The sequence below is a fragment of the Phyllobates terribilis genome, unplaced genomic scaffold, assembly GCF_046119375.1.
Source record: "Phyllobates terribilis strain yellow unplaced genomic scaffold, ASM4611937v1 Scaffold_4__5_contigs__length_816908805, whole genome shotgun sequence".
Taxonomy (NCBI): domain Eukaryota; kingdom Metazoa; phylum Chordata; class Amphibia; order Anura; family Dendrobatidae; genus Phyllobates; species Phyllobates terribilis.
In genome coordinates this window covers 710,681,285-710,753,373 of record NW_027362764.1, presented here as the reverse complement: position 1 = coordinate 710,753,373, position 72,089 = coordinate 710,681,285, and the positions used below count along the sequence as shown (strand labels likewise).

General features: G+C 46.3%; 1 protein-coding gene across 2 annotated transcripts; it reads left to right on the top strand.

The window, feature by feature from the left end:
- Positions 1-31,601: 31,601 nt before the first annotated feature.
- Positions 31,602-52,775, top strand: PLEKHF2 (pleckstrin homology and FYVE domain containing 2). Of its 2 annotated transcripts, none has more exons than XM_073679651.1 (2): positions 31,602-31,779; positions 46,500-52,775. In XM_073679651.1, the coding sequence occupies exon 2, from the start codon at positions 46,513-46,515 to the stop codon at positions 47,254-47,256; it is 744 nt and encodes a 247-aa protein (XP_073535752.1). In that variant the 5' UTR covers positions 31,602-31,779; positions 46,500-46,512; the 3' UTR covers positions 47,257-52,775. The 2 variants fall into 2 exon arrangements, with proteins under 2 accessions (XP_073535752.1, XP_073535753.1); XM_073679652.1 differs by lacking the exon at positions 31,602-31,779 and adding an exon at positions 36,679-36,863.
- Positions 52,776-72,089: the final 19,314 nt, after the last annotated feature.

Genomic DNA, 72,089 nt, shown 5'->3' with positions numbered 1-72,089 from the left:
TGGTGATGGTGACTCGCACAGAGCCCTGACCTGAACCCCATCCAACACCTTAGGGATCAACTAGAATGGAGATTGTGCGCCAGACCCTTTCCTCTGTCTGATATCAAAAATTTTGTAGAAAGTCTTCCCAGAAGGATGTTGATGTTAAAGCTGCAAAAAATGCCTATGGATTTAGCATGGGAGATCATAAAAGCTCCTGTAGGTGCAGCGCTGGACTGGAGTACCTGGGACCCACCAGGAAAAAATCTATCTTGGGGCCCACCAGCACCATGCAGTTACCGTATATAGGAATAACATAAGTCCACAAACTCTTTCAAAATGAATCAACTTTATTAACCAATAAATAACCAATATAATGAATAACTAATAAACTAAAGAAACAAAAGAGGAACACACCAGTGTGTGATAAAGTGCCACAACAGAACAATAAATACTTTCAAGGTACATTCTCTTAAAGTATAAGTGCCACAAATTGAACCTGTATCTATCTAGCATCCCAGCAGCCAGCATCATTGTAGCAGCACCAAACTTGGCCCACTGGAAAAACTTAAAGAATTCTGTAAGCATTTTGGAAGTTTGTATTGCACGTTTTCCTCTCCTCTATAATACAATACCATTCAATTGTTAGTGAAAGGCCAAAAACAACAAATAAACACACACTAACAGTCATTCAGCAGCAAAATTACAAAAGTTTTTTTTTCAGAACAGAAGATGACATTGCATACTTCAACAGAAGGAGTGACTCTAAAAGTGCCTGTCCAATCGAAGACCTCAGATGATATTTTACAATTTTTAGCTTTGAGAACACTCTTTCACATGAAACCTGGGTGCAAGCAAGTGTAAGAAGTGTCTTGAAAACTGCAAAAATGTTTGAATAAGCAGCAGAATATAAATTGTAGTCATATAAAAGTCTGTAGCAGCAGGAAAGACAGTTTTTTTGTGGGACGAGTTGTACTTTCAGATGCAATCATTTATTTTACCATATAGTGTACAGGGAAATGGCAACAAAAATTCCAAGTGCAGTAAAATTGCAAAAAAAGTGCAATTACACGTTTGTTTATTGGGTTTTTTAGTCACCATGTTCACTATATGGAAAAACCAACGTGACAGGGTGATGCCCCGGGTCAGTATGAGTTTGTAGATACCAAACATGTATACCTTTACTGGTATCTAAGTGGTGAAAACAAATTCATAAGTTTGAAAAAAAAAATCACACTTTTCATGCCATGTTCTGCGCACCGTAGTGTCCTCATGTTTTTGGATCTGGGGCTGTGTGACGGCTTATTTTTTGCGTCTTGAGCTGACGTGCATCGCTGCTGCTGTGTAGTAGTCACAACACAGGGAGAGGTTAAACATCCAAGTATTTAATATGTATTGCAAATAAAGAATGTTCCCATTCTTAATATCCGAAAAAAACAAATGACTGACAACCATCCCTAGACTAAAAATACCATATAGAAGAGAGAAATACCGCCACACCATGACCAGAACACATACCACCACATAGTGATCAAATACTGCCAAGTACAAGGTATATACACTGTGTGCAGAATTATTAGGCAAGTTGTATTTTAGAGGATTATTTTTATTATTGATCAACATCTATGCTCTCAATCAACCCAAAAGACTCATAAATATCCAAGCTTAATATTTTTGGAAGTTGGAGTAGTTTTTTTTTAGATTTGGCTATCTTAGGAGGATATCTGTTTGTGCAGGTAACTATTACTGTGCCAAATTATTAGGCAACTTAATAAAAACCAAATATAATCCCATCTCACTTGTTTATTTCCACCAGGTAAACCAATATCAGTGCACAAAATTTAGAAATAAACATTTCTGACATTCAAAAACAAAAACCCAAAAAATTAGTGATCAGTATAGCCACTTTTCTTTATGATGACACTCAACAGCCTTCCATCCATAGATTCTGTCAGTTGCTTGATCTGTTTTCGATCAACATTGCAAGCAGCAGCCACCACAGCCTCCCAGACACTGTTCCGAGAGGTGTACTGTTTTCCCTCCCTGTAGATCTCACATTTTATGATGGACCACAGGTTCTCTATGGGGTTCAGATCAGGTGAACAAGGGGGCCATGTCATTATTTTTTCTTCTTTTAGACCTTTACTGGCCAGCCAAGCTGTGGAGTAGTTGGATGCATGTCATGGAGCATTGTCCTGCATGAAAATCATGTTTTTCTTGAACGATACGGACTTCTTCCTGTACCACTGCTTGAAGAAGTTGTCTTCCAGAAACTGGCAGTAGGTCTGGGAGTTGAGCTTCACTCCATCCTCAACCCGAAAAGGTCCCACAAGTTCATGTTTGATGATACCAGCCCATACTAGTACCCCACCTCCACCTTGCTGGCGTCGGAGTGGAGCTCTCTGCCCTTTACTGATCCAGCCTCTGGTCCATTGATCTGGCCCATCAAGAGTCACTCTCATTTCATCAGTCCATAAAACATTTGAAAAATCAGTCTTAAGATATTTCTTGGCCCATTCTTGACGTTTTATCTTATGTTTCTTGTTCAAAGGTGGTCGTTTTTCAGCCTTCCTTACCTTGGCCATGTCCCTGAGTATCGCACACCTTGTGCTTTTTGATACTCCAGTAACGTTGCAACTCTGAAATATGGCAAAACTGGTGGCGAATGGCATCTTGGCAGCTTCTCGCTCGATTTTCCTCAATTAATGGGCAGTTATTTTGCGCCTTTTTTGGCCAACACACTTCTTGCGACCCTGTTGGCTATTTGCCATGAAACACTTGATTGTTCGGTGATCACGCTTAAAAAGTTTGGAAATTTCAAGACTGTTGCATCCCTCTGCAAGACATCTCACAATTTTGGACTTTTCAGAGCCCGTCAAATTTCTCTTCTGACCCATTTTGCCAAAGGAAAGGAAGTTGCCTAATAATTAAGCACACCTTATATAGGGTGTTGATGTCATTAGTCAACACCCCTCCTCATTACAGAGATGCACATCACCAGATTTACTTAACTGGTCGTTGGCTCTCAAGCCTATGCAGCTTGGAGTAGGACAACATGTATAAACAGTATCATGTGATCAAAATACTCATTTGCCTAATAATTCGGCACACAGTGTATACTGCCACACCATGAGAAGACCACATATTACCACCACATAGTGACTGTCCGAATAATACCACATACAAGGGACAAATTCCGCCACGCCATGACCATGGCACATAATGGCACCAGATAGTGACTGATAATGAAAATGTAAAAATGCTCTGTATATAGAGTCAGTGTACAGATAATGTAGAGATTATCAGTGACATTCTACACAGGAGCTCTGTGTATAATGTCAGTGTACAGATAATGTAGAGATTATCAGTGACATTATACACAGGAGCTCTGTATATAGTGTACAGGTAATACAGTGATCACTAGTGACATTACACACAGGAGCTCTGTATATAGTGTCAGTGTGTGTGTATAGGTAATACAGTGATCACCAGTGACCTTACACACAGGAGCTCTGTATATAGTGTCAGTGAGTGTGTATAGGTAATACAGTGATCAATAGTGACATTACACACAGGAGCTCTGTATATAGTGTCAGTGTGTGTGTATAGGTAATACAGGGATCACCAGTGACATTACACACAGGAGCTCTGTATATAGTGTCAGTGTACAGGTAATACAGTGATCACCAGTGACATTACACACAGGAGCTCTGTATATAGTGTCAGTGTGTGTGTATAGGTAATACAGTGATCACCAGTGACATTATGCACAGGAGCTCTGTATATAGTGTCAGTGTGTGTGTATAGGTAATACCGTGATCACCAGTGACATTACACACAGGAGCTCTGTATATAGTGTCAGTGTGTGTGTATTGGTAATACTGTGATCACCAGTGACATTACACACAGGAGCTCTGTATATAGTGTCAGTATGTGTGTATAGGTAATACAGTGATCACCAGTGACATTACACACAGGAGCTCTGTATATAGTGTCAGTGTGTGTGTATAGGTAATACCGTGATCACCAGTGACATTACACACAGGAGCTCTGTATATAGTGTCAGTGTACAGGTAATACAGTGATCACCAGTGACATTAAACACAGGAGCTCTGTATATAGTGTCAGTGTACAGGTAATACAGGGATCACCAGTGACATTACACACAGGAGCTCTGTATATAGTGTCAGTGTGTGTGTATAGGTAATACAGGGATCACCAGTGACATTACACACAGGAGCTCTGTATATAGTGTCAGTGTACAGGTAATACAGTGATCACCAATGACATTACACACAGGAGCTCTGTATATAGTGTCAGTGTACAGGTAATACAGGGATCACCAGTGACATTACACACAGGAGCTCTGTATATAGTGTCAGTGTGTGTGTATAGGTAATACCGTGATCACCAGTGACATTACACACAGGAGCTCTGTATATAGTGTCAGTGTGTGTGTATTGGTAATACTGTGATCACCAGTGACATTACACACAGGAGCTCTGTATATAGTGTCAGTATGTGTGTATAGGTAATACAGTGATCACCAGTGACATTACACACAGGAGCTCTGTATATAGTGTCAGTGTGTGTGTATAGGTAATACCGTGATCACCAGTGACATTACACACAGGAGCTCTGTATATAGTGTCAGTGTACAGGTAATACAGTGATCACCAGTGACATTACACACAGGAGCTCTGTATATAGTGTCAGTGTGTGTATAGGTAATACAGTGATCACCAGTGACATTATGCACAGGAGCTCTGTATATAGTGTCAGTGTGTGTGTATAGGTAATACCGTGATCACCAATGACATTACACACAGGAGCTCTATATATAGTGTCAGTGTTTGTGTATAGGTAATACACATACTCACCAGTGATGTCTCTAGGTGAAGTTCTTTATCTGCTGCAGACCGATATATCACATCTTCTATGCAGGACTTATCTCTGCAGAAAATAACATAGTTAGCTATAACTGATCACTTCCAGAGCACAATCCACACTTTTCCCAAGATTTCTACACTGCATGAAATGACAAAAAAGCAACATAGTGCGGCACTACACAGTAACAGTGCTCCAGTGTCATTCTGTGCCGGCTCATCTGTCAGCAGACATATTCGTCTCATGGCAAAGATGTAGCAGAGCTGAAGACAGAAGACCTATGGATTACGTTGGAGTGAGGATTTTTCCTTATTAAAGATGGAGTCCCTAAATGTGTTTTATTTCTAATAAAAAAAAAATTCTGTCTTTTTTTTTTCTGTTTACTAGAAATTCATGGTGGCTATGTCTAATTTGGCGTGAAACCAGAATCTCGGGCTTAGTACCAGCTGATAATACAAAGCTGACCTGGTACTAACCCTATTATTACCCAGGGTGCCACTCACCACCAGGGCCACTGGAAGAGCCAGGTAAAGCACCTGGAAATGGTGCTATGATGAATGTGCCATTTTCAGGGGTGGCTGCGGGCTGCGATTTTCAGCGTGGGGGGCCAAGAACGCTTGGGCCTTACCATGCTGCGAATCCCAGCCCCCAGCTGCCTTGTTTTATCTGGCTGGCGATCAACATATGGCGGGAGCTGGGCAATGGGCATGATTATCAAATAATATATATCGGACAGGAGCCCATAGATTCTGCTGGCTCCAATAATATATACCTGACAGATGCCCATACATTCTGCTCCCTCCAATAATATATACCTGACAGGAGCCCATACATTCTGTTGCCTCCAATAATATACACCTGACAGGAGCCCATGGATTCTGCTGCCTCCAATAATATATACCTGACAGGAGCCCATACATTCTCCTGATTCCAATAATATATATCTGACAGGAGCCCATAGATTCTGCTGGCTCCAATAATACATACCTGACAGGAGCCCATGGATTCTGCTGCCTCCAATAATATATACCTGACAGGAGCCCATACATTCTCCTGCCTCCAATAATATATACCTGACAGGAGCCCATACATTCTCCTGCCTCCAATAATATACACCTGACAGGAGCCCATGGATTCTGCTGCCTCCAATAATATATACCTGACAGGAGCCCATACATTCTCCTGATTCCAATAATATATATCTGACAGGAGCCCATAGATTCTGCTGGCTCCAATAATACATACCTGACAGGAGCCCATGGATTCTGCTGCCTCCAATAATATATACCTGACAGGAGCCCATACATTCTCCTGCCTCCAATAATATATACCTGACAGGAGCCCATACATTCTCCTGCCTCCAATAATATATACCTGACAGGAGCCCATAGATTCTGCTGCCTCCAATAATATATACCTGACAGGAGCCCATAGATTCTGCTGCCTCCAATAATATATATCTGACAGGAGCCCATACATTCTCCTGCCTCCAATAATATATACCTGACAGGAGCCCATAGATTCTGCTGCCTCCAATAATATATACCTGACAGGAGCCCATAGATTCTGCTGCCTCCAATAATATATACCTGACAGGAGCCCATAGATTCTCCTGCCTCCAATAATATATACCTGACAGGAGCCCATACATTCTCCTGCCTCCAATAATATATACCTGGTAGGAGCCCATAGATTCTCCTGCCTCCAATAATATATACCTGACTGGAGCCCATACATTCTCCTGCCTCCAATAATATATACCTGGTAGGAGCCCATACATTCTGCTGGCTCCAATAATATATACCTGACAGGAGCCCATAGATTCTCCTGCCTCCAATAATATATACCTGACAGGAGCCCATACATTCTGCTGCCTCCAATAATATATACTGTACCTGACAGGAGCTCATACATTCTCCTGCCTCCAATAATATATACCTGACAGGAGCCCATAGATTCTGCTGCCTCCAATAATATATACCTGACAGGACCCATAGATTCTGCTGCCTCCAATAATATATACCTGACAGGAGCCCATAGATTCTCCTGCCTCCAATAATATATACCTGACAGGAGCCCATACATTCTCCTGCCTCCAATAATATATACCTGGTAGGAGCCCATAGATTCTCCTGCCTCCAATAATATATACCTGACTGGAGCCCATACATTCTCCTGCCTCCAATAATATATACCTGGTAGGAGCCCATACATTCTGCTGCCTCCAATAATATATACCTGACAGGAGCCCATAGATTCTCCTGCCTCCAATAATATATACCTGACAGGAGCCCATACATTCTGCTGCCTCCAATAATATATACTGTACCTGACAGGAGCTCATACATTCTCCTGCCTCCAATAATATATACCTGACAGGAGCCCATAGATTCTGCTGCCTCCAATAATATATACCTGACAGGACCCATAGATTCTGCTGCCTCCAATAATATATACCTGACAGGAGCCCATACATTCTGCTGCCTCCAATAATATATACCTGGTAGGAGCCCATACATTCTCCTGCCTCCAATAATATATACCTGGTAGGAGCCCATACATTCTGCTGCCTCCAATAATATATACCTGACAGAAGCCAATAGATTCTCCTGCCTCCAATAATATATACCAGACAGGAGCTCATAGATTCTGCTGCCTCCAATACTATATACCTGGTAGGAGCCCATAGATTCTGCTGCCTCCAATACTATATACCTGACAGGAGCCCATAGATTTTGCTGCCTCCAATACTATATACCTGACAGGAGCCCATGGATTCTCTTGCCTCCAATAATATATACCTGACAGGAGCCCATACCTTCTGCTGCCTCCAATAATATATACTGTACCTGACAGGAGCTCATACATTCTCCTGCCTCCAATAATATATACCTGACAGGAGCCCATAGATTCTGCTGCCTCCAATAATATATACCTGACAGGACCAATAGATTCTGCTGCCTCCAATAATATATACCTGACAGGAGCCCATAGATTCTGCTGCCTCCAATAATATATACCTGACAGGAGCCCATACATTCTGCTGCCTCCAATAATATATACCTGACAGGAGCCCATACATTCTGCTGCCTCCAATAATATATACTGTACCTGACAGGAGCTCATACATTCTCCTGCCTCCAATAATATATACCTGACAGGAGCCCATAGATTCTGCTGCCTCCAATAATACATACCTGACAGGACCAATAGATTCTGCTGCCTCCAATAATATATACCTGACAGGAGCCCATAGATTCTGCTGCCTCCAATAATATATACCTGGTAGGAGCCCATACATTCTCCTGCCTCCAATAATATATACCTGGTAGGAGCCCATACATTCTCCTGCCTCCAATAATATATACCTGACAGGAGCCCATACATTCTGCTGCCTCCAATGATATATACCTGACAGAAGCCAATAGATTCTCCTGCCTCCAATAATATATACCAGACAGGAGCCCATAGATTCTGATGCCTCCAATACTATATACCTGGTAGGAGCCCATAGATTCTGCTGCCTCCAATACTATATACCTGACAGGAGCCCATAGATTTTGCTGCTTCCAATACTATATACCTGATAGGAGCCCATGGATTCTCTTGCCTCCAATAATATATACCTGACAGGAGCCCATAGATTCTGCTGCCTCCAATAATATATACCTGGTAGGAGCCCATAGATTCTGCTGCCTCCAATACTATATACCTGACAGGAGCCCATAGATTCTGCAGCCTCCAATACTATATACCTGACAGGAGCCCATGCATTCTGCTGCCTCCAATAATACATACCTGACAGGAGCCCATGGATTCTGCTGCCTCCAATACTATATACCTGACAGGAGCCCATACATTCTCCTGCCTCCAATAATATATACCTGACAGGAGCCCATACATTCTCCTGCCTCCAATAATATATACCTGACAGGAGCCCATAGATTCTGCTGCCTCCAATAATATATACCTGACAGGAGCCCATAGATTCTGCAGCCTCCAATAATATATACCTGACAGGAGCCCATGCATTCTGCTGCCTCCAATAATACATACCTGACAGGAGCCCATGGATTCTGCTGCCTCCAATAATATATACCTGACAGGAGCCCATACATTCTCCTGCCTCCAATAATATATACCTGACAGGAGCCCATACATTCTCCTGCCTCCAATAATATATACCTGACAGGAGCCCATAGATTCTGCTGCCTCCAATAATATATACCTGACAGGAGCCCATGGATTCTGCTGCCTCCAATAATATATACCTGACAGGAGCCCATACATTCTCCTGCCTCCAATAATATATACCTGACAGGAGCCCATAGATTCTGCTGCCTCCAATAATACATACCTGACAGGAGCCCATAGATTCTCCTGCCTCCAATAATATATACCTGACAGGAGCCCATAGATTCTGCTGCCTCCAATAATATATACCTGACAGGAGCCCATAGATTCTCCTGCCTCCAATAATATATACCTGACAGGAGCCCATACATTCTCCTGCCTCCAATAATATATACCTGGTAGGAGCCCATACATTCTGCTGGCTCCAATAATATATACCTGACAGGAGCCCATAGATTCTCCTGCCTCCAATAATATATACCTGACAGGAGCCCATACATTCTCCTGCCTCCAATAATATATACCTGGTAGGAGCCCATAGATTCTCCTGCCTCCAATACTATATACCTGATAGGAGCCCATAGATTCTGCTGCCTCCAATACTATATACCTGACAGGAGCCCATAGATTTTGCTGCCTCCAATACTATATACCTGACAGGAGCCCATGGATTCTCTTGCCTCTAATAATATATACCTGACAGGAGCCCATAGATTCTGCTGCCTCCAATAATATATACCTGGTAGGAGCCCATAGATTCTGCTGCCTCCAATACTATATACCTGACAGGAGCCCATAGATTCTGCTGCCTCCAATACTATATACCTGACAGGAGCCCATGCATTCTGCTGCCTCCAATAATACATACCTGACAGGAGCCCATGGATTCTGCTGCCTCCAATACTATATACCTGACAGGAGCCCATAGATTCTGCTTCCTCCAATAATATATACCTGGTAGGAGCCCATAGATTCTGCTGCCTCCAATACTATATACCTGACAGGAGCCCATGGATTCTGCTACCTCCAATAATATATTCCTGACAGGAGCCCATACATTCTCCTGCCTCCAATAATATATACCTGACAGGAGCCCATACATTCTCCTGCCTCCAATAATATATATATACCTGACAGGAGCCCATGGATTCTGCTGCCTCCAATACTATATACTTGACAGGAGCCCATGGATTCTGCTGCCTCCAATAATATATACCCGACAGGAGCCCATAGATTCTGCTGCCTCCAATAATATATACCTGGTAGGAGCCCATAGATTCTGCTGCCTCCAATACTATATACCTGACAGGAGCCCATAGATTCTGCTGCCTCCAATAATATATACCCGACAGGAGCCCATAGATTCTGCTGCCTCCAATAATATATACCTGGTAGGAGCCCATAGATTCTGCTGCCTCCAATACTATATACCTGACAGGAGCCCATAGATTCTGCTGCCTCCAATAATATATACCTGACAGGAGCCCATGGATTCTCTTGCCTCCAATAATATATACCTGACAGGAGCCCATAGATTCTGCTGCGTCCAATACTATATACCTGACAGGAGCCCATATATTCTGCTGCCTGAACATACAGCCAGGCATGGTCATGTGTGACAATGAGCGGAACCTGGTGACGGAGAAATGACAGCTGGAATAAATACGGTTTCCCTATATGCCAGTCCTTTCACCGAGCTAAAGAATATGGCTGTGGTGAAATACAAGTCCCACTGAGAAGCAGTTTCAGACTGAAAAACATTGGGGCCACCAGAGGATTTGATTCTGAGGGCCCACCTTTCTCCCCCGCTCAAGAGCCCCACAGCAGCTGCAAAGTTTGCACTATCATGAACTCTCCTGATGGAGAAGCCAGGGCCCACCGGAGGATTCTCTGGTGAGACCGTCCAACCCTGCCAAGAAGCAGTCCTGGCTAAGAAAAGTGTGTGGGAAGGTTCCTGGACACTCTATGGCTCCTTTTTTACTGAGGTGGAAACCCATGCAAACACAGGGAGAACATACAGAATCCTTGCAGATGCCCTTGCTGGGATTTAAACCCAGGATCCCAGCACTGCAAGGCTTCAGTGCTAACCACTGAGCCAATGTGCTGCTATTCGCCCTCTGATATCTAACAGGCTGGAGAAACTTGCACCTACTGCCACTCTATGTTCAGCTCCTTTGTGAGAAACTAATGTATTTGGGCAGCCACTCAGTCTACCAAATAAAATTCCTGAAAAGGAAATTGGGGATGGCTTCGCTACTGGTGCTGGGGGCAGTGCTAATACCATGGCGTCGTACCATAGTTTACTGGAAATATTCCAGGCTGGTAGGAGGCAAGCAGATTCCCACAGAAAAGTACCAGCAGTAATGTTCAGGGACCCGCGCTTGTGGAAGGCGGAGTCGATACCGGGAGAAATAGTGGCGACTGGGGACCGAGTATGGACACATGGCCGCCGCCGGAATGAGGTTATGGAATGCTTCCACCTCCATGAGCCTAAAAGGCAACATTTCAAGTGCAAGCAGCTGTCCAGAAATGTGGCAGATTAGTATTGCGGCCTGTGGGCAGGTGGGTGGCTGGCTGCATACTTGCGCTTGCATTCCAAGTAACAGAAAACTAAGCAGATGGTGGCCTCTATTATCATCATGACCTCACCTCAGCACTATGAACTCTCCTGAAGGAGAAGCCAGGGCCCACCGGAGGATTCTCTGGTTCTCTGGTGGGCCCGTCCAACCCTGTCGAGAAGCAGCCCTGGCTAAGAAAAGTGTGTGGGAAGGTTCCTGGACACTCTATGGCTGCTTTTTTACTGAGGGGAAACCCACACAAAAACAGGGATAACATACAAAATCCTTGTAGATGTTGTCCTTGGTGGGATTTGAACCCTGGACCCCAGCGCTGCAAGGTTTCAGTGTTAATCACTGAGCCACTGTGCTGCCCTCTCTGTTCTCCCTCTGATATCTAACATGCTGGAGAAACTTGCACCTACTGCCACTCTATGTTCAGCTCCTTTGTGAGAAACTAATGTATTTGGGCAGCCACTCAGTCTGCCAAATAAAATTCCTGAGAAGGAAATTGTGGATGGCTTCGCTTCTGGTACTGGGGGCAGTGCTAATACCATGGCGTCGTACCATAGTTTACTGGAAATATTCCAGGCTGGTTGGAGCTAAGCTGATTCCCACAGAAAAGTATTAGCAGCAAGCTAAGGAGATGGTGGCCTCTATAATCATCACAACCTCACTTCGGCATTTTGACCTCTCCTGATGGAGAAGCCAGGGCCCACCGGAGGAGTCTCCGGTTCTCTGGTGGGCCCGTCCATCCCTGCTGAGAAGCAGCCGTGGCTAAGAAAAGTGTTTGGGAAGGTTCCCGGACACTTTATGGCTGCTTTTTAAATGTGGATTGGACGTGCCTATGCATGTTACTTCTCAAACCGCATTGCAGATCAGGCCATTGCCCAACTCTGTATTCATGAAATTAAAGGCGCAAAGACAGATGTTTGTGTGTCGAAGCACCACCGACAAGTGCGAGCTGATGTTGGATGGGCTGCCATTGCTTATGCGACAAGCAGCATTAGAGGACTTCCTGGGAGAAATGACACCCGGAGTAGATACGGTTTCCCTCTATGCCAGTCCTTTCACCGAGATAAAGAATATGGCTGTGGTGAAATACAACTCTCACTGAAAAGCAGTGTCAGACTGAATAACATTGGGCCCACCAGAGGATTTGATTCTGAGGGCCCCCCTTTCTCCCCCGCTCAAGAGCCCCATAGCAGCTGCAAAGTTAGTGCTATCATGAACTCTCCTGATGGAGAAGCCAGGGCCCATCCGAGGATTCTCAGGTGGGCACGTCCAACCCTGCCAAGAAGCAGCCCTGGCTAAGAAAAGTGTGTGGGAAGGTTCCCGGACACTCTATGGCTGCATTTTTAATGTGGACTGGCTCCGTACTGTACCTGGCCACATTCACCTGTCCACGTGTTTGTGGTTAGGCGTTCCTTCCCAGTAAGTGCACTGGGGAGGGCACGGGTAATTTTCTGGGACCCGCGCTTGTGGAAGGCGGAGACGATACCGGGAGAAATAGTGGCGGCTGGGGACCAAGCATGGACACCCGACCGCTGTCGGCATGAGGTTGTGAAAAGCTTCCGCCTCCATGAGTCTAAAAGGCAACATTTCAAGTGCAAGCAAGCAGTCCAGAAATGTGGCAGATTAGTATTGCGGCTTCTGGGTGGGTGGGTGGTTGGCTGCATACTTACGCTTGCATTCCAAATAACACAAAGCTAAGGAGATCGATGATCCAACCATCATGAATAATTTAGTCGTTGTCTAGGAGACCGAGCACAATATTAACCCAGTGACATGTGTCAGTGAGATGTACCATCCCTGGCCACATTCACTTGTCCAAGTGTTTGTGGTTAGGCAGTCCTTCCCACTTACAGCAGGTACGGAAAGAATTCAGACCCCTTTACATTTTTCACTCTTTGTTTCATTGCAGCCATTTGGTAAATTCTAAAAAGTTAATTAAACTGATAGGACTTGATTTGGAAAGGCACACACCTGTCTATATAAGACCTCACAGCTCACAGTGCATGTCAGACCAAATGAGAATCATGAGCTCAAAGGAACTGCCCAAGGAGCTGAGAGACAGAAATGTGTCAAGGCACAGATCTGGCAAAGGTTACAAAAGAATTTCTGGATTGCTCAAGGTTCCTAAGAGCACAGTGGCCTCCACAAGCCTTCAATGGAAGAAGTTTGGGACCATCAGAAGTCTTCCTAGACCTAGCCGGCCAGCCAAACCGAGCAATCGTGGGAGAAGAGCCTTGGTGATAGAGGTAAAGAAGAACCCCAAGATCACTGTGGCTGAGCTCCAGAGATGCAGTAGGGACATGGGAGAAAGTTCCACAAAGTCAACTATCACTGCAGCCCTCCACCAGTCGGGCCTTTATGGCAGAGTGGCCCAACGGAATCCTTTCCTCAGTGCAAGACATATGAAAGCCTGCATACAGTTTGCTCAAAAACACATGAAGGACTCCCAGACTATGAAAAATAAGATTCTCTGGTCTGATGAGACGAAGATAGAACTTTTTGGTGATAATTCTAAGTGGTATGTGTGGAGAAAACCAGGCACTGCTCATCACCTGCCCAATACAATCCCAACAGTGAAACATAGTGGTGGCTGCATCATGCTATGGGGGTGTTTTTCAGCTGCAGGGACAAGACGACTGGTTGCAATTGAAGGAAACATGAATGCAGCCAAGTGCAGAATATCCTGGATGAAAACCTCTTCCAGAGTGCTCTGGACCTCAGACTGGGCCGAAGGTTCACCTTCCAACAAGACAATGACCCTAAGCACACAGCTAAAATAGCAAAGGAGTGGCTTTAGAACAACTCTCTGACCATTCTTGACTGGCCCAGCCAAAGCCCTGACTTAAACCCAATTGAGCATCTCTGGAGAGACTTGAAAATGGCTGTCCATCCAACCTGACGGAACTGGAGAGGATCTGCAAGGAAGAATGGCAGAGGAACCCAAATCCAGGTGTGAAAAACTTGTTGCATCATTCCCAAGGAGACTCATGGCTGTACTAGCTCAAAAGGGTTCTTCTACTCAATACTGAGCAAAGGGTCTGAATACTTATGACCATGTGATATTTCAGTTTTTCTTTTTTAATAAATTTGCAAAAATTTCTACATTTCTGGGTTTTTTTCAGTCAAGATGGGGTGCAAAGTGTACTTTAAGGAGAAAAAAAATGAACTTTTTAGAATTTACCAAATGGCTGCAATGAAACAAAGAGTGAAAAATTTAAAGGGGTCTGAATACTTTCCATACCCACTGTAAGTGCTCTGGAAAGGGCACGGGTAATTTTCTGGGACCCGAGCTTGTGGAAGGCGGAGACGATACCAGAAGAAATAGTGGCGGCTGGGGACCGAGTATGGACACCCAGCCGCCGCCTCCACGAGCCTAAAAGGCAACATTTCAAGTGCAAGCAGTCCAGAAATGTGGCAGTTTAGTATTGCGGCCTGTAGGTGGGTGGGTGGGCTGGCTGCATACTTGCGCTTGCATTCCAAGAACTGTGGTAGGGACAACTGAATGCTGCAAAGGGACAAGGACGTGGATGGTGATGGTTGCAAGTCTGCAATGACAGGTGCTGGGCGGGAGGAATCTTTGCATGTGCCATGGACAGGGGATTGGCGTGCATGCACAACAGCGGAAGAGGCAGTGGTGTCATCCGCAGACACTGTTTCTGGACCTTGGTGTTTGGCCCAGCTTGTCAGGTGTTTTGCTGTCATGTGCCTGAACATGCTGGTGGTGGTCAGGCTGGTAGTTTTGGTGCTCTTGCTGATGCTGGCCTCGCAGTCTTTAAAAAACATCCAGACTCGGGAAGACCTAACAGTTGTACTGGCAACTTCGGTCGTGTTGGTGTTGCGGGGAGCAGTTGCCCGCATTGTGTCTGTGGCCACCACACTGCTTGTTCCTGCCTCTCTCCCCCGTGTACTGCTGTCCTCGCTCTACATGTCCCCTTGCCAGGTTGGGTTAGTGACTTCATCGTCCACCACTTTATTTTCCACTTCCGCACCCTGGTCCTCCTCCTGACTTTCTGTCCATTGTGTCTCATCATTATCCACTTCTTGCGACAGTATTTGCACTTTCCCACTGTCACCGTCAGGTGACCATGGCTCCTCAAATCGCTACATGTGATTTTCTGTTGCCCTGCTCGAAGCTGGCCGGTCGAGAGGCCCAAATTTATTGATGGAAAAGTGAACAGCTCTTGGGGTAACCCTGGACTCTAATCTCTCATTCAAACCACATATCCAAGCTCTTTCCACTTCCAAGCTGACTGAGCGAGAGGCCAGAATCTATAAATGGAAGACAGCTCTTCGAAGTGTCCAAGTGTGGGATCAGTTGTCTCATGGCACTCGGAATAGCGGGAGGAAGGAGGATCAGGGTGAGGAAGATGCTGACTCCAAGTGAAAAAAATCTCTCGGATCCGCACATTCCTCAACCACAAATCTACAAAAACACTAATGCATGTGCTCATCATCTCCCTTCTCGACGACTGCAACCTCCTGCTCTGTGGCCTCCCTTCTAACACTCTCGCATTCCTCCAATCTATCCTAAACCCTGTTGCCCGACTAATCCATCTGTCCCCTCTCTATTCCCTGGCCTCTACTCTCTGTCAATCCCTTCACTGGCTCCCCATTGCCCAGAGACTCCAGTTCAAAACCCTAACCTTGGAATGCAAAGCTATCCACATCCTGTCTCCTCCATACATCTGTGACCTAGTCTCCCGGTACTTACCTGCACGCAACCTCCGATCCTCACAAGATCTCCTTCTCTACTCCCCTCTTATCTCCTCTTCCCACAATACAAGATTTCCCCCATGCATCCCCCTTCTCTGGGACTCTCTACCCCAACATTTCTGACTCTCGCCTACTGTTGATACCTTTAATATGAAGCTGAAGACCCACCTCTTGTGACATGCGTACAACCTGCAGTAACCCTCGCTCCACAATACCGCTGCAAGACCAGCTCACTCCTCACCTACTGTATCCTCACCCATGCCTTGTAGACTGAGCCCTCGCGGGCAGGGTCCTCTCCTCTCCTGTAACAGTCGCTGTCACATTTTTGTTCAAGATTATTGTAATTGTTTTTGCGATGTATACCCCTTTTTCACATGTAAAGTGCCATGCAATAAATGGCGATAAAGTCATAATAATAATAATGTGATCCAGACTCACATCTACTGAGACTGGACCATGTGGAACACAGGGTGGTGGTGGTGGTGACTCGCCCCCTGGGCCGTGGGGTACTCGGCAGCCGGGCCTTATGGCTGCTTGCAGGGGGGGAATATCATGGTGGCTGGCCCGGTCCGTGACCCAGGGCGGTCAGTGCAAAAAGGGGGGAAATAAAATGAATAGAATAGTTTGTGACGCCACCTGTGGTGTCTGGTGAAGGTCACCAGCGCTGCAACAGTCCTCTGAGGCAGGTGTCAGAGCAGCTATAGATGGTTCGGCTCCCCACAGGTGGAGCAGGCCTCAGGGCAGTATGAAACGAGGCAGGTTGCACTGGGCGTTGTGGTGCAGGGAGAGAACAATGGCGCGGCAGGAGTAACGGACAGAGACAGGGGATTTGCTTTGTTACCTTTACTGGTACAGCTGTTAAGTATGGTCCAGGGTACTCCAGGTGAAGGGCGCACTTCTGGACTTCTCCTCAGGGAGTGGATATAGGGCCTCCTGATCCGTGTCTGTCTCTGTGTATATGCCTGACCAGCCTGCAACTGAGCCTAGACTATGTGTCCTGCTTTTACTTCACCTGATGCTCTGAAGTAGGACCTCTGGTTGGCAACCACTTTCCCTGGAATGTCGGGGCCTTCGTGGTTCCTGGTCCTGTAGGTGTCTAGCTTCAGGTTTGCCAGGGACTTGTAGTCCTCCTGGGATTCCAGTTATCCTACTGGGTATAATGAGTCCCTGTAGGCGCGGACCCAGTGTCCGGTAAATATAACGGGGTGAGCTTCCTATGCTCCTTTGCCCCCTTGGTTCCACTCTCCTTTTCTCCTCGCCGTCGACCACACTCGGGGCCCTCACTAGGCTTCAGGGCTGCTGGAGGCCTAGCTTGCCTCACACAGCAGCCTGCGTGCTGCTCTCTCTTCAGAGCACACTGCACTGTAACTAAACACTAGACTTAACTGAAAACTAAGACTGAGCTGCCTGGCTCCACCTTCCCTATATATATCCCTAACGGGCTCCCTCTGCTGATATGAGGTGGAAGGTGGAGGTGTGTGAATGTAGTGAGGGCCTCTTGTGGAGAAATCCATCCATGCACCCTTCTGGGTTCTGTGGCACCAATGCGCAGCAGGGGCGCCACATTCCCCCCTAGTAAAACTCAGTACTCCTGGATTGAAGCATTTTGTAAAACAAAGGTTACAACAATAATAATAACAATTACAATAATAACAACAACAATAAGGTTACAGCAAGTCCCGTAACCTGGTGTCCTTTTCACCGAAAGTAGATAAGTAGCATGAGAGAACCGTCCGAAAACTGTCAACGTAGGCCCTGGGCGTGGCTGCAGGGCATAAGTGATCCAGGTGATGGACAACGTCTTCGGCCACGCCAAACGGGTTTTTGTTCAGTGGTCAACTAAGGGGCACTCCAGGGAGTGCAACTACATACATAAGAGTTTTTGGGCTGCTCACAGTCCTCAGCCACTGAGTCCTTTATATATATATACCCTTACGGGTAACTAAATGCAAAGCTAAGTGTCCATGTCACATAAATTGTCCATTAGCAAGGCAAAACACATCAATAATTAAATACATGAAAATCACACAAGAATAACATACCCCAGGGGCAACTATTTATACTATAGGTATTTCTACTTATTCACTGAACCTGACAGGGGCCTGGCCTTTGGTGCTACGTGTTGATCTGCGTAGTACGGGAGTGTGGGTGGTATCTGTGTCTGCACCATCTGCTACCCTGTCAGTTCTACGTGTGGGTAGATTGTAAAACTGCCTTAACCTCTCTATGGGACTGGCAAGTGTACCATTGGCTGGGCCCTCTTGCTCTGCTCCAGCCGGAGATCCTTCTTCCAGGGATTCTTCTTGAGCAGGCTCTTCTGGGGCACTTACAGGTTCTACTTGCTGTGGAGGGTCTTCTGGCTGTTGGTAGAAATGCATCACAGGTATTATTACTGCTCCACCTAGTTAAGGCCAATCTGCCGGGAAATCTCCTAATTCAGTGTGGAGTACTTCTTCTTTAGGCTCCTCCGGTAAGGTGAGAGGCACTACCTCCTGGGGCTTCAAAAGACCTGGACACAACTTCAGGTGGTCTCTTGATACCGTCGCAGTTGTTCTTCCTCTGTCTCTACTAATTAGGCAGGTCTTCCTATTGTCGAATCTGGAGTTCAACACAGTGTAAGGTTCTCTTTCCCACTGGTCGTCAAGTTTGTGGCTTATCCTTTTTCTTTTTAGCACAACTTCTCCAGGTGAAAAGGGTTCTGCTGGTGCACTCTTGTTGTACTGTGCTTCCTGCTTGTCTCTTACCCTATTCAGACTGTCTTCGACACAGGCCTGTACTCTCCTGTACTGCTCCTGTCGAGTCGTGTCCCAGTCCTCAGTGGACAAATCTGCTTCGGGTTCTACTACACCAAGCTCCAGGTCCATGGGCAACTTTCCGGGTCTTGCTTGCATGAGATATGCTGGAGTACAATTGGTGGAACTCACAGGTATGTGGTTGTACAAATCTACCAGGTCAGGTAGCTTGTCGGGCCACTGGTTTCTTTCTTCTAGCAGTAAGATCTTTAACAGGTCGATGACGATGTTATTCATCTTTTCACATAACCCATTGGTTTGGGGGTGGTACGGTGTAGTCCGGATCTTCTTATACCCGTACAGATTGCAGAACTCCTTGAACAATTCGGCTTCAAAGGCAGCACCTGCTCCGGGTATCCATGGGGCCTGCGGAAGTACGCCTGAAACGTCTTCGCCGCAGTTTCTGCCGTCAGATCCTTGAAGGGGGCTACCACCAGGAACTGGGAGTAGTGATCCACCATGGTCAGGGCATAGGAATATCCTGACCTGCTGGGTGACAGCTTGACATGATCCAGGGCCACGATCTCAAGAGTCGAGTTGTCTTGATGGGTTGCAGGGGTGCCTTCTGGCTGCTGTAGTCTTTTTTTCTGAGGCTACAGGGTCCACAATCCCAGCACCATCTCTCTATGGAACTGCGCATTCCAACTCAATAAAACCGACCTTTCAGCAGGGTTTCTAGCTTCTACCAGCCAAAGTGCCCTGCTTGATCGTGGTAGGCCTCCAACACCATCTGGATGTCTGTCCTAGGCACTACAATCTGCCATACCATCTCATGGGTCCTGGGGTTGACATACCTTCTGCACAGCTTCTCTCTATAGATGAACAGCCGGCTTCTCTCATTCCACAGCTGCTTGGCTTGGGGAGACGCGTCCTTCTTCAGGGAGGAACCTTCCTGGGTTATCAGTTCTTTGATACGGCTGACAACTGGGTCACTGTCCTGGGTCTCCTTCCAGCTGTGGTGAGGCAAAGGGTTTAACGTCTTACCGCGATGCCTCCTGGAGGCTCGTTACTCGTGGACCACTCCATTACCGTGGAAGGCAGGTAGCTCAATCTCCTCCAGGTCATCCACTTCTTCTTCAGTGTCCGACTGGTGAGGCATCCTGGACAGGGCATCGGCGTTGGCATTCTTGCAGCCTGCCCGGTACTTAATGGTGAACTGGTAGTTTGACAGCGGAGCCATCCATCATTGTTCCATGGCTCCTAACTTGGCTGTCTCCAGATGAGTCAAGGGGTTATTATTAGTGTAGGCAGTGAACTTACTGGAGGCTAGGTAGTGCTTGAACCGCTCGGTGATGGCCCAGACCAGGGCCAGGAAATCCAACTTGAAGCTGCTATAGTTCTCTGGGTTCCTCTTGGTCGGGCGGAGCTTCCTGCTTGCATAGGCGATCACCTTCTCTCGGCCATTCTGCTTCTGACTTAACACAGCTCTTAATCCCTCGTTGCTGGCATCAGTGTACAGCAGGAATGGTTGGCTGTAGTCAGGGTAGGCTAGGATCTCTTCGCCGGTCAGGATCTCCTTCATCACCTCAAAGGATTCAGCTTGCTCCTTACCCCACTGGAACAGGGGGTTTCTGCCTCTCCCGGACTGTCCTACCAGGAGATCTTGCAAAGGCGCCGCTTTCTTGGTATAGTCCTTCACAAACCTCCGGTAATACCCGACTAGTCCCAGGAACTGACGTACCTCCTTGAGGCTCTTCGGCTCTGGCCATTTCCGGATGGCAGTGACCTTCTCCAGGTCCGGTGCTACTCCTTCTGGACTGACGATGTGCCCCAGGTACTGTACCTTTCGCTTGAGCAGGTGGCACTTGGAGGGCTTCAGTTTCATCCCATACCGGGACAGCGACTCAAATACCTCTGCCAGGTGCTTCAAATGGTCCTCGTACGTTTTGGAGTACACTATCACGTCATCCAGGTATAGCAGTACAGTCTCGAAGTTGCGGTGTCCCAGGCAGTACTCCATCAATCTTTGGAACGTTCCGGGGGCGTTACAGAGTCCGAACGGCATACTGTTGAACTCGCAGAGTCCCATCGGGGTAGTGAAGGCCGTCTTCTCCCGATCCTCCTCAGCAACAGCTACGTGCCAGTACCCACTAGTGAGGTCAAGGGTGGAGAAGTAATTTGCAGACTTTAATGCAGCCAGGGATTCCTCTATACGGGGCAAAGGGTATGCATCTTTGTGTGTTATGCGATTTACCTGTCTATAATCTACACACATTCTCATGCTTCCTTTTTCCTGACTAGGACCAGGGGAGCTGCCCAGGAACTACAGCTATCCCTTACTACCCCTGCCTTCTTCATGTTGTGCAACATCTCCTTCGCCTTCTGGTAGTGTGCTGGTGGTATAGGCCTGTAACGTTCTTTGATGGGTGGATGGTCACCCATGGGTATATGCTGTTGTACCCCTTTAATCCTCCCAAAGTCAAGTGGGTGTTTACTGAATACCTGCTCATATTCCTGAACCACCCGGTGTACACCCTGTTTCTGATGGGCAGGAGTGGTGTCTGTCCCAGCATGGAGCTGTTGACACCAATCCTCCACCTGGGTTTCCGGGTCATTATCCTCCACTTCGTCTGGTGAGGTTAAGGACTCCGCCGTGTGTACGGAGTTGTTATCTACTGTGTACAGTTTGGCAACAGTGGCGTAGCGTGGTAATCTAATCTCGTCCTCCCCATAGTTTAGGAGGCGTACGGGCACCCTCCCATTGCGTACATCCACTACCACTCTGGCAGTCAAGAGTGTAGGTCTATGCTCCGAGCTAAGGGGCTCTACTACCACCTGGTAGCTTCGTCCTTTGAGACCTATTGCTGCTCTACACCAAATCAGCATCTCACTCATCGGGGGGATCACAATGGGTATCGGGTTTGTCACCCGTACATTACCGATTTCACCACCTGATAGCTTTACCTGTTGCTGGTACATAAGGGCTCGGATCTCCTTCTGGAGCACCCTCCGCTGCCCTGGTCTGGAGGTGTCAGCCATCTGTTGGAGCAAGAACAACACTTCTCCCAAACAGTTACTAACAATATTTGTGCCAAGTATCATATACAAGTCTGTATCATCAGGATTAGTCTCTACTACAATTAGTCCCTGGTCCTTCAGTTCCACTCTTCCCACCTTTACTGCCACATCCTTAACCCCGACTAGGTTGAGGGGAAGGCCATTTGAGGCATATATGGAAAGGTTTGGATCTGGCGGGTGAAGTTCGTCTATGGACCAGAACCTTTTGTAGAGGACATCAGGCATGATGGTTACCTGAGATCCTGTGTCCAGCAGGGCAGGTGTCGCGATGCCATCCAGCACAATGGACAGGAAAGGTCTTCCTCCCACGAACCGGCGGTACCAGTTTGATGGGCCTGGTTGGTCTACTCCTGGGTGTCGGCCCTCGGCCCCAGGGTTTCCTCGTTTAAAGGACAGGTCCGCGTGGTGTGGCCTGCTTTATGGCAGCGGTAGCAGATGAAGTCTTCTGGAGGGCGCTGTTGGTCGTTGGTCCTCCCACGGGGTGGCGTTGTCCTCCTCCGGGGTGGCGTCGTCCTCCTACGGGGTGGCGTTGTCCTCCTTCTTCTTCTCATCCATGGGACATCCTCAGGGCTATCGGCTAGCAGGATCCTTCCTTCCGGCTCAGGCTCCGTCCGTAGCTGCAGGGAGCTCATGACAGTGGCCAGGGTTTTACTTAACTGGCACACTTCAGAGCGTAAGCTGTCCAGCTCGCTAGGGGGCACTGTTTGCATCCTTGTTTCAGCCGTCAGTGGAGGAGCAGTGGGTGCTGCGGGCACTGGAGTGGCCCCACCCTGGTAACGCTGGATAGCAGTGTCTGTTGTTTCCAGGGGCTGCAGGCCCTTTATAGCCATGTCCTTAAGGGTGTCAAAGGTGGCATCTGGATGGTCTAAGGCCCACCACAGTACAGTTCTGCACTCTTCCTGGGACTTCAACCCCCGGATGAATTGTTCTGTCAGCATTTTATTTTCCTCATGGATGCTGGCGGGACTAACCTGTTTCAGGGCCCGCAGGGCCTCCTGTAAGCGCCAGGCATAGTCCCGGATACTGTCCTCAGGTTTCTGGACACACTGGTAGAACCTCATCCGGAGATCTGTCTCAGTGCAGTTTTCAAACGCTGTTTGCAGTCTTTTAAAGATGGTGGACACTGATTCTTGGTCTGCGGCTGGCCAGGTTTCAACTTCTCGCTCAGCGGCACCAGTCAATTGTCCTAACATTACAGCGGCTCTCTGCTTGCCAGTCATAGAGTACATGTCCAGTATGCCGCATATTTTCTTCTTGAATCCGGACAGTGTGTCCGGTTTGCCGTTATACTGGGGGAACCACTTCGCTCCAGGGATATACGGCAGGGCCATAAGTATCAACGACCCCTGCTGGTGGAGCGGCCGCTCTGGCCTGTGCAGCGCCGGGCGCAGGTTGGGCATCTGGAGCGGTAACCGGTGCTCCGGCGGCTTGCTTGTTGTCGGCCATGGTTGCGCCCCCCTAGTGAACCGGAGTCTACCTTCTTCAACAGGTAGGCCGCAGCTCCACGGGCGACGGTCTTCTTGCAGGACCTTGCGTCGCTCGCGTCTGATGTCAGAGCGTCCTCTGGCTCCTTCCGGGACCTGACTCTTCCTGATTCGACGTCAGGGGTGGGGCGTGTCCTCAACTTCGTGCGCTTCCAGCGGTTACACCCCTCTTCTTCCCGCGCGGCAATAGGAAAAATGGCGGATATGGCGGGAAAACTTCAGGAATGGCGGGAAAACTTCACCACGGTGAGTATTACAGTCTCTTAAGGCGCACAGTACAAAGTGGCAACGGGCACGCAATCCTGTTCGTGATGCCAAGATCTGACTCGCCCCCTGGGCCGTGGGCTACTCGGCAGCCGGGCCTTATGGCTGCTTGCAGGGGGGGAATATCACGGTGGCTGGCCTGGTCCGTGACCCAGGGCGGTCAGTGCAAAAAGGGGAGAAATAAAATGAATAGAAAAGTTTGTGACGCCACCTGTGGTGTCTGGTGAAGGTCACCAGCGCTGCAACAGTCCTCTGAGGCAGGTGTCAGGGCAGCTATAGATGGTTCGGCTCCCCACAGGTGGAGCAGGCCTCAGGGCAGTATGAAACGAGACAGGTTGCATTGGATGTTGTGGTGCAGGGAGAGAACGATGGCACGGCAGGAGTAACGGACAGAGAGAGGGGATTTCCTTCGTTACCTTTACTGGTACAGCTGTTAAGTACGGTCCAGGGTACTTCAGGTGAAGGGCCCACTTCTGGACTTCTCCCCGGGAAGTCCTGATCCGTGTGTGTCTCTGTGTATATGCCTGGCCAGCCTGCAACTGAGCCTAGAGTATGTGTCCTGCTTTAACTTCACCTGATGCTCTGAAGTAGGACCTCTGGTTGGCAACTACTTTCCCTGGAACGTCGGGGCCTTCGTGGTTCCTGGTCCTGTAGGTGTCTAGCTTCAGGTTTGCCAGGGACTTGTAGTCCTCCTGGGATTCCAGTTATCTTACTGGGTATAATGAGTCCCCGTAGGCGCGGACCCGGTGTCCGGAAAAAAAACAGGGTGAGCTTCTTATGCTCCTCTGCCCTCTTGGTTCCACTCTCCTTTTCTCCTCGCCGTCGACCACACTCGGGGCCCTCACTAGGCTTCAGGGCTGCTGGAGGCCTAGCTTGCCTCACACAGCAGCCTGCGTGCTGCTCTCTCTTCAGAGCACACTGCACTGTAACTAAACACTAGACTTAACTGGAAACTAAGACTGAGCTGCCTGGCTCCACCTTCCCTATATATATCCCTAAAGGGCTCCCTCTGCTGGTATGAGGTGGAAGGTGGAGGTGTGTGAATGTAGTGAGGGCCTCTTGTGGAGAAATCCATCCATGCACCCTTCTGGGTTCTGTGGCACCAAAGCGCAGCAGGGGCGCCACAGTGGCAAACTGACTGGAATCTTTATCTGCTATCCTACCAACAACCTTTTCACACTGCTCTGGCTTCAATAGTGGTGTTCGGCGGCCCCTTAGCAATTGGGACAGGAAGGTAGTTCGACATGACTAGGGTGTTTGTTGTGCTCCCTCAGCAGTCACAGTTTCATTTTGCCCCCGGCCTCTGCGTGCACTATCACCATCACCATAACGTCCATTTCCCCGTCCCTTGACACATACCTTGCCCATTTTAAATGGAGTTTAAGATTTGTCACGTTTCCAAAAATGTCTGTATTATTACCTCAGTAATATAGGAACACGTCTGATGAGATGACCACAGTTTTAGGCAGTGCCCTGGGAGTCAGAGGTGCTTCCAAGTCCCAGGGGTCTTCCCCATGCTGTTCCCATGTCACACACCACATGGCCAGATAAGGTTGTAAAATGTTAAAATGACATTTCCTGGTGAATGCATTTGTCTTGGTTGAAAGCAATGCAAAAGTGCAAAAACGCTACGTGTGAACATAGCCCAAGGTGTGGAGGAGCATTTTTGTTTTTGTATATTTATTTTGCCTTATATACAAGTCATTACCCTGGAAAGGATGTTCCTTAACATATTTCCCAGGAAAATCCATTTAGGTTTTGCTTTTGTATGTTTTATTGTGAGTCCGTAAAAGTGGCATAATACCTCTGACAACCTTGTTGACAGCAGTGACCTGGGAGTCAGAAATGCTTCCAGGGGTCTTCCCCATGCTGTTCCCATGTCATTTGAGCACTGTTCCCATTGATTTGGGCAATTTTTAGGCCCTCTGCAGACCGCCAGGGAGAGCCGCCTGAAAAATGCTTGAGTTTCCCATAGACTTACATTGGGCTCTTTACTCGGACCAAGCACTTGAGCATTCCAATTTGCTTGACTTGAATGAGTTCCCAAGCATTTTAGTGCTGGCTCATCACTAATAAATGATCATTGTATAAGGGCTCACAATCTACATTCCCTATCAGTATGTCTTTGGAGTGTGGGAGGAAACCAGAGAACCCGGAGGAAACCCACACAAACATGGGGAGAACATACAAACTCCTTGCAGATGTTGTCCTTGGTGGGATTTGAACCCAGGACCCCAGCACTGCAAGGCTGCAGTGCTAACCACTGAGCCACCGTGCTGCCCCACTATATATTTATAGTGCATATGATGGTTATGGGGGGATACCAAATATGTGCGGGTGTGATAGTGTACTTGTGCTTTATAAAATATTTTATTTAATAAACAAAGTTTTGTGTTAGTTGTTTCAATATTTTTTAATACTTAACTACTTCCGATCTGCCCATAGACTATAAATGTCCATGTTTTCCCTTCCCCTTACTCTCAGGGTCGTCGACTTAACATTTTATTTTTCTAGACGCCTTATCAAAAAATCACAGACAGACTATATTTTTTACGGACACATTGTAGAACCAGAATAAATCACAGTGATACATGTCTACAGCCCACAATTCTGATATGTGACATCAGCTGCATTCATTGTATTCTGTAAAAATGATGATAATTAGTCAAAATAATCTGTATGTTTCTTCAGCTTCAAAAAAAATTCACAGACGGAACAAAAAAGTGCCCTATTTCTACGGACTGCTCAGGAATTTCTTACTGGTTGGCAAGCCTGGTTACTCCGCAGTGACGTGTAGTTAAGAGGCAGCGCGAGCGAGGAGCCGACTGTCAGACACAGCCGGACTCCCCATAGAGAAGGCAGAGATGGTTTATTACAAGTGCTGTGTATACAGTAATAGGAAGCAATAACAGCGCCTCTTCTGCTGTGTGTAGGGAGGGAGCAAGGGATAACATTTTGGGGTACTAACTTATACTATATGTTTGGGGAATTGCCATGATTAATTCCTGTGACTGAAAAGCTGCAAATTTACCATATGTGTTAATTAATTTCATACTTTGATAGATCAGACTTTTATAGACTTGGCGATACTAAATAAATATATATATATATATATATATATATATATTTTTTTTTTTTTTTAAAATATATTTATATATTTGAAAGAAAGATAGTGGAACAGCACCACAATTACTCAAGATGGGTGCCTCCAAACAACCTTCCGAATTGTAAAAGTATGCCTCCCCTTTCATTTTTTTTCAAATATATATATATATATATATATATATATATATATATATATATATATATATATACAGTACAGACCAAAAGTTTGGACACACCTTCTCATTTAAAGATTTTTCTGTATTTTCATGACTTTGAAAATTGTACATTCACACTGAAGGCATCAAAACTATGAATTAACACATGTGGAATTATATACTTAACAAAAAAGTGTGAAACAACTTAAAATATGTCTTATATTCTAGGTTCTTCAAAGTAGCCACCTTTTGCTTTGATGACTGCTTTGCACACTCTTGGCATTCTCTTGATGTGCTTCAAGATGTAGTCACCGGAAATGGTCTTCCAACAATCTTGAAGCAGTTTCCAGAGATGCTTAGCACTTGTTGGCCCTTTTGCCTTCACTCTGCGGTCCAGCTCACCCCAAACCATCTCGATTGGGTTCAGGTCTGGTGACTGTGGAGGCCAGGTCATCTGGCATAGCACCCCATCACTATCCTTCTTGGTCAAATAGCCCTTACACAGCCTGGAGGTGTGTTTGGGGTCATTGTCCTGTTGAAAAATAAATGATGGTCCAACTAAACGTAAACCGGATGGAATAGCATGCCGCTGCAAGATGTTGTGGTAGCCATGCTGGTTCAGTATGCCTTCAATTTTGAATAAATCCCCAACAGTGTCACCAGCAAAGCACCCCCACACCATCACACCTCCTCCCACATGCTTCACGGTGGGAACCAGGCATGTAGAGTCCATCCGTTCACCTTTTCTGCGTCGTACAAAGACACGGTGGTTGGAACCAAAGATCTCAAATTTGGACTCATCAGACCAAAGCACAGATTTCCATTGGTCTAATGTCCATTCCTTGTGTTCTTTAGCCCAAACAAGTCTCTTCTGCTTGTTGCCTGTCCTTAGCAGTGGTTTCCTAGCAGCTATTTTACCATGAAGGCCTGCTGCACAAAGTCTCCTCTTAACAGTTGTTGTAGAGATGTGTCTGCTTCTAGAACTCTGTGTGGCATTGACCTGGTCTCTAATCTGAGTTGCTGTTAACCTGCGATTTCTGAGGCTGGTGACTCGGATAAACTTATCCTCAGAAGCAGAGGTGACTCTTGGTCTTCCTTTCCTGGGGCGGTCCTCATGTGAGTCAGTTTCTTTGTAGCGCTTGATGGTTTTTGCAACTGCACTTGAGGAGACTTTCAAAGTTTTCCCAATTTTTCGCATTGACTGACCTTTATTTCTTAAAGTAATGATGGCCACTCGTTTTTCTTTACTTAGCTGCTTTTTTCTTGCCATAATACAAATTCTAACAGTCTATTCAGTAGGACTATCAGCTGTGTATCCACCAGACTTCTGCACAACACAACTGATGGTCCAAACCCCATTTATAAGGCAAGAAATCCCACTTATTAAACCTGACAGGGCACACCTGTGAAGTGAAAACCATTTCCGGTGACTACCTTTTGAAGCTCATCAAGAGAATGCCAAGAGTGTGCAAAGCAGTCATCAAAGCAAAAGGTGGCTACTTTGAAGAACCTAGAATATAAGGCATATTTTCAGTTGTTTCACACTTTTTTATTAAGTATATAATTCCACATGTGTTAATTCATAGTTTTGATGCCTTCAGTGTGAATGTACAATCATGAAAATACAGAAAAATCTTTAAATGAGAAGGTGTGTCCAAACTTTTGGTCTGTACTGTATATATATATATATATATATATATATATATATATATATATATATATACAGTACAGACCAAAAGTTTGGACACACCATCTAATTTAAAGATTTTTCTGCATTTTCATGACTTTGAAAATTGTACATTCAGACCAGGTCAATGCCACACAGAGCTCTAGCAGCAGACACATCTCTACAACTGTTAAGAGGAGACTTTGTGCAGCAGGCCTTCATGGTAAAATAGCTGCTAGGAAACCACTGCTAAGGACAGGCAACAAGCAGAAGAGACTTGTTTGGGCTAAAGAACACAAGGAATGGACATTAGACCAGTGGAAATCTGTGCTTTGGTCTGATGAATCCAAATTTGAGATCTTTGGTTCCAACCACCGTGTCTTTGTGCGACGCAGAAAAGGTGAACGGATGGACTCTACATGCCTGGTTCCCACCCTCAAGCATGGAGGAGGAGGTGTGATGGTGTGGGGGTGCTTTGCTGGTGACACTGTTGGGGATTTATTCAAAATTGAAGGCATACTGAACCAGCATGGCTACCACAGCATCTTGCAGCGGCATGCTATTCCATGCGTTTAGTTGGACCATCATTTATTTTTCAACAGGACAATGACCCCAAACACACCTCCAGGCTGTGTAAGGACTAGCTGACCAAGAAGGAGAGTGATGGGGTGCTACGCCAGATGACCTGGCCTCCACAGTCACCAGACCTGAACCCAATCGAGATGGTTTGGCGTGAGTTGGACCTCAGAGTGATGGCAAAAGGGCCAACAAGTGCTAAGCATCTCTGGGAACTCCTTCAAGATTGTTGGAAGACCATTTCCGGTGACTACCTCTTGAAGCACATCAAGAGAATGCCTAGAGTGTGCAAAGCAGTCATCAAAGCAAAAGGTGGCTACTTTGAAGAACCTAGATTATAAGACATATTTTCAGTTGTTTCACACTTTTTTGTTAAGTATATAATTCCACATGTGGATTCATAGTTTTGATGCCTTCAGTGTGAATGTACAATTTTCATAGTCATGAAAATACAGGAAAATCTTTAAATGAGAAGATGTGTCCAAACTTTTGGTCTGTACTGTATATATATATATATATGATGTAGGGCAGCAGCATTTCCTAAATAAGGCGTCCTTTATTGTCCAAATACTGCACACATGAAATTGCTCACCTCCGGATCACAGCTGGGAATGCGCAAATAAAGTTCAGTGCCGCTGGCACTTGCACCCCCGTAAGGTTCTCAAGTGTTATCGTGATTGCCCTCTTCGCTGGCTCTGGCCTGTGTTATCTTCTGATTCACTATGTCACTTACCCCATGTGCAGGGCATCGCAGTAGCTTAGGTGTCCATAGTTACGTCATATAGTGACAGAGAGATCTTAGTGGTTGTAACCATGGATACCTAAGCTACTGCAATGCCCTGCACATGGGGTAAGTGACATAGCGAATCAGAAGAACTATACTACATGCGCGCCTCTTGAGAAAGACCAGTGAAACGCGCATTGAGGCACGTTTGCACCACCGCTTCACCCCCGTGTTGCCGCTGGCAAGCTTAGGGCTTTCTTCAGCTTGGTGAGTTCCATGAGCTTATGGATACAGGGATTACTCTTTGACCGAAACTATGATTGCTCTGGATAGAGCTTAACCTGGCTAGAATGATAAACCTAATTTGTGTACTTTGTTATATTTTCCATCATTGCATGCATGTACATATGTGGTGAGCCCTGTGTCTCCATGTGACGTCACGGAGTCTGGCACTTTGCACCCAGAGTCCCGCTATTTATGATGTACTATTGAATGTATTTTTATATATTATTCTTCTATTAATAACCAATTTTTGTATGCCTTGTACTCATGTCTCCTCCAGTTTTTCTATGCTTGTCTGAATAGGCAATCTTCTTGCCATGGTCAGGTGAATTCGACCAGGTACCATGGCTTGCTCAATAATATGAAGTGGGCCATCATTTGTTAATTTCTAATTGGAGGTATGTGCTAATATTATTATTACACCTACTACATATTGGTATAGGATCTTGGAGATAGGAATACCCCTTTAAATTGATGTCTTCCTATGACACCCCGCCATGGGCAGCAGACCCCTGGCTGGTATGGTAACCTTTTGGCATCCAGTTATGGGGGTGAATGGCCGTTGTTGAGCAGCACTCGCACTATGTAATTCACCGATAGTAGAAAATGGTTAAATAGCGTCAATCGTCACGTCAAAGTGCACTGAGACTATGACCTGGTTTATTCCGCACAGTGGGATCCTTGTAAGATACAAACGTCTCCGGCTCGGTACAATTACATCCAGAACAAACTTGTATAGGTTTTTTTTACACATTTTACTACTTTTGAAAAACTTTGTAAAAAACTAATGAGGAGTTCTTGTCGTGTTGTGAGATCAATGCAGCAGTCGGGGGTGTGGGTTGTGGTTTTTATGGTGCTATTTGGGGGGCACAACCAGCACGGGACCCTTGGAGTTCAGCTGGTTGCCAGGGTGGCTGTTCTGTCCCTTTGGGGGTCTTTTCTGGGTTTTGTATATTTTCAGTGGTCTGTTGTCACTTTCGGGTGTGATAATTGTGTCATGTGCTTAACTCTGCCCCGTAGACTCCTCCAGGAGCAGCTGCAGCCCTGGGTGTGACGGCAGAGTGTCACTGCCCCCATCACCGCCCCCACTATGGCACCGCCTGCTCGGACTTTATTACCTAACCGCCCTCCCGCCAGTCCGCCGCCCCCTGTGCGCACGGTGCGGTCACAGTCTGACAGGACGGCGGCCCGGGCTCCGCGGCTGCGCATTGGTGGCTGCACAGTAAGGGGGCGGGGCCGGGTCACCGCTCTTCCCGCTGAGCTGTGGGCGGGGCGCGGGCACACGTGACCAGAGGAGTGGCCGCTCCCGGGAGTCCTAGTCTGCGGTGTGTAATCCGGGCTCTCCGCGTCTCTCCCCGGTGCAGGAGACGCTGCCCTGAAATCCGCGGGATCCTAGCGGTGGTCACCGGAGCGTCTGGGCGCAGCCTCGGGTAAGTTGTGGAGGCAGGAAGAGGCGCCGTGTGCCGCCCGCTGCGGGCGCTGCAACTTTCAGCTCTTGGGTGGCCATGTTATCGTGACGTCTTCTGGGTCACAACTTCTCTGGACTGCTGGAATATCGGCCGATTGTCGCTTGATGCCGATCGTCCGCCTTCCAATAACGCCGTGCACTTGTATTATTGTTATCCGGCAGCGTCTGTTGTTATTTGTGTTCGGTGTTACTCTGGGAAATGATTGGGAAGCGACTGCCTTATTATTGTCCCTTGTTACTTATAGGGTGTCCTCAGGACATGTTACTCGGGGGGCCCCCTGTATGTTATGTGGGGGGGCCCCCTCTCCCCATTCTCCTCTATGGGAGCTCCCGGCTTCTCCTCTGTTCTCAGAGCCCCCCATGGAAGTGGATGGAGACAGCAGAGTGTGTCCGGTCCCCCTGCACTCCCGGGCAGCGAGTGATCCCACATTGGGATCCCCGGATATCACATTACGGTGGCCCCTGTGTCATATACTGACCACCTCCCTGCAGGAGGGGTTTTCCAGTGCCGCTTATATCCGCGTCGGAGGTGAGTGATGGGGAGAAGACCCCCCCCCCCCCTATACCGGCCAAGGCGCGTCTGTGGCCTATAATAATGGACAGGATAGATGTGCTGCTCCCACTGATCATACATGCATCTCGGCCCGTATACGGGGTTGTTACATCATTGGCACCGCTCACCCCCTATGTGGAAGCCGGATAAGTCACAGTGGCTGATTATAGAGGAAATTATTAACCCCCACCCTCAGATGATTACAAGCTGTAAAGAGAACTTGTCACTACATTCATCCTGCCCAAATAATGAGCAGCAAGAATCTGAGCCCGGGGACAGGATGGCGGCCACATATGGGTCACTCCAGAGAAAGCAGATGGAAGAGTCAGGGGGAATGTAGGGGGAAGACCTGACCAGTCTGACACCTTGGTGACACTCACTGCTCCGGCTGGTTGACAGATCTCTATGTAGACATGAGAAGGAGCTGTCAATCACCTGGAGTTGGGCAAGGAGAAGCCGGCGGGGGGGCTGCATTGGACAACTCTGGTCTCCCCACAGACCCGATTAATCATATGCGATGTATTAAAGTCACCTTTCCTTTTTTTGTCTTGTGATATTTGTTGATGTTTTTTGCATCAAATAATGCGCGCTGTTCATGAATTTGGCAAAAACAAAATGCTCTTTATTTTTGTCCTTGACCAGCTATGGCAACTTTTTAGCACCAAAAGTCACAAATCCTGAGACTGTCCGGCTGAAAAGGACGGGCCGTGTCCTGGAGCTCCTCGGCTCTAGTTCGGGCTTCCCGGTCGGCTCCGGATCTCCCTCCGGTGTGAGCAGATGCATCTGGATTTGTGACATTTTTCTGCACATTTTTGTTTTGCAGCCACATAAGGAAATAAAAATCCAACCCTTAGTTATTGCTAGACCTTGTCACGGTCGACTGCAGAGAGACACCACAACAGGTGTGTAACTGTCAGGAGCTGACTGCAGTTTATTGCGGCCGCCTCCTCGCACGCACCGTTCATATAGCATTACATACGCTGTTTTTATTATGCATTTCTTTGAGCCAAAGACGGAAGTGGAAACAAAACTCAGAAGAATCAGTCTTTCCTCTTTACTTTTCCTTCCTTTTTGTATCTACTCCTGGCACAAATAACTGCATCAGAGCTGTAGGTTGTGACTCTATCCCATGTCGTTGTTCACACTGGGTGGATATGCTGCGGAGTCACCATCCAAATTTGTTGGGAAAAAAAAGTGGATGTGATTTTTACAAATGTTATCCACTCACTGCAAAGTGTCTAAAAGAAGTAACCTCTTTCTTCAGGCGGCGTCATGTGGAGGCCTCTAGCTCTTTTATGGTTGAAATCATAGGAAAAAGACACTGGCAGCGGCGCTGCAAAAAAGGACGGCAAAATCATCAGCGAAGACGTTCCCGGGCGAAAAAAAACCCACTGACTTTTTAGTAAAACCGTTTCGCCTGGAAAGGCATTTTAAAGACGTGGGCACATGCCCTTAGGGTAGGTTCAAACTGAGTGGGTTTTTTTTCTTTCAGTTTTTAAAATAAAAACTGTCCAAACAAAAGTCTGGGTTTTTAGCTCTAAAAACTAATGAGGGAAACTGTGTGAACACAACCTGGGTAGTAATCTGTCATAGCTTGGGCTTGGTCCCTGAGGGTCACAATTATGTACCCAAAAGCTCTCCATAATACAGCGTGCAATAGAACATGCCATTGTACCCACTGAAATGGTATGTTCATGGGGGCTACATCTATAGTGCCCACTACAGTGGCATGTTCATGGGGGCTACATCTATAGTGCCCACTACAGTGGCATGTTCATGGGGGCTACATCTATAGTGCCCACTACAGTGGCATGTTCATGGGGGCTACATCTATAGTGCCCACTGCAGTGGCATGTTCATGGGGGCTACATCTATAGTGCCCACTACAGTGGCATGTTCATGGGGGCTACATCTATAGTGCCCACTACAGTGGCATGTTCATGGGGGCTACATCTATAGTGCCCACTACAGTGGCATGTTCATGGGGGCTACATCTATAGTGCCCACTACAGTGGCATGTTCATGGGGGCTACATCTATAGTGCCCACTACAGTGGCATGTTCATGGGGGCTACATCTATAGTGCCCACTACAGTGGCACGTTCATGGGGGCTACATCTATAGTGCCCACTACAGTGGCACGTTCATGGGGGCTACGTCTATAGTGCCCACTACAGTGGCACGTTCATGGGGGCTACGTCTATAGTGCCCACTACACTGGCACGTTCATGGGGGCTACGTCTATAGTGCCCACTACACTGGCACGTTCTCGGGAACTACGTCTATAGTGCCCACTGTACACTGGCACCTTCTCTGGAACTACGTCTATAGTGCCCACTGTACACTGGCACCTTCTCGGGAACTACGTCTATAGTGCCCACTGTACACTGGCACCTTCTCGGGAACTACGTCTATAGTGCCCACTGCACACTGGCACGTTCTCGGGAACTACGTCTGTAGTGCCCACTGCACACTGGCACGTTCTCGGGGGGGCTACATCTGTAGTGCCCACTGTGGTGGCACGTTCACGGGGGGGGGGGGGGGGGGCTACGTCTGTAGTGCCCACTGTGGTGGCACGTTCACGGGGGGGGGGGGGCTACGTCTGTAGTGCCCACTGTGGTGGCACGTTCACGGGGGGGGGGGGGCTACGTCTGTAGTGCCCACTGTGGTGGCTCGTTCACGGGGGGGGGGGGGGGCTACGTCTGTAGTGCCCACTGAGGTGGCTCTTTCACGGGGGGGGGGGTGGGCTACGTCTGTAGTGCCCACTGTGGTGGCACGTTCACGGGGGGGGGGCTACGTCTGTAGTGCCCACTGTGGTGGCACGTTCACGGGGGGGGCTACGTCTGTAGTGCCCACTGGTAAAGTGCTCGGCTCGATTGAGTGTTCACCTGTTTTCATCAGGGAGAGAGAAGAAAACAGAAGGATCAACTGTTGCAATCCCAATGGCCGATCATTCTGTTCTTTGACATAATCTGTCGGGACAGTCAGGACATCCCCATACACATCAGATGGTCAGCCGCCGCTCATCTAAGGTATGTGGTGACCTTTAGGCCAAATTAATACTTATAGCTGCTATATTATTCAGTCCATGATGCCTCCGCAATGTTGTTCCCGACCTTAGGTCTCCTGACCTGAACTAACAGGCTCACCTATTCCTATCAGGCTGTTATTTTGGGTCAGCAGACTGTCGGGCCAGTAAATAATAAGATGTGGACCTGGAAAGGTGGCAGCCACAAGAACTGAACAGATCAGTGCAAGCAATAAGTCCACAACGGAAATCCTGTACCATTGTGCCCACCAGAGAACCCGCTATGTCGCAGCTCCCAGTAGGTAGTTTATTAATTTTTCGGCTTTCTTCCTGCCGTGCATTACACCACGGCATCAGTTTACCTGCACTCTTGCTAAATTTAAGGCAATATTGTCTGACTGGTTTCCTCTATTGCTCTCTACACGTTGCACTTAGCCCCGGGACCAGCGAGCCGTGTCAGCCGGGTAATGTCACTTTTATTGCTGCAGGTTTGCTTCTAGCTTTAGATAACCTAATACAGTTTTATAGATGAGCTTATAAGGGTCACGTCTGGTGAATGATTACATGCAGTATGTCAGCGCTGGCTCCTCCACGTCTCCATCTGTCACTGCTGTCTAATGTGATATGTTTGTGCAGAAGCAGCTGAGAGGTGTGCGCGGTCCGGCTCCCCGTCTGCTGCTCACCGAGCTTTTCTCCTGCTCCCCCAACATCGAAATGATTTGTTTTGTTTTTTTATAGCCTAAGATATTTATGACGGCTGATCGCTGCTACTTGTCTTTCAAAATATTCCAACGAAGTAGGAGGGCCTATTAAATGCAATACTTCAATCTAAAGCAATCCAATCATGAAATACGAAGTATAGATGCAAATGAAAACACTACTTATTTAAATTTTTTAAAACAGTCAGTAAAAGCCCATTACTAAAAAGGAGAAGTAAATAGAAGGATCCCACAGTTAGTAGGTTGGAGGTATCATCCAACAAGGTAGTAGACAAGTATAAGCACATCCAGGAGTAATGTAGAGGCATGGGAAGCCTGTCCCTATGGGGGGAGGTCCGGTCCAATGGGCATTGCTGGTCTTAGTCCGACGCCTCCCTTCTTCTTGTGATGCCATCCTCCTCCTCTGCTGCTTTGTGTGGATGACACTTCCTACTTCATCCACACAGTCTCCCCGGCATCGCGCTCCTGCGCAGGCATACGGCTCTGCCCTGACGAGGGCAGAGCAAAGTACTGCAGTGTGCAGGTGCCAGGAAAGGTCAAGGAGCCTCCGGCGCCTGTACACTGCAGTTCTGTACTCTGCCCTCGTCAGGGTAGAGACGTATGCCTGCGCAGGAGTGCGATGCCAGGGACACTGTGTCTGACGGAGGGACGCATCATCCACACTAAGCACATAAGAATGACAGCGTAGAAAGAAGGGAGGTGCCGGACCAAGACCAGCGATGCCCATCGGACTGGCCCTCCCCGCAGGTGATTAAATTGTTTTGCATACAGTCATTTCTTGATTTTTGGGGTGTCTAAACTGGCTGTCAGTCACCCAATAATCGAGCCGAGCGCTCATTCGTTAGGTGAAATGATTTTTAGACTTGCTTAAAAATCACTGGTTCTTGACAATGATCAATTGATTTGTGCACATACAAGTACGATTGTCCTGTCCCAACAGGCCAGTAAATTGGCCGCTGGTCGGCTTAGATAAGTGGTCATTTAGTAGCCATGGTTGGCCAGGGGAAATTCAGTTTAAGGCTAAGGTCACACATTCAGTATTTGTAAGCTAAAATCACAAGTGGAACAATCAGAGGAAAAGTATAATAGAAACACGTCACCACTACTGCATTTATCACCCACTCCTGGTTTTGGTTGCAAATACTGATGTCAAATACTGACCAAATACTGAACGTGTGAATGTAGCCTAAGACCTCCATTCACATTAGACTGTCTCCTGCACCTGCTGATATCGACTGGTTTGGCTACTGCCGAACATGTCAGTCCGCTGCTCTCTCATAGAGAACACAGGAGCACTCGGCCGAATGAGCGTCCTTGTGTACGGGAGAGAAAGGTCTGAGATCAGCCGAAGCATTGTTCAGCCAACAGCCATTTACTTTATTTATTTTACTCACTTATACAGCTAATTCCACAGCGCTTTACAGACATCATCATCACTGTCCCCATTGGGGCTCACAATCTACATTCTCTATCAGTATGTCTTTGGAATGTGGGAGGAACCGGAGAACCCGGAGGAAACTCACGCAGACACGGGGAGAACATACAAACTCCTTGCAGATGTTGTCCTTGGTGGGATATGAGCCCACCCAAGGACTCATATCCTTGGTGGGCACTAGAGATGAGCGAACCCGAACTTAAAAGATTGTGGTTTGTACCGGACTGTTGGTGTCTGGTGCTAAACGCCGAATACAGATTTCTCCCGGAAGTCCGTTGCAGAGAGAGAGAGAATTTTTTTTCAGATCCAAAATTCGGGTCTCCATTGTTTTCAGTGAGGTTTGGGTTCTGGTTCGAGTACAGTTCTGGTACCTGAACTGAACTTTGGACTAAAGATCGAGTTTGGTACCTTAACCCGAATTTCCATGTTCATCCCTACCCAGGACTGCTAACCACTGAGCCACCGTGCTGCCCATCTAAGGTGTGCGGTTCTGACCATGCAATTTTTATTGGTTCCAGCTAATTTGAACATGCCTTTTTGCTATTATTAACCCATGGAAACATGCTGGAGAATACAGAAAGAATGAGGAAATTACTAGTTTGAGTTGATCAGATTCATGCCGGCATAAAAATGTATATATTATATTTTTGGTGGGGACAGCGTACGATCAACTTGTATCAGTTATCATTGGCTGGTGAATATAGGCCACTAAATAAGCACTGATCGACCTGTATATAGTCATTGATGCTCACCAACGGGCCTACATCGGCCAATCTAAATGGGCCATTATGCTGGGAATACTTATGAACTCACTGTCCTTTGACCAAGTGTGTTTGAAATATAGGCTTACATGTGTCTAAATTCAACATGCGCCTCCTGAAAGTCATTGTCTGGTCCTGCCTAAATTAGTGGGTTCAGCCGACTGTTACGAAATGTGTTTTACTAAGTAGAAATTGTTCCTTTCTGGCGTCACTTGTGTGACGACATCTTACCAGTGGAGCGTGAACGCGGCTTTCTCGTCACCACGGGCCGCATTTTTGCTGGTTTAGGTGCCGGATGCACATGTGGGGTCCGGGACGGTGGACGCCTGATCGGCTCAGAAGAAATACCGATGTAAATCTCTGCCCTTACCGCTGCCATCAGTAGCGTAAATGCACAGTCACTTTTTTTTTTTCACTCATCTTAATTCTGTATTTAATGAAACATATAAATGTTATGGAAACTGTCAATAGGAGGACAGTGGAAATATCTGACCTCTGGGACCCCCACTAATTCCCAGACCACCCTACAGAACAGAGCACGCTCACCGCCGCCCCATTCATTCTCTATGGGACCTCAGAGACAGCTGAGCAGTCATTCCCCTTAAAGAGAACCCTTCACCAAACTTACATGTTGAACTGAACACAGTCATTTTTTTTTTAATTTTGCCTCTCCTTTGCAGAAACATTAGCAAAGTATTGACACATAATGACTTCACTTTTGTTAAAGTGGTATTCCCATCGCCAAGATCCTATTCCAATATGTAGCGAGTGTAGTAATATTAGCAAATACCTCCAATTAGAAATGTAGTATAGTTCTTCTGATTAGGTATGTCACTTAACCCTTGTGCTGGGCATTGCAGTAGCTTAAGTATCCATGGTTGTGACCACTAACTAACTATCACTATATGAGTAGTTGTAACTATGGATACCTAAGCTACTGCAATGCCCTGCGCATAGCATAGGGTAAGTGACATAGCTAATCAGAATAACTATACTACATATCTAATTAAAGGTATTTGCTAATATTTTTATTATTACACCTACTATACATTGGGATAGGATGTTGGAGATGGGAACATACATTTAAGTCCAAGTGGGTGTTATTAGGTAGCATCTGATACAAGAAGAAGTGCACACTCCCATTGAAAAACACCCACATAGACTGTACTAAACATGTCTCCTGATGTGCCACTACTTTGATTGCTAATATCTCCGCAAAGGAGAGTACAACCACTGTTATATTCTGTGTGCAACTCAATGTAAAAAAAAATTCGGAGAACAGACAAAAGTTTTTTTTCCACCTAATCTGAGAGCAGCATGATGAAGGGGCAGAGACCCTGATTCCAGCAATGCGTCTCTTACTAGGCAGCTGGCTATAGTTTTGATAAAATCATTTTTATCAGCAGGAGATTATCACTAGAGGACCTGATAAACCTGCTGCCATGTATTCCTCCATATTCATTAGCTCTGTGTAACCCCGCCCCCACCACTGATTAACAGCTTTCTGCCTATGCACAGTGTACATAGGCAGATTTCTATCAGTGGTGTGGGCGGGGTTATACAGAGCTCTGCAGCAGGAAAAACTGATTTTATCAAAACTGCAGCAAGCAGCCCAGCAAGTGATACATCGCTGGAATCAGGGTCTGTGCCCCTTCATCATGCTGCTCTTATATTATTTGGTGCAAACCTCCCAAAAGATTCCCTTTTTAAATGTAATGTTGCAGTCTTCATGTTGCAAGACACATCGTTGTGTAGTCTATAGGGAAACTGTCCTGGGTGCTACACGAGGTGGTGGTGGGGCTGCTTGTATTTTAGTAATTACTTCTTCACCTCAACGTAACAATTCTGCAGTGTCTTTAATTAGAACTTGGGCCATTCCTTTGTTCTTTCTGGAAATGTATAGGATCGCTTGTTACCCTAAGCCACTAGAAGGAGCAGCGTGTCCGTCTGCAGGTCCATATTAGATGGGCCGCCATGCGGTTCAGCGGATGCCATTTAATAGAACATTCCCACATCACTAGTTCAGAGTTTTATTAAAGTTTTCCCCGGTGTTTTGTGAGTTTCTGGGTTTCGTTCATGGGATTTGCATCCAGTATCAGTATCCACTGTGTTTATTTTAACCATTTCTCAACATGGCAATTCCCCGTAACTTTTTTTTTATTTTTCAGGCAACACAGCCTTTAAAGGGCGGGATGAGTTGTAGGTTTGAGTGACGCAGTTCATTTTACCATGTGATGTACTGGAAAATACGCAAATTTTTGGGGTTTTGTTTTTACAGCATTCATTATGCAGTAAATTTGATCTGACAATATAATTCTCCAGGAAAAAAAAATATTAGATTAGATTATATAATATATTATATTTTATATTCTATTAGGGCAGGGATGTCAAAATTAAACATGCAGTGGCAAAATGAAAAACTTGGACAAAGTCGTGGGCCAACCAGTATGCAGTATAATGGGCCCCACATAGTCCCCCATGCAGAATAATGGGCCCTGCATAGGAGTGGTGGTTTTGATGTCGGGGGCCAGATTTGGGGATTTGAACCTTCAGTTGTCTGATCACTTAGGGCAGGGGTCCTCAAACTTTTTAAACAGGGGGCCAGTTCACAGTCCCTCAGACCATTGGAGGGCCGGAATATAGTTTTTAAAAAAAACTATGAACAAATTCCTATGCACACTGCACATATCTTATTTTGTAGTAAAAAAAAACAATACAGGAACAAATACAATATTTAAAATGAAGAACAAGTAAAGTTAAATCAACCGGTATTTCAATAGGTAGGTAACTGTACCCAATAGGCAGCATAGGTCCTCAATAGGCAGGTAAATGTCCCCAATAGGCAGCATAGGTCCTCAATAGGCAGGTAAATATCCCCAATAGGCAGCATAGGTCCTCAATGGGCAGGTAAATGTCCCCAATAGGCAGGTAAATGTCCCCAATAGGCAGCATAGGTCCCCAATAGGCAGGTAAATGTCCCCAATAGGCAGGTAAATGTCCCCAATAGGCAGCATAGGTTCCCAATAGGCAGGTAAATGTTCCCAATAGGCAACATAGGTCCCCAATAGGCAGGTAAATGTTCCCAATAGTCAACATAGGTCCCCAATAGGCAGGTAAATGTCCCAAATAGGCAGCATAGGTCCCCAATAGGCAGGTAAATATCCACAATAGGCAAGTAAATGTCCCCAATAGGCAGGCGGATTCCCCCTTATAATGCCCTATGCAGGCTGTCCCCCCCCCCCCCCCCTTATTATGCCCCATGCAGGATTTCCCTTTCTCCCACCATATAATGCCCCGTGCAAGATATCACTCCCCTGTCTTTATAATGCCCCATTCAGGATGTCACCCCCCCCCCCCCCCCCCATATAATGACCCATGCAGGATATCACTCCCCTGTCTTTATAATGCCCCATGCTGGATGTCACGCCCCCCCCCCATATAATGCCCCATGCAGGATGTCACCCCTCCCCCATATAATGACCCATTCAGGATATCACTCCCCCGTCTTTATAATGCCCCATTCAGGATGTCACCCCCCCCATATAATGCCCCATGCTGGATGTCACCCCCCCATATAATGACCCATGCAGGATATCACTCCCCTGTCTTTATAATGCCCCATTCAGGATGTCACCCCCCCCCCCCCATATAATGCCCCATTCAGGATGTCACCCCCCCATATAATGCCCCATTCAGGATGTCATCACCCCCATATAATGACCCATGCAGGATATCACTCCCCCTTATAATGCCCCATGCTGGATGTCACCCCCCCCCCATATAATGCCCCATGCTGGATGTCACCCCCCCTTATAATGCCCCATTCAGGATGTCACACCCCCCCCCCCCCCCCATATAATGCCACATGCAGGATGTCACCCCTAATATTATGTCCCATGCCTCCATACATTAAAAAAAAAAAAAAAAATACTCACCTCCCTCCTTGCCTGCTGCCGCTGCTCAGGTCTGTACTCCAGCGTCTCCGGCGTTTTCCCGCTCTGCACTGCCTGTGACGGCTCAGGGGAGGGCGCGGTGTAAAGACGTCACCGCACCCTCTGACCTGAGACGTCACAGGGAGCGCAGACCAGGAAGACAGCGGATCTGCAGAGGCACGGGGAGAGGTAAGTATCCGGCTGCCGGGGCTCTGAGAAACCAGGGAGAAGGGCGGGCGCTGACACCGCTCCCCTCTGCCCACAGCCCGGCGGGCCGGATAAAAATCCTCCGCGGGCCGCATGTGGCCCGCGGGTCTTAGTTTGATGACCCCTGACTTAGGGTATGTGCGCACTGTCCGGAGCCTGCTGCAGTCCCAACACAGCGGAATTTGCATAAAATGATCGGCACCATATTCTTTCTTTTTTTTGACATGTAGACTTTCCTCATAGAGGTTAGGTCTATGGAGAAAGGCTGTCTGCGGACCCACAAGAGAAATTGGCATGCTACGGTCTGGAAAAACGCGCCGCATGTCAGTTTCCGCGGGTGTGCCACAGATGCATAGTGTACATGGGATTTCTACAAATCCCATCCTCTATGCTGTAACATCTGGTCGCTGCAAGTTTGGTGCTGCATAAGTCTGCAGCGTCAAACCCGCAGCAACTCCGGATCGTGGGCACATAGCCTTATGCTACATTCTGCAATACCATAATATTGCAGAATATAGCACAAATCACGGTCTCCTATGAATCTCAGGCACTGGCTGGTTTTCAGCAGCGCACTGTCATGACAGCCACTGTTGTCATCAACAGATACCAAGCGGTCATGGCTATTTTTGTACATCAATGAATGCTTTTTGGAGCTAAATAAAGAGATTTGGAAAAAAAGTGGGACATCGCTTTAACCCTTGTATTACCGTCAGAACTGGGGTGAGTATATTGGTTTATTTAAATGAGTAAAGAATGTCTGTTGTATTTCAGATAAAGTGCTTTACTCTGTGCATGTGTTTATTTAACTCTTTACTTTAATTAGTTTTAGTAATGAAAGGGTCTGATTGACACATTGTCATCACTAAACAAAAGAGCTAGGTGTCAGCTAATCCCATAAACACAATCTCATTAGCATTCCCACTCATGTCATTTCTGGGGCAGCTGAGAGCTGCTATTTTTAGCCTAGGAAGGTGGCATTAAGCCAACATGTTCCCTGGCTATTAATAACAGCTCTCAGCTGTTTCATTAGCCGCTATGTCCCCACGATCAGCAACCAGCAGAGCTTTGGATGCAGCGTATTTTTGCTGCGTCCAAAACGCTGTGTTCTAATGTCGCACTTTTGTTGTCAATACATGCGGAACCAACGCATATAATGACACTTCAATCAGTCAAAATCTGCAGCGGTGACTAGCGACTCCACTACAGAAATTGACATGCTGTGGGTGAGTTTGGGGTACGTGGCCACGATCAGGAGCCGCTGCAGGTTTGATGCTGCGTGTTTATGCAGCGTCAAACCTACAGTGTCTAGATGTAACAGCATAGTGGATGTTATTTCTAGAAATCCCATGTCCTCTATGCGTGCATCTGAGACTGCAGAAAACCCGCGGAAACTGACATGCGGCACGTCTTTCAGGACCACAGCATGTCAAATTCTCTTGTAAAGTCGCTAGTCTCCGCAAAAGAAATTTGACCACTAGAATGTATTGAATGCGGTAAATCCACATGGTTCAGTGAACCATGTGGATTTACCTGCATTCAATAGAATGGAGTGTTTTGGACACGGCAAAGATATGCTGCGTCCAAAGTGCTGTTACGTCCGGATTGTGGGAACATGGGCTAAAATTAATAAAATGGTGTGGGCTCCCGCGTCCTTTTCATAACCAGCAGAGGGAAAGCAGACAGCTGGGAGCTGATATTAGTAGCCTGGGAAGAGACCATTAGCCAAAAATGTTCCCTAGCTATTAATAACAGCCCACAGCTGTTTGCTTAGCGTTTACTGGCTAGATTACAGGGGGACCCCGCCAAAAAAATTGACATAGGGTCCCCATATAAAATCTAACCAGAAAAGGCTAAGCAGACAGCTGCTGGCTGATATTCATAGCCAGGGAAGGAGCCATGGATACTAGCCCCCTCCGCAGCTAATACCAACTCTCAGCAGTCCCAGAAATGGTGCATCCATAAGATGCGCTAATTCTGGCGCTTAGCCCCCGCTCTTCCCACTGCAGTGTAGCATTGGCGAGTGGGGTAATAAGCTTGGGGTTCATGTCAGTCTTGTATTGGCGGCTGACATGAAGCCCAGTTTAGTAATGGAGGGCGTCCATAAAACGCTCCCATTACTAACCGCGTAGTAAGGTTTTTGACGCCTTTTCAATAAAAACACTGCCAGAATAAAGTCTTTTATTGAAATAAAATTCCACACGGTTTTAATAATTTATTTAAAAATAAACACTGTATACTCCCCTAACGCCTATTCCCTGAATCCCTCGTCTCCTGTAATAAAATAAAAGACAACCATATCCCTCACCTGTCCGCCGTCATGACGTAATCCCAGTATGCCACGGCGATCCGGGTCACTTCTACAGCATCCACATCAGCAATCAGCTGTAGAAGACAGCACTATACACTGACAGGAGTGTAATCACTCCTGTCAGTGTACATCGCTGTGCTGCTGGCTGAGTTCATCAGCTGGAGATCAGCTGATCAGCCCCGGTGACCTCATTTGCTGCATCAGTGTTGTGTGGGAAAATTCCCACATAGCACCGGTGCCGTAAAGTGAGGTCCCGGAGCTCTCGGCTGATCCTCAGCGATCAAACTCCTGTCGGTGTATTGCCGGGTGATCAGGTTGCTGTGGGACATCGGGAGGACGGTGGACAGGTGAGAATAAGGGTTTTTTATTTTAATATAGGATTTTACTTTTTTTCTTTTTTTTTTTTTAAACTCCGCGCCCAGACGCCAGCTGAGGAGACTACTTCTCCCCTCAGCTGCGCCTGCTCCTCTGTTATCAGCGGGAGCGACGGTCGGATGATGGGAGGAGTAGTCTTCCCCGGGTACCATTCTTTGTGCGTTTTTGTGGCATTTTTGACTCATTCACTTGAGTGAGTCAGTCAAATATGCAGCAAACATCCGCAGCAAATCCGCAAATATATTTATACCTGCGTTTTTGCTGCGGATTTGACCGACTCAATTCAAGTCAATGGGTGAAAAAACGCTGCAGATTTAAGCGCAATGACAATCCTGCCAGGAGAATTCCTGATCATGTGCACTGCATTTCAGGATTGTCATTGCATTAGCTGGCACATGGATTACCTAGTGGTTTTGGTGCATTTCTGATCAGAAAAAAACGCATCAAAAATGCATAGTGTGCACACAACAATTTTTAGACACCGCTGTGTTGTTCCTGAAGCTTTTTCTTTGGCGGCTTGGTTCTGTTTGCGGCTGCCTTTCCATTGCCATTTTTTCTTCTTCTTCCATTATATATGTATGTTTTGATGTTGAATTGCATATGTTCATTCTTTTTAGCATTTTGTTGAGCAGTTTTTTTTCTAGTTGAGTTTGAGTTGACCCACCTGAAAAAAACGTGTCCAAATGCCCTAACACAGCCGTCTTCTCCCAGGAAAGATGCGAGCTCAGATTTGCCAAGCCTAGTTGCTCACCAGGTTTTACTGCTCATAGAGAAATTAATGGAAAAAACATGAACGGCTGCCTCTTCCGTGGCTTCGGCGCAAGACAGGCCTCCGATAGATCCTGTCCGTAGATGTACAAGATGGACATATCCTGTTAAAGGGCTTGTTTCATGTTCTGTTTTCAGGAGCACACCGCTCCTCTGCCTCCTGGCTTCCTGCTTGCCGCATGGCGGTGTGCTTCTGAAGATTACAAATTCGGGCTGGCGGTACGGTTGCCCTGATGGCAAGAACTGTGCACCCACCCATTCTGCTAGCGGAAGCAACCGTGCCTCTGCAACATAGGAAAATTGCAGAATATGCAGCCTTATGTCCAGCTTCAGAGAAATGCTTGCTTGTAAGAGTTGAACCAAACTAAAGTATGTGACCCCTGTACTCCAAAATCACATTAACAGCAATGTTCATCCATTAGGTTTCCTAAAACAAAGGTCAGAGTAGAATATTTCATTGGGAGTGGGGTTGGTTATGTTTCCGATATCCTCTTCAGACATCTTCCTTCACTCTGGAGGACCCTGCCGCCTGTTAATGTGGCTGAAGAACGCTCTTTGTAAAAACTGACAGATTTTTATTTTCTTCCCCCATTTTAGATCTGCGGAGAAGATGGTTGATCGTCTAGCAAACAGTGAAGCAAATGCAAGGCGTATAAATGTAGTTGAAAGCTGCTTCGGCACAGCCGGTCAACCCCTGGCCATCGATGGCCGGGTTCTGATCGGAGAAGGCGTCTTAACGAAACTCTGCAGAAAGAAACCAAAAGCGAGGCAGTTCTTCCTGTTCAATGACATTCTGGTGTACGGAAATATCGTTATCCAGAAGAAGAAGTACAACAAGCAGCACATAATCCCCCTGGAGAATGTCACCATTGACTCCATCCAGGACGAGGGAGATCTGCGGAACGGGTGGCTCATCAAAACCCCCACCAAATCATTTGCTGTTTACGCGGCCACAGCGACAGAAAAATCCGAATGGATGAACCACATCAATAAGTGCGTGTATGATTTAATTTCAAAAAGCGGGAAGACCCCAAATAACGAACATGCTGCCGTCTGGATCCCCGATTCTGAAGCCCCCACGTGTATGCGCTGCAAGAAAGTGAAGTTTACCCCTGTAAATCGGAGGCACCACTGCCGGAAATGTGGATTTGTTGTTTGCGGACCTTGTTCTGAGAAAAAGTTCCTTTTGCCGAACCAATCTTCTAAAGCCGTGCGGGTATGCGATTTCTGCTACGAACGTCTGTCTAATGGAGACTTGCCTGCCTGTCTGCCCGGCCGATCAGACTCTCTCTCCAGCTCCCCACAAATGTCTCATCAAATGTCCGATGACGACGACGATGACAGCAGTGACTGAGGGGACAACTACCACTCCTCTCCAGAAGGACTGGGAGAGGGAGGAAAAAAATGAAATTTGGCTGCTTTTACGGGGGAGCGCATATCCTGGTTTTCAGTTGACGGCCCCCAAATCAGTGATACTCCTTTTCCTGAGAATACTTACCTACACGTGCCTTGATACAACAATCATTTTGGTTCTTTCAAGGAAAACTTTATAATCTTTGTTCCTTTTTTGTTCTGCTTCTTCTCCACAGCGTGCAGATAGTTTTATAGAGATTTTCGGAACCTGTAAAATTAGCTTTTTTTGTGGGGGGGTTTAAATTCCTATTTAACGTCTATACTGATCTAAGGGTGATCGTGCGTTCAACGAATTTCTGCCACGTGCCTTGGGAAATGTTACTTCTGTACTTAACGGGGATTGCACCTTTTATACCTGGACCTGTTAGTTTGCTGTACTATCAGTTATCTCGGGAATCATGGCTGGATTTATACTTTTGCATTTTTTTACTGTTGTGGGTAAACTGTGAGGTTTTGTTTTAGAGCTGTCGAGTGGCGGTGGTATCAGCTGCACAGCACGTGGCGTGATGGATTGCGTTATGTGAACAGAGCCTTAAAGGAATTATCCAAAATTAAAAAAAAAATATATATATATGTTGGATAAATCCTTTATTAGCGCCACCATGTTCACAAGGGGCAGATTCTTCACCTAAATATCTGCTCTTTTTCTATTTTTTTTTTATTATTTTTGCTGCTAAATACGCCAAGTGTGGTATGCCATCTAAAACCTACAGCACAAGATTTGGAGGGGGATTTTTTTTTTCTTTGTTACATGGATTTGTACGGGAGCAGTAGAGCGGGAAAAAAATGCATGATAAACTCAAAAAAATAAATCCCTAATGAATGCCCAACAACTACTGCCTTTCCAGGTGAGGGAGAAGAGTGCGCTCTTTCAGCACAAAGGTCCCCATGCACACGGCGAGGTGCACGTAGCCGGTAAAGGAGCCTATGGCATGCCGACTGGTCTGCTGTACCGCCTTAAACTCTCAGTATGGCACCTTATTGGTGTGGCACCACTTTTGGAGATATCACTAATACGCGATCCAATCTTTTTTCGTTACAGTATGGGCAGATCTGCCGTATAATAATCCGTACAACATAGATCGGTAATACAGCCATGGGCATAAGGGAGGCTTATAAGCTGATTTTAAGCGTCTTTTTGCATAGCTGAGGGAGTTTCTCACTGCCATATCGGCCAGAAAACCGTGGTGGATTTATAGTCTTCCATTATATTTTCAGTCTTTGTCATCTTAAATACATTTTTTTTGTGTGGTTACTATATGGCGGCAGCATAAAGGGTTTCTTGATCTATTTTTCTATCAAATTTAAGCAATTTGTATAAGTGAGGCCTTTCCAAATAGAAGCAATCGATCGCTTTGGGGGTTTTGTATGTTTGTGGTATTGTATAGTTAGTAAATGCACAAAATACTGAGAACGACAATGATACAGAAAGTAATAGGTCTGAAGACGTTCACAACCAAAGACAGGCATTTTATACCCTAACACTTGATTTATTTGATGATAACTTCTTCCTGCAAAGGAAAAAGGTTGGATCTCTTAAAGGGGATCTTGTCAGAAGATTTTTGCTGTATACTCTGAGAGCAGCATGATGTAGGGGCAGAGACCCTGATTCCAGCGTCTTATTGCGCTGTCTGTTGTAGGTTCAGTAAAATCCAGTGTTGTATCAGCAGGAGATTATGACAAGAGGACTAACTGTCTCGTGCCTCCTAGTCCAACCACGCCCCCCACCACTGATTGGCACCTTTCTGCCAATCAGTGCTGTGGGTGGAGTTATTCAGTGTTCACATTTCTAGATCTGCAGCAGAGAAAACTGATCGTATCAAAACTACAGCAAGCAGCTCAGTAAGTGATATATCCCTGGAATCAGGGTCTCTGTCTCTACATTATACTGCTCTCACATTACATAGCAAAAACACGGTGACAATTTCCCTTTAAAAAGGGTTGCAGCAGACTATAAAAAGTCGTCTTCATCCCCAAATCGGCGCCACTCTGCCCCAAATGACGGCATGGGAATGAGCTGCAGCACCAGATACAAGAGTGGCGTTTTTGTTTTTTAGGGGAAAGATAAGACTCCTTTTCTCCAATCCCTCTTAAGTGTTGATAAGCACAGGCAATGCCCTAAAGATGATCAGAAGCCATTCACATTGTCCAAAGATCAGCCACTAGCACAGGTATAGGGGTTTATGAGCGTCCCCAAAGATGAACCCCCTTGTTTTAATTTATTTTGTTTGTCAAGCTTGTATGTCTTGTTTGGGCCTTTTCCATGTAACTGATGATACTCTAATAAAAGGAAAGTCTATGCGGTGATATCGCTGATGTATACTGCCATTTCGCTGAGCTAATAATATGACAACTATGCAAGCTGTAAAGTTCCCGAGCGTGCTGCCCTACCGGAAAGCTTTTACTGCACTCAGGTCTCCATTTATAACGTTGCTGCACTTGTCTTCTGGTACTCTGTTTCTTCCACTTTTAATTACTTAAGCCTTACTGACTATTTATTTTATTTTTTTTTATAGAGTGGTTGAAAATAATGAATAGAAAGCAGAAAGTACTCTAAAACAATAGAAACACGCAGTAATCATCTTTTCCATCTTCCACTGATATAAGCCTTGCTCTCTGGTGGTCCGCCAATCTTACAGGACACCGACCCAAGGCCATAGCTTTCACCAGCCGTGCTGCGGGCATCACCTCCCAAAACTGAGTCATGATACAAGTGAAGTCGGCACATGGGCATCTGATCCCGAGCTGCCAGTCGGTTGCCTTTCCTGGCATCATGGCTCGGCTCTATTCACAAAAAATGCTAAAGCCAACGGTTGGCTGCAGCGGTCTTCTAAATAAAGACCGCCGGGGTGGAGACACCGCTGCAGAGTATGTGCTGGTCTGGCAGAGGATTGAAGAGATGAGACTCCAGATAACCACTTATGGTGTATTCATAAATTTTTATATAGTTTATCAAAATACCTGAATCGCTTTACATCTTGTTTAAATTGTTAGTTTGAGCTTGTATCACAGACAAGAGCTGCGCTCATAATTCAGCGGGTTACTAGTTGTCACACATCTTTACTTCGCCTACTTTTACATTGAGTACAGCACAATGCCTGGTGTAGACTACAATTCCTAGTCTGCTTCTCCAGACTGTCACACAACAAGGGACACTGGAATACTTCCGCTGTGCTTAAAGGGGTTGTCCTGTCCAAACCGATAAGTCTGCAGTCTCTCTGTGTGACTACAGACTCATGAGTTCCCCCCAGCGCAGGCACTGTGCGCTGCGGGGATTCGCCGGTTTCTGAGCTGGGAACGTAAGTGATTTATGTGATATGCATACTCCATGGGTGCAGCCATCTAGTGGGCGAGCCTCGCGCTATGCACTTGTATGGTGCGAGGCTGCGCCCACTAGACGAGTTCTGCCCAGGAATATGCATATCGCATACATCACCGCCGTTCCTGGCTCAGAAACTGGTGAATCCTCAGTGCCTGCGCTGGGGGGATTCATAAGTCTGCAGTCACACAGAGTGACTGTAGACTTGTCGATTTAGATCGGACAACCCTTTTAAGCAGAATTGTGAATGCAGCTCTGGAATATGATACATGCTTGTAACTCCTGATCACTACTCCTGATGTGACAAAATGACTGTATAACATTTTTTTTTCTTCTAAATATTTTTGATAATGGTGATGAAATTGCTGGATTTCTAAAAACGCAGTATTATCAGTGTTCTGAAGCTAAAAGACCATCATCTGAATGGTGAGTGAAGCTGAAGTTTTATGATTTGCGGTGTGTGTGATCTTTCTGCTGCGCTGAGGAGGGTTTCTTTACTTTGCATATCTTTACAGTTTCCGTATTTGGCGTGCAGGTATCTGTTGCCTATCGGCATGTAGGATTTTCTATAGAAATAGATTTTTGCAGGAATTGGGTGACAGACTTCCTGCTTTTTTTTCTTCATTCGTCTTTATCTTTTATCCACCTTTTTAGAGGTTGTTTAGCTTTTTGGAGTTATTTATGAAGGTTTTGTTTCCAACATGTCCTAATAGAGAAAATGTCTTATCCCATGATAATTACAGTAAGGGGGTTGTGTTAGATTTGGGACCCTTTGATGGTACCTGCATCCTATAACTAATCTACAACACCCTTTATCATTTTTGCTTTGATGGTATGGTTTCAGCATAAATCACGGCTGGCCAAAATTGTAGCCTACCAGAAGGCAGGCTTGGGTTGTTTTTTCTTTTTTGTTGTCCCAACAATCCAAAAAGTTAGGCACCTGTAGCAATCAAATGGGGGTGCATTGAATACCTGGCTCGTGGGATTTGTCCATTACCATCTTCTGTCCATTACCATCTTCTGACCCTTGCCTGAAGAATGTCCCTTTCCATCCAGATCCATGATGGCTGCTTGCCTAAGAAACTATGCACTCTAGTATTTTTGTACTGTTCCTGAGCAGCCTTCCCAAGCTCATTCATTCTCCCATATCATCTTTATACAAATTGGGTAACAATCATCAGTCTTCTGTGCCTTATATGCCAGGTGGGCAGAGAATATGGGCGGATTAGGATGGTGGTCCATAGTAGGAGTCATTGGAAATTGAAAAATTGCGGATTTTAATGGTCTTCTAAGGTCCAACTTTAAGGGTATTTTCTTGAATATTCATACGAAGGATAGGTCAGTAATGTTTGATCAGCGGAGGACTGACCCACCTAGTACCCACACTTATGGAATTAGCTTGAAGGCCAATTCAAGGATAGATTAGTTATGGTCCATGAGACTATGAGGATTACATTCGGAGTGGATCTTTTCGACAGTCGTTTTTCCGCGGCATCATTTTCTTGACAGTGGAACCTGGCGTAAGTTGGTTGATTAGTAGTTGACCACCCGCGACTACCAAATCCTCTACTATTTCTAGGCATCTGCCCTAAAACATGTTCTGGTCCCCAGTTGAACCCTTGGGTAGACTACAGCTAGACTTCTGGTTCAAGGATGGATAACTTTTGGCACAACTTGGTATAACAGTCTGGGAATTTGACACTCTGGGTTACTTTGTACATACGGCGTCCCCTGCTATTCCGTAAGGGTAAGACTGATATGAATATCTTAGTGCTAATCCGCAAGGAAACTTTAATCCGCACTGTTTGGTGCAGATGTTTATTGGCATCTTCCATTTTTACTACTTTTTTTTTCTATGTTTTCTATGAAAATGTTTTAAAGACTACACTTATCAATTGCTGCAAAATGTGAAGTCATTAAAGAAATTTACTTTTTTTTTTTTTTTTTTTTTCTTATTTTTATTATTCCTTAGCCTGTATTTCTGGGTTGCTGTATTTTGGGTTCCACTTTCCTGTGTTGCCTTGAAGATCTTTCCTACAGATTATATTACTATATCTTGTGTAGCACTTTCCTAAAAGATTCAGTATTCTCCTTTTTACTGTATTTGGAATTTGTTTAAAATAAAACTTTTATAACTAGAATACTTTGTATTGCGTCTCCTTGTCCTTCACAAAGGTATACACGCGCACAGACTACAACCCACAAATGTGCAATATTTTTTTTTCGGTGTCCCCTCTCATAAGCATTCACACTAAAAGACATAAGATTTCAATCCTATGCAACTGTGAACCAGGAAAGGGTGCAGAACAGGCGACTGGTCAGACTGCGCAGTTTTGCTTACAATAGAAAGGGAAGGGCATAACAGACCTTTGAAACTATGGGAGCCAAAACTCAGGTAAGAGCTTCTTGTGACAAATCGAGAGCCTCTCCTAAAGCCTGGCCGGATCCAACAAAGTATTGGGAATGGCTTCAAGCTATTTAACAGTATTGTGTGCTTTCTTGGATATAAAGTATATAAAACTATTATCCATACCTTTTTAACTATTGCTACTTGTGGCCAGGGCTGTGGAGTCGGTATAAAATGGACAGACTCAGACTCCTAAAATATATAATAGGGGTCATTAGTACAATGCAGGATGTGCTGTGAATGTTTTCAGGAGAATTTGGGAAAGTTGTGAAATGTCCTATAAATGTCTGTTCTGTTCCTGATCTTGGCTTTTAGTTGAGATGAATCTGTGCTGCACTTTATGTACACGCTCAGTAGTGAGGCAGGGCTGTGGAGTCCGGGAGTCCGTGGTTTGGCTTACTGACTCCACAGCCCTGCAGTTCTGATGCTTATAATTGCCATTTTTACATGGGTCCCTGTGAACTTTTATCTTTATAGTTTTTAAGGTTGAAGGTAGACTTAAAGTGGTTTTCCCACAAACAAAAGTTAATTTTAATCAATGGCTGTATCTGACCATGTACGGTACACGGTCTGATCATACCACAGCTCCTGAGCAGGGGAGGGAGCAATAGAGTATACAGATAATACAGCACGGGATCACAGCTGATTCTTTCAGTGAGGTAAAAGTGTTTAAAAACAGGCAGCAAAAAGAATCCTCTGTGATCCCCTCCTGTCCTGTCAGTATACTCTCTTGCCTCCTCCCCTGCCCAGGAGCTGTGGTATGATCAGTCAGACACAGCCATTACACAGTACACAGCAGGGGCACATTTATAAGATTATCTCAGCACAGGAACATTTTATTTACCCCCGAGGGTGGTTTGCACGTTAATGACCAGGCCGATTTTTACAATTCTGACCACTGTCACTTAGAGGTAATTACTCTGGAACGTTTCAACGGATCATCCTGATTCTGAGATTTTTTTCATGACATATTGTACTTTATGATTGTGGTAAAATTTCTTCGATATCACTTGCGTTTATTTGTGGAAAAAAAAAAAAAAATTGGTGAAAATTTTGAAAACTTCACAATTTTCAAACTTTGAATTTTTATGCCCTTAAATCAGAGAGATATGTCACACAAAATGGTTAATAAATAACATTTCCCACATGTCTACTTTACATCAGCACAATTTTGGAACCAAAATTTTTTTTGTTAGGGAGCTATAAGGGTTAAAAGTTAACCAGCGATTTCTCATTTTTGCAACAAAATTTACAAAGCCATTTTTTTAGGGACCACATCACATTTGAAGTGACTTTGAGGGGTCTTTATGACAGAAAATACCCAAAAGTGACACCATTCTAAAAACTGCACCCCTCAAGGTGCTCAAAACCACATTCAAGAAATTTATTAACCCTTCATCTGCTTCACAGGAATTTTTGGAATGTGGAAGAAAAAAATGAACATTATTTTTTTTTCACAAACAAGTGTTACTTTAAACCCCAATTTTTTTTATTTTCGCAAGGGTATCATTAAAAAATGAACTTCAAATTTTGTTATGCAATTCCTCCTGAGCACGCTGATACCCCATATGTGCAGGAAAACCACTGTTTGGGCGCACGGCAGGGTTCGTAAGGGAAGGAGCGCCATTAGACTTTTTGAATGTAAAATTTGCTTGAATAATTAGCGAACACCACGTTGCGTTTGGAGAGCCCCTGTGTGCCTAAACAGTGGCAACCCCCCACAAGTGACTCAATTTTGGAAACTACACCCCGCAAGGATTTTATCAAGGGGTATAGTGAACATTTTGAACCCAGAGGTACGACACAGAATTTGATAACATTAGGTCATCATATTGAATAAGTTGTCATTAGTCTTGAGCGCAAGTGCTCGCTACATGAGCTTGCATCGGGTGCTCGGGTATGCACCATGTATCATGGGTGCTCGAGTGACATGCTCGAGTCCCCGCCCCGTATGTTTCACGGTTATTAGACACCCAAAACAAAACATGCGGGGATCGCTCGTGCATGGCAGGCAATCCCTGCGAGGTTTTTTTGGCTGTATAACAGCTGCAAAACATATGGGGCGGAGACTCGAGCATGTCACTTGAGCACCCGCGATACTCTGTGCATACCCGAGCACCCGATGCAAACTCAAGCAGCGACCACTTGCGCTCAATACTAGTCGCCATGTCGTCATAATTTTTATTCGGTCTCCCATGACAGCACCACGTGAGAGAGAGGATCCGCCCATCAAGGACAGGAAACCTACAGGTTAAAAAGGGCGGCCCTCTCTTCCCGCCTCAGTTTAGGTTTCCTGTCCATGATGGGAGACCTCGCAGGCTTACCTGCAGAAGATGGACTCCTGTCCCAGAGAGGGCCACAGCAGGTGGTTGGAGCCGGTCCGTCCCGGTCCTCTGGAGACGCCACGGTAGGGCTCAGTGGGGCGCCTCCATGAGCGTTGCGGCGGGCGCGACATCGCCTCACGGGGAGGTAGATGTCCGCCAGGTGTGGGGCCGCTAGCGGGCTTCCTCCCCCCGCTACAATTTGCAGGAGATCCAGGTCGCGCCGGCGGGGCACGTGACAGGCGCGACCTACTGACGTGACTTCCGGTGCGCCGGGCAGGAAGTCCCTGTGACGTCACCGGAAGGGGCGGAGCTCGTTTGAATTTTGCGCTCGAGCAGCTTAACGCCGGGGGATCAAGGTCCTGGCGGCGAGGAGCCCACCTGGAACCCACCTGGCCACCTGGGGAGGAAGACCAAGGAGCAGGTAACCCCCTCCTGGGTAAAAAATTAAATAAAAAAGAGCACACACCCACACATGGTACCGGTATGGCCAGTATATAAAGGGTCTGGTAACATAGAGGTGCTTCCCAGCCCATTCTTACACTGTAAGTTATGGAAGTTTCACAAGAGCTGTCACCTAGGCAACAACATCTGCTGCAGGAGCAGCCCTCTGGGGAGCCCTCACAACTAGTGGCGCAGCGTCATTCCCGGCTAGGGTCTGGTCGTTCAGCTAGAAGAGCTGTCACTAAGAGCAGGAAGGACGGTCCGGTGCGGCGTGATTTCTCGCCATGCATGTTGGATTCCTCTGCTTCTACGGTACCGAAGGCTCTGTAGGGTGAGTGGAATCTTCGTGAAAGTTCTACTAATATTTCCTCCTTCTTTCTATCTATAACTTTCTTTTAGAGCAAGAAATGTTCCTCGAAATCCAAGCACAGAGAATGTGCCTTATGCAGCTGTCCACTCCCTGATTCATATAGCAAGAGGTTATGCCAGCATTGTATTAGCAAAATGATGTCGGAGGAAACCCCAGATTTTTTCCATAGGTCTAAGAACTTTAATAAGGGAAGAAATAGGCAAAGCATTGCAGGGTTCAGAGTCTGGGCATATTCCTCAAGAAACCCAGCCGGGTTCAGACTCTGAACTGTCGGTCGCCTCCTCTTCCTCTGACAGTGAGCCAGATAGACAGTGCTTTCCCCTGAAGGAGGTCGATGCCCTAGTAAAAGCCGTCCGATCTACAATGGGGATAGTGGACACGAGGGCAGAGAAATCAGCTGAGGATGTTATGTTTGGTGGTCTGGGGCTAAAGAAAAGAAGGGTCTTTCCGGTAAATTCAAAGGTGAAAGACCTCATTGATAAGGAGTGGAGGAAACCTGACAAGAAGGGTAGTGTTCCTCCATCCTTTAAAAGGAAATATCCATTTGAGGATGCTATGTGTTCCTCCTGGTTAAAAGCACCCAAGCTGGATGTTGCTGTTACCAAAGCAGCGAAAATAACTTCCCTCCCGTTCGATGATATGGGTGCATTGAGAGACCCCCCTAGACAGACGGGCTGATACTTTCTTGAAAGGGGTATGGGAGATAGCTGCGGGAGCACGGAGACCAACAGTAGCAGCTACCTGTACATCCAGAGCCCTGATGGTGTGGCTTGAACAGCTAGACAGTCAGTTGAAGGATGGGACTTCTAGGAAAGACATTATTTCTTCCCTTCCACTGGTTCAGGGGGCGGCAGCTTTTCTTGCGGATGCATCTGTGGACTCTGTAAGGTTGGCAGCAAAATCAGCAGCACTGTCAAATGCGGCTCGGCGAGCCTTATGGATTAAATGCTGGCCAGGGGATTTACAGACTAAATCCAGACTGTGCACAATCCCGTGCGAAGGAGAATACCTCTTTGGTCAGACCATGGATGACTTATTGGAGAAAGCTGGGGACCCTAAGAGGGGGTTTCCATCAGTACCTCTACCCTCCTTTAAGAGATCGTTCCGGAAGAGGAAATTTTTCCGGAAGAGATATTTCAGGGAGCAAGACAAGTCTGACGAAAGGGGTCGAAAAGGTAGAGGTCTACTCTTTGGTCCGTCTCCAAAAATTGAGCAGAAGCCAGGGGATACACAATCAGCCCAAGTGGGAGGGAGATTGTCATTTTTTTTTGTCCCAGCTTGGGAACAGATTTCTCATAGTAATTGGATTTTAAGCCTGATTTAAGTATGGTCTTAAATTTCAATTTAAAGCATTGCCTCACAAAAGATTCATGTTTGTTCCCTCCAGTTCTTCCCCTGAACGCCAGGCTGCCCTCGTTTCGGAAGTACAAACCCTAATAAGAAAGCACGTCCTGATTGAGGTTCCGGAGGCTGAAAAGGATCTTGGTTTCTACTCCCCGCTCTTCTTGGTTCCGAAACCGGATGGAAGTTTCAGGACAATCATAAATCTGAAATCCCTGAATAATTTCCTTAAAATACACACCTTTAAAATGGAGTCTTTAAAATCCGTAATAAAGTTACTTTTTCCCCACTGCTATATGGTAGTGCTCGATCTAAAAGATGCGTATTACCATATCCCAATTCATAGTCCCTATCAGAAATACTTGAGGCTGGCCATTGAAATTGACGGGGTGGTTAAACACTTTCAATACACTGCACTCCCCTTCGGTTTAGCTATAGCCCCGCGAGTTTTTACTAAAGTAATGGCGGAAGTTATGGCACATGTAAGAGAAAGGGACATTCTAATTATCCCTTACCTGGATGATCTCCTGATAGTGGAGAACTCGTTGGTTCAGTGTGAGATCCACCTGCGGGAGACCATGTCGGTCTTTAAGAGCTTGGGGTGGTTTCTAAATTTAGAAAAGTCTAGACTATCTCCACTCAAGGTACAACAATATCTGGGGGTCATATTAGATTCCAGGAAACAGCTATGTTGTCTTCCAGAAGAAAAAATTGATAGAATCCGGGGGTTGGTAGCACAATGTATACGTAAACCTTCTATGTCACTCCGTAAGGCCATGTCACTATTGGGAACCTTCACCTCCACTTTTCCTGCGGTTCGTTGGTCACAATTACATTCAAGAGCTTTTCAGTGGGAAGTGTTGTACAATAACGCAGTTTTAGAGGGGCATCTAGACCGTGAGTTTACGCTAGGTCCTCGTGCCATAAGGTCCCTTCGTTGGTGGTTGTGACAAGACAATCTTGCTAAAGGGGTTCGCTGGGAATGTAGTCCAACTGCAGTCTTGTCCACTGATGCAAGTGCTACAGGTTGGGGAGCTCACTTTGAAGGGAGATTAGTGCAGGGAACCTGGTCAAGCAGTGAGCGACAGTTGTCCTCAAATGTTAAGGAGCTTCTGGCGGTGCAGCATGCGTTCAACGAGTTCCTTATATATTTACAGGGCCAGCATGTCCGTATACTCTCGAACAATCAAGTCACGGTAGCTTACATAAACCACCAAGGGGGGACCCGCTCAAGAAACTTGATGAGGGTAGCGAACGCACTTCTGCTGAAAGCCGAAGATCATTGTCCCTCTCTTTCGGCTACTCATCTAAAAGGGAAGGAAAACATCACAGCGGATTTCCTCAGCCGCACTTCCGTAAAAGAGGGAGAGTGGTCCCTAAATACGTGAATATTCTCCAGAATCGTAGAAATGTGGGGCCTTCCGACTGTGGACTTATTCGCAACAAGAGCCAATCGGAAAGTGGAAAATTTTTGTTCCTTAGACCCCAGAGAAGAACCCCTGGCAGTGGACGCCTTCATGGTTCCCTGGAGATTTCCTCTGGCATATGCCTTCCCTCCCATGATCCTGCTCCCCACGGTGATAAGAAAGATCAGGGCAGACCGGGCCAGAGTGATACTCATATGCCCCTTTTGGCCCAAAAGACCGTGGTTCCCTTGTCTCCGGAAGATGTCCATATCAGATCCCTGGGTTCTTCCGGAGATTCCGGACCTCCTCACTCAGGGGCCACTTTCCCATCCTCCAACCCCGAGTCTACATTTGACGGCGTGGAATTTGAGAGGGTGTTATTGACCAACAAAGGATTCCCCGCAAATGTAGTGAATACTCTCCTGGCTAGCAGAAAACCTGTTACCACCCGTATTTATGCCAGGACCTGGAGGAAGTTTCTGTCAATTTGCAGAAGTTAAGGTGGAGGAGGGGCCCCCTATTGGGAAAATTCTGGAATTTCTGCAGCGGGGCTTAGAATTGGGTCTCTCTACCAGTACCTTGAAAGTACAGGTGTCGGCGTTGGGGGCTTTATTTTCTTCCAATATTGCAGATAACTATTGGATAGCCCGTTTTATAAAAGCTTCCTTTAGGTGTAGACCCATTATCAAGGTAAAGATGTCTCCCTGGGATTTGAATTTTGTATTAGATGCCTTGACCAGTCCTCCTTTTGAGCCACTAGATTTAGTCTCCCCTAAAATTATTTTCCTAAAGACGGTCCTGTTAGTAGCCCTAACTTCAGCCAGGAGAGTCAGTGACCTACAGGCCCTTTCAATATGCCCTCCATTTACGCAAATTCTGGACGATAGGATTATATTTAAAACCTGATCCGGCCTTTCTTCCTAAAGTGGCCACTCGATTCCATAGAACCCAGGAGATAGTTCTCCCGACTTTTTGCTTCCCGCCCAAAAATCAAAAAGAGGAGAGGCTTCACACTTTAGACTTTAGGAGGTGCGTACTAAAGTACTTAGAAGTATCACGTGGATTTAGAAAGGATAAGTCCCTATTTATTTGCTATCAGGGGGCTAGAAAGGGTTGTAAGGCCTCAAAGGCTACAATCGCTAGATGGATCAAGGAGGCCATTTCCCTCGCATACTCCTCAGGGGATAGAGATACCGGAGGGATTGAGGGTGCATTCTACCAGAGCGGTATCAACCTCCTGGGTGGAGAAGACAGGGCTTTCCATTGAGGAAATTTGTAAGGCTGCCACTTGGTCTTCTCCTTCTACTTTCTATAGGCACTATAGATTGGATCTGGGTGGCTCTGCAGATCTCACTTTCGGGAGAAGGGTGCTTCAAGCTGTGGTCCCTCCCTAATTTCCTTCGTCTCTGTAATTCTCACGTGGTGCTGTCATGGGAGACCGAATAAAGCCTTAGTTACTTACCGGTAACGGGATTTTTCGGAGCCCATGACAGCACCCGTATATTCCCTCCCTTCACTGGTGTTGTGCACTCCCGTAGAGTTGATTTCTTTTTGTGCACCCTTGCGGGAGATTGATGAAAAGTAATGTACTTAATGTGATTATGTTTTGTTATAACTAACCTTGGCGGTACTCTCATGCTCTGTTAACTAAACTGAGGCGGGAAGAGAGGGCCGCCCTTTTTAACCTGTAGGTTTCCTGTCCTTGATGGGCGGGTCCTCTCTCTCACGTGGTGCTGTCATGGGCTCCGAAAAATCCCGTTACCGGTAAGTAACTAAGGCTTTTTCTTTACTTATGAAAAACACAACCCTAACCCTTGCGTTTTACTTTTTACACCGTTCCTCATGTGGTATAATTGATTAGACGACTTTATTCTTTGGGTCAGTGCGAATACAGTGATACTAGATTCATATCGGGTTTTTATGGTTGACAGCTGTCACACTAAAAAAAAAACTTTTTTTTTTTTTTTTGCAAAGACTAGTTTTTGCATCGCCATATTTTGAGATCTATAATTTTTCCATATTTCGGCTTAGTCATGTAATGGCTTGTTTTTTGCTGGACAAGTTGATGCTTTTATTGGTGACATTTTTGGGCACATGACATTTTTTGATCGCTTTCTATTCAGATTTTTGGGAGGCAGAATAAACAAAAACCAACAATTCTGGAATTGGTTTTTTTTCATTTATTTTTTTTTATGCCGTTTCATATTTTTATTTTTTTGGATTATTGTTTCATTTTTTATTTTTTGTATTTACATATTTATTTATTTCACTTTCTGACACTTTTCTTACTTTTACACACTGTCCCACTATGTGACTTTCACTTTTTATATTCTGATCGGTTGTATAGCATAGGGATGGAGCCACCATCCCTGTGCTATACAGGCTGTCAGCGCTGCTGAGGGAGAAGATACTTTGGTTGTGCACTGTACATGACCAAATTAACTTCTTGCCTCCTGGTGACCTGGATGTTGTCATGATGACATCGGGTCACGATGACAACATCCGGGACCGGACTCAACCGCTGTGGGACGCCGGAGAGGAGGGAAGTATCGGCGCTTTGCTCCCGCAATGCTGCGATCGATTTCACTCGCAGCATTTAGGGGGTTAATGTGCAGGGCGCGGTGCGGGACTGCTCCCTGCACATGGCTGATTGTCACAGCTGACTCCTGGCGGCGATCGCCTCGCACAGTCTGTGTGTGGGCATACTAATATGTATAAGGCCCAGGGCACAGATACGTAATAGTATGCCCTGGGCCAGAAAGGGGTTAATCTTTTTATTTATATAGCGCCAACATATTCCACAGCGCTTTACAATTCAGGCAATTTTACAGACAATATCGGCACTGTCCCCATAGGGAATCTAGATTCTGAGCCCCAATCAGTATGTCTTTGGAGTGGGGTTAAACACATCCAATTGTGGAAGTTATTATTCCAAGCTCTATTGATTAAAATCAACTTTCGTTCATGGGAAAACCCCTTTTAAGTCCATCGAGTTCAACCTATAGCCTAAAATGAAGCCCAGCTTTAGGGCTTGCTTACACTGGCCGAATGCTATCTGATAATGAACCATTGTTATACTATGGGCCAGTGCAGATCTCCGATTATTTTCTCATGCCGAATCTGCATGAGAAAACAATCTCTGCATACTGTGAGTGCCTCCGATAAACATTGAACTGCAGTCTATGCTTGAGGGCAGTCTGACGTACGCGCGCTGACTCTGGTGAAATTACCTTCTCCATTTTCTCCGCACCTGTGCTGCGATTCTCTCATGCGTCAGAATCAGATCTCGGTAAGATGATACTCGGATCAATCTCTGGCAGAGTTTGAGCCAAGTGTCCATAACAATCAGCCTGCCACTCTCACATGAGAGAATATACAGCAATGGGAGCCCAGTCTGAGGCAGAGATCCACAAGAGTACCAAGATGGTACTGCAGATGCAAGGAGAGGACATTTCTGTGCCTGTGCGAGATTTGCTCAGCTGCAGCCGCTCACGTCACAGAAACGGAGAAAAGATCATGGACAAAGCAAACTATGAAAATGGAGTGTGGCAGCAGGACTTATCTACCGGCCAATGTCCTGCACAGAGTTCAGAATAAGTCATTTACAGAGTAAGAGAAGAGGATATCTCTGCACCAACGCATCAGATAAAAGACATAAAGGCATCACTTTGCTGATCATTCTACGACCTGTTTGCCCATATAAATGGTTTAGATGGGTTACATCGAATGACAGATTCCCTTTAACCCCTTACCAACATATGATGTACCAGCACGTCATATCCCAGCTGCCTCCCTTTGATGCTGGCTCCCACGCTGAGCCTGCATCTTTCCCTGCACGTGACGGCTGATTTAATCAGCCATCATGTGCCTCTAACAGCTGCTGTTAAACTGTTAAATCTCTGACAGCGGCATTTAACACGTGCTGACAGGGGGTCGCACCATTCCACTCTATCGGCGCACCCTTGACGTGATCGCAGGGAGCCAATGGGTTATTATACCATCCGGGGGTCTGCTGAAGACCCGCGTGCCTGTCATTGCGATCCTGTGAATGCTGGCTCGTTGTCGGTGTTCATAAGGAGATCATGATTTTAGCTATATATAGCATTGTTTAAGCCCTGTTGTATATACAGTGGTGGCCAAAAGTATTGGCACCCCTGCAATTCTGTCATATAATACTCAGTTTCTTCCTGAAAATGATTGCAATCACAAATTCTTTGGTATTATTCTCTTCATTTAATTTGTCTTCAATGAAAAAACACAAAAAGAATTGTCATAAAGCCAAATTGGATATAATTCCACACCAAACCTAAAAAAGGGGGTGGACAAAAGTATTGGCACTGTTTGAAAAATCATGTGATGCTTCTCTAATTCGTGTAATTAACAGCACCTGTAACTTACCTGTGGCACCTAACAGGTGTTGGCAATAACTAAATCACACTTGCAGCCAGTTAACATGGATTAAAGTTGACTCAACCTCTGTCCTGTGTCCTTGTGTGTACCACATTGAGCATGGAGAAAAGAAAGAAGACCAAAGAACTGTCTGAGGACTTGAGAAACCAAATTGTGAGGAAGCATGAGCAATCTCAAGGCTACAAGTCCATCTCCAAAGACCAGCATGTTCCTGTGTCTTCCGTGCGCAGTGTCATCAAGAAGTTTAAAGCCCATGGCACTGTGGCTAACCTCCCTAGATGTGGACGGAAAAGAAAAATTGACGAGAGATTTCAACGCAAGATTGTGCGGATGGTGGACGAAGAACCTCGACTAACATCCAAACAAGTTCAAGCTGCCCTGCAGTCCGAGGGTACAACAGTGTCAACCCGTACTATCCGTCGGCGTCTGAATGAAAAGGGACTGTATGGTAGGATACCCAGGAAGACCCCACTTCTTACCCCGAGACATAAAAAAGCCGGGCTGGAGTTTGCCAAAACTTACCTGAGAAAGCCTAAAACGTTTTGGAAGAATGTTCTCTGGTCAGATGAGACAAAAGTAGAGCTTTTTTGGAAAAAGCATCAACATAGAGTGTACAGGAAAAAAAAAAAGAGGCAAAACATGGCGGAGGTTCCCTGATGTTTTGGGGTTGCTTTGCTGCTTCTGGCACTGGACTGCTTGACCGTGTGCATGGCATTATGAAGTCTGAAGACTACCAACAAATTTTGCAGCATAATGTAGGGCCCAGTGTGAGAAAGCTGGGTCTCCCTCAGAGGTCATGGGTCTTCCAGCAGGACAATGACCCAAAACACACTTCCAAAAGCACTATAAAATGGTTTGAGAGAAAGCACTGGAGACTTCTAAGGTGGCCAACAATGAGTCCAGACCTGAATCCCATAGAACACCTGTGGAGAGATCTCAAAATGGCAGTTTGGAGAAGGCACCCTTCAAATATCAGGGACCTGGAGCAGTTTGCCAAAGAAGAATGGTCTACAATTCCAGCAGAGCATTGTAAGAAACTCATTGATGGTTACCGGAAGCGGTTGTTCGCAGTTATTTTGGCTAAAGATTGTGCAACCAAGTATTAGGCTGAGGGTGCCAATACTTTTGTCTGGCCCATTTTTGGAGTTTTGTGTGAAATGATCAATGATTTGATTTTTGCTTCATTCTCTTTTGTGTTTTTTCCTTGCAAGCAAATTAAATGAAGAGAATAATACCAAAGAATTTGTGATTGCAATCATTTTCAGGAAGAAACTGAGTATTATCTGACAGAATTGCAGGGGTGCCAATACTTTTGGCCAGCACTGTAGCACAGGCGATTGGACAATCTCAGCTTCAAGTCTCCTTGGAAAAAAAAAAGTTGAAATCACCCCTTTTTGCCCCATTAAAAAAAAAACTAAATATGCGCATATTTTCTATCGCTGCTTTTGGAAAACTCTGATCTATCAAAATATAAAAAATCTGATCAGTAAACGGCGTAATGAGAAAAAAATCAAAATGCCAGAATTACGTTTTTTGCCCACTGCAACATTGCAATAACAGGCGATCAAAACATCGCATCTACCCCAAAATGGTATCAATAAAAACATCAGCTCAGGACACAAAAAATAAGCCCTCACCCGGTCCCATATATTGAAAACTGAAAACATTATGGGTTTCGGGAAAATGGCAACGAGTTTTTTTTTTGTTTTTTTTTAATGAATTTCTGAACTTTTTTTCACCACTTACCAAACATGTAGAGTTTTATATTTTTTTTATCTGTGTACTCGTACTGACTTAAGGAATCCTATTGCCTGGTCAGTTTTATTTTATAGTGAACATGGTAAATAAAAAAATAAAAAAACTCAAAACAATTGTGAAATTTCACTTTTTCTGCAATTTCAACGCGCGTGTAAAAAATGTTTCCGTTTTCTAGTTTATCACATGATCAAATGAATGGTGTCATTCACAAATTAAAACTTGTCCCACAAAAAAACAAAAAAAAAAACAAGCTCTCATATTGCTAAATTGATGGAAAAATTGAAAAGTTATGGCTCCTGGAAGAAGGGTAGGAAAAAGTAATGCAATATGCCAATATTTACCAGGATGGCAATGCTTCTTTCAGGCAAACCACATTGATGCCACATAAAGGATTCTAGATGCGGTCGTCCTCTGCTTTAGCAATGATATGATGTAAGTGACGTGCGGAGAGTTAACCGTTTCCGTCGGAGCATGTTGCTAGATCTCGTGTGTTACACCGATCTGTTGACGAGCAGGCGGCCGCTTCTGGGCAAGGAATTAGCAGTAAGCTCGTGCTCGCATTCTGCTCTTAATATATCTTGTCCTTTTAGTCTGAAGATGATTTAAAGGTCAGACGTGGAAATAAAAAGCGATCTGATCATGGACACCCTGTATACAAAACCCATGCGGGCACACACTGAGGTTTGTGTCCTAATAACCCAGTGCTGTGTACATGTGTTATCTATCTCCTGCATGTTTGGATGTAGCGTGACACTATTTGCGTGAGTAAATAACCTGTGTAGTAAATCATGCTTTGTGTTCTTACCTGGGGCTATTGCTAATAAATTGAGTTCCCAGATGCATGCATTATATAACAGCTTGTTGCTGGACTAGTTTCATACACCAGTGCTTTCACATAAGAGATGTGACATATTGCTGATCGGGAAGGAATCCTAAGTGCATCCCGAGATGATGATGATGATGATGATGATGATGATGAAGAAGAAGAACCATCAAAGGGACGTGCACTAACACAACATCTGATAACTGCAGACAGAAGGGATTTGTCTTTGCATTTAGTTCCCGTCCCGTCCTCAATGCTCCTTCAGTTTTGTACCGTTATTTACTTTAAAATAATGAAAAAAGGTCATATAAGGTTATGTTCGCACATCATGGTTTTTTTTTTTTGCATCAATTTTCTGCAGCAAAACCTGATCTCTCAAGAGAGGATTTTTCTTGCAGTTTTGGTGCATTTTTTTCAGCATTTTTTTCACTGTCCTTCTGTCTTTTTTTATGCATGTTCAGTGAAAAAAAAATTCTATTTTGGCATCAAAAAGTCTGAAAAAACGCTACCTGCGTTTTTTCAGTGGTTTTTTTCACCACCCATTATTCCTATAGGTGAAAAACCGCTGAAAGAAATGACCTGCTCTATTTTCCAAAAAAACATGCAAGGCACAAAATCCTTAGCAAACAAAAAAAAACATGATGTGTGAACTAAGAATTCTGGAATCTCATAGACTTTGCTGGTACTGCAAAACACAGCTGAAAATTAGCATTAAAAAAAGCATCAAAAAAACGCTGAAAAAACCATGATGTGTGAACATAGCCTAAAACTCATGGAAAGATGGAAAAGGATAAAGAAAACCTCATCTTTCCAATCTCCCATCACCTCCTTATCGACTCTGTACAGGTTTGCCCAAAGTCTGTGCTTCCTTCTCCGTCTGGATGAAGATTTGAGTGCTGAAGCAGTGACCAATATGTCAATAACTAATGTAGCTATTTAATGGCCATGGTGGTGACCAACACATCACCACTACAGCCAGTGATTGGTTGCAGTGGTCAAATGTCTGGTTTATGTTTTTTCATTGCTCTACAACATTCTGAGAGTTTAATTATTTTATATAACAGCAACTCGTGATCCAGTTTGATCAAAAAGTTGTGTATCTGGAGTTTTTTTTTTCCTTGGCTCCCAATAATCATGTACTAATAATATGGAAAAGGAGCTCTTGAACTCCCTAAGATGAAAGTGTTTGGGTGTGACGACATCCTCTGTTACTCTGATACTTTGACTTTGAGATCCAGAAGAGAATTTTTTCTTCCCATGCCCCAATGAACAATAACAGGATATACCTGACCAATGGTCATGAATTTGAGAACAAAAATCGCAGAGCCCCAATCAGACACAAGAACATTGTACCTTTTGTGCAAAATAACACATTAGTGGCTTCCCGCTATCTAACAGTATTATGTTCTTACATTATATAAAGCTATTATCCATACCTTTTAATTATTGCTACTTGTGACGCTAATTCTTGCCATCTTTACATGGGTCCCTATGAACTTTATCTTATAGTTTTTAAGGTTGAAGATAGGATATAGGTTGCACTCGAACTAAAGTCTAACATGTTGATCCAGAGGAAGGAAAAGCTCCATGAGGCAGATGTTAATTGCCCCATATTAGGGGACAAATTCCTTCCCGACTCCACCTACGTCAATCAGATTAGATTCCTGGATCTTGGCTCCTTCCAAAGATAATGCAGCCTAGAAGATCACTTTTAAATTATTTGGATTTTTTTTTCAATTGGCCTCAATTTTTCTACTTTTATATGATATCTTAAGACAAAAAATCATGCCATAGTCACCAATCTATTATGACCCTTTGTACAGAGGCACAAAGAGTTCTCTGGGTAACATGAGATACCACAGTATGGGGGCACTGCATTATGGAGTCATGCTACTTCACAAGCAATGCTTGTAGGTAAGAAAATTGCTATAATATGGTGTTCAGTGGAGCATCACATTAATTCACCGGCATATAGGATACTGTATATCCCCATAGACGTTTACCCGTGCCTAATTATGGCAACAAACATCAGACCTTTGTATGGAGCCATGATTCTGCCATATTCACGGGTGCATTTGAACAGTAATTTGTTTGTAGATGTTATGCCATTGGCGGAACTTGTCAATGCTGCGCTGATTAGAGGTTCCTTTGTCTTTTTTGGTAATTTTTTTCCCCATTATATGGGGCACACAGATGGTTGATTAAAAGACTGACAGTTGGCAACTATGAAATCATAGTCCGAAAATAAATACTTGAGCAACTTGGCAGACGTCTTGCCAATGCTGTTCCTTTTGCAGCCTAAGCTTGTTTCAAAGTAGAAATGAAAGAGCCTTTATCATCAGAATTTTTTGATCGGTAAATTCCGAAACATCTTCAACTCTGACATTTACTGGATAAACTAAACCAAAGAACAGCAATAAGCCCAATGAAAAAGTGATTGTTCGGTTTAAGGAAGATATTAAGGGCATAATCCACCAAGTAAATTTCTCCTTGTTACGGGTCCGGGAAGTGGAACCTCTGAGCTGCAATACAAGGGGGAAGTCCTTGTAAGGAAGCGGGTGACTCCCAGGGAGGGCAAGCAGGTAGTCACAGCAAGTGACGGGGACAGTCTCTGGGTAGACAGGCAGGTGGTCACGGCAAGTGATGAGGGCAGTCTCTGGGTAGATAGGCAGGAGGTCACGGCAAGTGACCGGGGCAGTCTCTGGGTAGATAGGCAGGTGGTCACGGCAAGTGACCGGGGCAGTCTCTGGGTAGATAGGCAGGTGGTCACGGCAAGTGACCGGGGCAGTCTCTGGGTAGATAGGCAGGTGGTCACGGCAAGTGACCGGGGCAGTCTCTGGGTAGATAGGCGAGGCGGGTACCTGACAGGTAGCTGGCGGGCGCTCCCAGGTGAGCGGGCAGACTGAGACAGCAGGAAACAGTCAGGTAACTGGTGGACGCTCCCAGGTGAGCAGTCTGACAGACGAGGCAGGAGACAGGCAGGTGACTGGTGGGCGCTCCCAGGTGAGCAGTCAGCAGACAAGGCAGGTAACAGGCAAGTAACTGGCTGGCATGCAGGACGGGAAGTCAGACTAGCAGCGGAACCTGAGGGCTGAAGCACAGGTGAGACACAGTGCAAACAACATAGCTCGGGCACCTCCATTTTGGAGGAGGTGCCTTATAAATGGGAGGTCCTCCGGCAATTGGCCGGGGACTCCTTAGGACGGCGCGCGCGGTCCCTTAAAGAGCGGGGGAGCGCGCGCGTGCCCTAAGCACACTGCCGGGGAAGGAGCGCGTGCCGGAAGCAGCGGGGAGAGAAGCGCTGGAGGACGCCGCGCCAGGAGTGGGGAGGTGAGAGGGACGGCGTCTCTGCCTAGCACGGGGCAGAGACGCCGATGCTACAGTACCCCCCCCTTTAGGCCCCCTCTTTTTTTGGCCAGAAAGAAATTTTTCAAGGAGAAGCGGGGCGTTGATGTTCTCCCTGGGCTCCCAAGTTCTCTCCTCAGGACCAAACCCCCTCCAATCTACCAGAAAAAAGGTCTTTCCTCTTACCCTCTTGGAGGCCAGAATACTCTCTACCTCAAAGACGTCATCAGCGGAAACCGGAGCAGGAGGGGCACCTGGATTATTGGAAAAAGAGTTAAAGACAACGGGTTTGAGGAGAGACACATGGAAGGAGTTAGGAATCCGTAAGGTGGCCGGGAGTTTTAGTTTGTAGGCCACCGGATTTATTTGCCTGAGGATTTCGAATGGGCCGATGAAGCGAGGACCTAACTTGTAGGAGGGTATCTTGAGCCGTACATGTTTGGAGGAGAGCCAAACCTTGTCTCCCGGACGGAATTGAGGCGGATCCAGACGTCTCTTATCAGCATATCTCTTCATCTGCTCGGAGGACAGAAGAAGTGCGGATCTAGTACTCTCCCAAATGGTAGAAAACTCGCTGACAAGAGACTGCGCGGCAGGGTTGTCCACAGAGGCGGAGACGGGAAACGGAATCCGGGGGTGCTGGCCAAAGACAACAAAGAACGGGGATTTGGAAGAGGACTCGCTCTCGTGGTTATTGTAAGAAAACTCGGCCCAAGGGAGGAGGTCCACCCAATCAGAATGGTGGGCATTAACAAAGTGCCGGAGATAGCTGGTAAGGATCTGATTGATCCGCTCCACTTGACCATTGGACTGAGGGTGGTAAGCGGAGGAGAAGTCCAGGGTGACGTCCAGCAGTTTACATGTGGCTCTCCAGAAGCGCGAGGTGAACTGAACTTCTCGATCCGACACGATGTGGAGGGGTAGGCCATGAAGACGGAAGATATGGCGGATAAAGTCCTTAGCCTGCTCAGGTGCAGATGGAAGACCAGGCAGGGGAATGAAGTGGGCCATTTTAGAAAAGCGGTCAGCGACCACCCAAATGACAGTACACCCGGCAGAGACAGGAAGATCGGTAATGAAGTCCATAGCGATGTGTTGCCACGGGGCAACAGGTATGGGAAGCGGCAGGAGATGACCAGCTGGTAAGTGTCTGGGAACCTTGTTGCGGCCACAAGATGAACATGCAGAGACGAAGTCTACCACATCCTTACGCAGGGTAGGCCACCAGTAATGCCGGGAAATGAGTAGGAAGGTCTTTTTTTGGCCGGCATGGCCAGCAAGTTTAGAAGAATGACCCCAGTGAAGAACCTTCTCACGGTCAGGAGGCGCCACGAACGTCTTGCCGGGTGGAAGACGAGTCAAATCCAGGGGGGCCACATTCATCACCTTGGAGGGGTCGATAATGTGCATAGGCTCCTCCTCTTGGTCGGAGGACAGGAAGGATCGGGACAAGGCATCAGCTTTGACATTCTTGTCTGCCGGGCGGAAATGAAGGATGAAATCGAAGCGGGCAAAAAACAAAGACCACCGGGCCTGACGTGGATTAAGTCTCTGGGCATTTTGGAGATATGCCAGGTTTTTGTGATCCGTGTAGATCAGAGGTCCCCAACCGCCGGTCCGCGGACCAGGACCGGGCCGTTTGGGTTTTTCAGCCGGTCCGCGGCACCGCCACAGACCATCACTAAACATTGACAGTGTGCTCTGGTCTGCGGTGGCTCAGAGCATACTGTGTGGGGTGGATGCTGCCCGCTGTTCTAGACTCCCGCAGGGTAGACCTGTAGAGGACCTGTGATGACATCAAGGTACATAACTGTGATGTCACCACAGGTCCTGAAGCAGGATGAAGCAGGGGCGGAACTACCGCCCGTGCAGCCGGTTCATTGAACGGGGGCCCCGAGGGAGAGGGGGCCCCTCCAGCCTCCAGCAGGGCCGCCATCAGGGCATGACTGCCCTGACTCCAGTATGGGGCCCGGCCGGTAGGAGCCCCCTCGGAGCCCCCCTCTTGTGCGTCTCTCTCCTCATGGGGCCCCCGGCCCCATGCAAAGCGCCGGGTCCAGGACATCTCATAATTCCTCTGACTTCCGGTCATGTGACGGCTCCGTCACATGACCGGAAGGCAGGAGAACCTGGTGTCAGCGATTTGGACGAGCGCCAGGATTCTGCAGGGATCGCATGGGGGTAAGTATAACAAGTTTTATTTTTTTTTTAAATACAATTAACTAGGAGTGGGGGGAATGGGAGATGCACATGGGGGGAGGGGAGAGATGAGAGATGCACATGGGGGGAGGGGAGAGATGAGAGATGCACATGGGGGGAGGGGAGAGATGAGAGATGCACATGGGGGGGGGGAGAGATGCACATGGGGGAGGGGAGAGATGAGAGATGCACATGGGGGAGGGGAGAGATGAGAGATGCACATGGGGGAGGGGAGAGATGCACATGGGGGGAGGGGAGAGATGAGAGATGCACGGGGGGGATGAGAGATGCACGGGGAGGATGAGAGATGCACGGGGAGGATGAGAGATGCACGGGGGGATGAGAGATGCACGGGGGGGATGAGAGATGCACGGAGGGGGATGAGAGATGCACGGAGGGGGATGAGAGATGCACGGAGGGGGATGAGAGATGCACGGAGGGGGATGAGAGATGCACGGAGGGGGATGAGAGATGCACGGAGGGGGATGAGAGATGCACGGAGGGGGATGAGAGATGCACGGAGGGGGATGAGAGATGCACGGGGGGGGATGAGAGATGCACGGGGGGGGATGAGAGATGCACGGGGGGTGAGCTGCATATGGGGGGGTGAGAGATGCACATGTGGGGGGTTATG

Bases quoted from the DNA above. Each gene is read 5' to 3' on its own strand.
- PLEKHF2 (XM_073679651.1), top strand. From the start codon at position 46,513: ATGGTTGATCGTCTAGCAAACAGTGAAGCAAATGCAAGGCGTATAAAT.